Source organism: Daucus carota, chromosome 1 (genome assembly GCF_001625215.2).
Source record: "Daucus carota subsp. sativus chromosome 1, DH1 v3.0, whole genome shotgun sequence".
Lineage (NCBI taxonomy): Eukaryota > Viridiplantae > Streptophyta > Magnoliopsida > Apiales > Apiaceae > Daucus > Daucus carota.
This window is the reverse complement of record NC_030381.2, coordinates 12,335,565-12,407,653: the sequence shown is the minus strand read 5'-3', so window position 1 is coordinate 12,407,653 and position 72,089 is coordinate 12,335,565. Positions and strand designations below refer to the sequence as shown.

The following is a 72,089-nucleotide window of genomic DNA, read 5'->3' as shown; positions in this document are numbered from 1 at the left end:
ACCCCATTTAGTTGTGAAGACTGAGACCATCCGGGAAAGAAGTGACTTCAGAACTATGACTTTGGAAAAGCTGTTTAGAAAACTGAAGACGTTTGAGATGGAACTCGAACAAAGAAAGATCATATATGGTGGTGGATCATCTGAAGCCAAGAGTATGGCCTTACAAAAGACCACTGCACTTATTGCTGATCAACCATACTTTGGTTATCAGCAATTAGTTGAATATGGTATCAATGATCACACTGTTGCTCAGAGTGATTGTTCATCCATCAAAGCTGATTATCCTTCTACCAATACTGAGATTGTAGAAGCTGAAATTGATGAAGTTTCTGGTGAACCGGAGGATGAGTTTTATACTCAGGAAGAGCTGGAGCAGCTGAAAGATAAGTCTATGGCTTATATGGCTGCAAGGTTCAAGCATATCAAGTTTAGGAAGAACCCCCGGTACAAGAAAACTTCAGGGAACAAGTTTCAGGGTAGTGGAGGATATTCAGGGTCAGGGTCTAAGAGTACTGGCAGTTAGAAATCAAACATGTACGACAAGAGCAAGGTCAGATGCTACAACTGCAATGACTTAGGGCACTTTGCAACAGAGTGCAGGAAACTCAAAGCGACTCCTGTCAAAGAAAGAAGCAACTCATATGATAAGAAGAATTCTTATGAGGATCTGAAGAAAGAGAAAGAAAAGCTGAAAGCTAAGCTGGAAGCAATGGTGGCCAAACACAAAGGAAGGGCTTACATTGCTGAGGGAAAAAGCTGGGATGAGACGGATTCTGATGATGAACCTGTCCAGAGCAATTATGCTTTTGCATTAATGGCTGACACTGTCGAGGAATCTCCATCTCAGGTATCTCCTGAAATTTCTGTTGATGACATGACTACTGTTGATTATAAAAAGACTATAAATGAACTAGGTCAAGAGATGTATAACTTGCACACTATTTTATTAGCTTCAGAATCAGATAACTGTAGTCTTTCCCTAAAGATAGCTAAACTTGAAGAACGAGTAGATGAATTAGCTTTAGAGAAACTCATGAACACTAACCTTAAAGATAGAATTGAATATCTAGAGAATAAGGAGAAGTGTAGTGCAGAAATTGAGGAATCCCTTAAGTCTCAGATAGCTGATCTAGAAACTAAGCTTAGGGTCTATCAGAATTCTGCTTTTCTACAGAAAGAGATCTTGGATAGTCAAAGGGTTGATAAGAAGGTTGCCATTGGCCTTGACTATACTTCTTTGGAAAGTTCTAAAAGAAAGAAGAGAAAAGAAAATGAAGGCATATTTGTTTCAGCAGGAACTGAGAATGCTCCTGAAGGAACAAATGTACCTAAAATTCTAAAGAACACCAAGACCCTTATCTTTAGAAAGGCACAAACAGAACCTCTGATAGAAGAAGACCTTATCATCAAGGAAGAGTTGAAAAATGAGGAAGTTGTTAAGCCTCAAATAAAACAGGAAACACAAGATGTACCTTCTAATCCCCAAGTTAGAGAAGATTCTGATAAAACTGGATTAGGAAGTACTAATTCCAACAAAAAGAAGAACAACAGAAATGGCAAGCTAGATCCTAAGAACACCAACTCTAGGAGTTCTAATGCTAGAAAGGTTTGTAATAATTGCAATTCTACTAATCATCTTACTCATGCATGTAAAGTGATTAAAGTAGATAATTCTGTTACTAGCATGCCTAATACTGTTAACATGAATGCTGTTCATTTGCCATGTGGTAGAGTAGGTTGCATGCAATGTGCTATGAATATGATGTCTGCATGTTTTACCATGTTAAATGCATCTTTTTCTGCATCACCTACTATGAATATGAATATGCCTGCACCTTCTGTTGCCCCTGTGGCAAAGACTGCTAGTCCTTCTAATAAGAAGGAAACTCCAAACTTTAAGTCCAAAAGCACATCTGCTAAGACTAAAAAGGAGAAGAGTCCAGTCACTCCTAAACAAGCACATGTTAAAACAGATTCTGTTGATACTCCTGTTACTACTAAACCACCTGGACCCGAAGAGTGTCTGGGTACCAAAGAAAGTTTAATCCATTTATGAATGCAGGGCACAGGAAAGAAAAGTTAAGTTGTGTGGGTTCTTGATAGTGGTTGTTCAAGACACATGACTGGAGAAAAGTCCCTGCTCACAGATGTGGTGATGAGAACCGGCCCAATTGTAATCTTTGGAGATGCAAAGGATTTACAACGGGATATGGTAAGCTGAAAGTTGGAAATCATCATTGAAGATATCTCTCTGGTGGAAGGACTCAAGCACAACTTACTGAGTATCAGTTAGTTCTGTGACAAAGGATACGACGTAATCTTTCAGAAGGAAGTTTGCTTGATCCAGAACCAGAAGAACAAAGATCTTACACTCCGTGGTGTAAGAAAATCAAGTTTGTTTATAGCCGACATAGATTCAGCAAGTAAGGGGGAAGTCAAGTGTTTCTACAGCAAGGCCTCTGCTGATGATAGTTGGTTATGGCATCGGAAGCTCTCACATTTGAACTTTAAGACTATGAATTCTTTAGTCAAAAGAGAACTTGTGAGAGGACTGCCACAGAAAGAATTCTGTCAAGAAGGACTCTGTGATGCATGTGAAAAAGGGAAGTCAAAGAAAGCATCACACAGGAGCAAAGGCATGACTGACATTGGTTCACCCCTTCAACTGATTCATATGGATCTGTTTGGACCAGTCAACATTCCTTCTATATCAAGGAAAAGATATGCTCTTGTGATCGTCGATGACTACTCAAAATACACATGGGTATTATTCTTACATTCAAAGGATGAAGCTGTAGGAACAATCGGACCTTGGTCCTGCGTTTTATGATACTAATTAAAAGTTCGAACAGAATATTAACCTTAATCGCTACGGCGCAAGCGATTCAAATCCACGTCTTCTACTGTATTCCTTGATTCTCCTTGGACGAAGTGTGGTCTTCGATCTCCCAAGGTGTGCCTCTCCTTAAAGCTCCGAAAACCAAAACCCTAGCTGTCTCCTTGAGAAAAACGTTTGCCTCTCTCAAACTCTAGGATCAATTCGTTTTTGGTGTATCTTTCAGCTTTAGGAGAACGAGAATATATATAGGCTACAGTAGGGATCATGGACCATTAGGTCAGGCCTTCCAATGACATTCCGGGCCAGGCCCAATGTCATTAAATATTAATTCTATCCACTAAAGAACTAATATTTGCACTACCTTTCCTAATTCCGTAAATTAATTATTTAATTCGGTTCCCATATTAATTGCTTATAAATTCCCCATGTTTAAGATATCGCATGTCCATTAATTAAATTAATTTCTGACAATTAATTTAACTAATATATTTTATCCTTGATCATCCACTCAACCTTATAATTATGCAAGAACAAATCTGCCTGCAGGATTAAAGCATAATTATCTTTATGAGCTTTCAAGAGGACATCATCACCCGAATATATTTTTCGGACACGGTTTCCTTTTATAGTCAATATCCCACTCTGCATATAATGTCATTGCCAAATACATAAATTCGTAATTTAAAATAAATTACTTAATTTATGAGTCAAGGCATGTGCATTAAATACAAGTGTCAATCACTATATCCGGATTAAGAACTTAAGCATTAATAACATCATAGAATCTTAGTTCTTTATTGTCAGAATTAAAGAAACAATTATTCTACTATTTTGATTCCGTTCAATATACACAAAATATATAAGTATTATTCAATAGTCAAGATAAACTATTTCCAAATAATACTTCAGCCGTTCCAGTGGTTTGTCTAACACCACCTCGATTGTGAACCCTTATTATATTATATAAGGAGTCTGACAATCTAATCTTCTGCTATCCCGTTTGATACTAGATTGTCTACAATATATAATATACAGACAATGTGAAAACATGCATTCAAGATTCTCAAATAATTGTTATATACTTCAAATGAATATTTCAGTATAACCCTAACAATCTCCCACTTATACTCAATATATTCTTTAAGTATATCAGTGTCTATTACAAGCAATCCACTACCAACTATAATAACTATGTGACCAAGTATCTGACTCCTATCGCTTCCACGTGCTCCTGAAAAGCCTTAGCTGGTAAGCTCTTCGTGAAAGGATCTGCCCGGTTATCCTTCGATGCTATGTCAGCCACAATGATATCTCCTCGCTTAACGAACTGTCGTATGAGGTGATACCTACGCTCTATGTGTTTCGCTGCCTTATGGGCCCGCGGTTCCTTGGTATTCGCCACAGCACCAGTGTTATCACAATAAATCGTGATTTGCTGTGGCAGATTAGGAACCACACCCAAATCCAGCAGGAAGTTTTGGAACCATATAGCCTCTTTGGCTGCCTCAGAGGCTGCCACATATTCGGCTTCCATGGTTGAGTCTGCGATGCATTTCTGCTTCACACTCCTCCATATTACGGCTCCACCTCCCAAAGTAAAAACACATCCCGAGGTGGACTTTCTCTTATCCTTATCTGTCTGGAAATCCGAATCGGTATATCCCAGAGGCAATAAATCAGAGGACTTGTAAACTAGCATATACTCCTTAGTCCTTCGCAGGTACTTGAGTATTGCTTTTACGGCACTCCAATGTTCCTGTCCTGGGTTTGACTGGTATCTGCTAACCATGCCTACGGCAAAGCAGATATCAGGCCTCGTACATAACATTGCATACATTAGGCTCCCACATGCCGAAGCATAAGGAACTGCCTTCATGTTCTCTATCTCCTTAGGTGTCGAAGGACACTGCCTCTTTGATAAAGTAACTCCATGTCTGAAGGGTAAATTACCCTTCTTGGAGTCCTGCATGTTAAAACGAGCTAATACGTCATCTATGTAGGGCTCCTGAGATAAAGCCAACATCCTTTTCTTGCGATCCCTTATAAGTTTGATCCCAAGGATGTATGCTGCTTCACCTAAGTCCTTCATTTCAAATTGTTTGAACAACCATGCCTTTATTGAAGACAACATCTTAACATTGTTTCCAAAGAGTAAAATGTCATCAACATAAAGCACTAGAAAAACCACTGCATTTCCCTCACATTTCTTATACACGCATGCTTCGCTTGGACATTGATCAAATCCATACGACTGGACTGCCTGATCAAAGCGAATGTTCCAATACCTAGAAGCTTGTTTAAGTCCATAAATAGACCTCTTCAGCTTACACACAAGATGCTCTTGGCCTTCTTTAATGAATCCCTCTGGTTGCTGCATATAGATGGTTTCCTCAAGATTTCCATTAAGGAAAGCTGTCTTGACATCCATTTGCCAAATCTCATAATCGAGATGAGCTGCTATAGATAAAGGAATACAGATTGACTTAAGCATGACTACTGGCGAAAAGGTTTCCTCATAATCGATACCTTTTTTCTGAGTATACCCTTTCGCAACAAGTCTTGCTTTCCAGCCTTTCACCTTTTTGTCTGATCCCCTCTTTTTCTTGTAGACCCACTTACATCCAATAGGTTTTACACCTTTGGGTGGTTCCACGAGCTCCCAGACCTGATTAGAATACATTGATTCCATCTCAGAATCCATTGCCTTTTGCCAAAGACTTGCATCTTTGTCCTGTATTGCCTCTTCGTATGTCCGGGGATCATCATCATGTTCACCAGAGACCAAGTCCGAAGACTCTCCCAAAAACATGAATCTGTCGGGCTGTCGAACAACCCTCCCACTACGACGAGGAACTGGTGCGGTATTAGTGACCGGTTGCACAGTCTGCTGTGGTTGTTCTACTTGTACTACAGGTTCATTATTCGTCCCTCCCACTAGTTCCTCTAAAACGATACTACTCTTGGGTTTGTGATTCATTATATAGTCTTCCTCTAAGAATCTTGCATTTGTGCTAACAGTGACATCCCGATCCTTAGGACTATAAAATAAATAACCTTTTGTTCCCAAGGGGTAGCCTACAAACAGCTTTACTTCTGTACGAGATTCTAGCTTAGTCGCGTTCTTGTTCAGCACATGTGCTGGACAACCTCATATCCGAATATGTCTCAGACTCGGTTTGTCCCCGGTCCATAATTCTAAAGGGGTTTTAGGAACCGACTTAGAAGGTACTAAGTTCAGAAGATAAGCTGCTGTCTCTAAGGCATGTCCCCAAAAGGACTTGGGTAAATCCGAATAACTCATCATCGATCTAACACTCTCTAAAAGAGTCTGGTTCCTTCTCTCTGCTACACCGTTCTGCTGGGGTGTGCCTGGTGCAGTCAACTGGGATTCTATCCCATTCTCTGATTAATATTCCCTGAATTCCCCAAGCAAGTATTCGCCACCACGATCAGATCGTAGTGACTTGATACTTTTATTATGTCGCTTCTCCGTTTTAGCTTTGTACTCTTTGAATTTCTCAAAGCACTCAGACTTACGGTGCAACAAATAAACGTATCCATATCTAGAATAATCGTCAATAAAAGTGACGAAATATTCATAACCACCTCTTGCTTGGATATTCATAGGTCCACATAAATCAGAGTGAACCAATCCTAACACTTCTTTGGCTCTATTCCCCTTTGCCTTAAAAGGCCTATTGGTCATTTTACCTTCCAAGCAGGATTCACAAACTGGAAATGGCTCCACTGCGAATGAGCCTAAAGGCCCGTCTACTACCAGTCTTTGAATCCTCCTCAAGTTAATATGAGCTAATCTCAAGTGCCAAAGATATGTTTGGTTCAAACTAGAAGGTTCCTTTCTTTTATTAGAGGTAGAAGATGTGTTGTTCAATACCCTATGTTGTAGTTGCAGTGCGGGCTGACTAGGATTAATTATATACAAATTGTCTTGCAATGTACCAGAACATATAATCCGTTTATTCATCATAATAGCAACATTGCGATCCAAACAAACATTATAACCATCCATAGCAAGCTTAGAAACCGAAATCAAATTCCTTCTAAAAGAAGGTACATAAAGACAATTGTTCAAAACAGAAATCCTATCAGAACCAAAAGATAAATGAATAACTCCTACTGCAACTACTGCTACTTTCGTAGCATCTCCCATGAACACGTAGATCTCACCATCTCTAAGCATTCTGGATTGCTGGAACCCCTGCATAGAGTTACAAACATGATCAGTGGCTCCAGTATCTACACACCAAGTGCTCGTAGATATAGCCGCTACAAATGTTTCTGTAACTAGAGAAAGAGACATACCAGTATCGTTTGTCTTCTTAGGAAGAGGACAATCATTTTTCCAGTGACCCGACTGCTTGCACCGGTAGCACTTCCCCTTAGGCTTTTTCACACCACCTTGAACTCCTACTGCCTTCACAGGTTTCTGTGTCTGAGCCTTTTTCTTCTTCTTATTGCCTTTCGGCTTAGAGGAAGAACCTTTCTCAGCCACATTCACTTGAACACCCTGGCGAAATAATCCTCCAGCTGCCTGAAATTCTGTCAGCAGTTCCGCAAGACTATACTGCCTCTTGTTCATGTTGTAATTCAAGCGGAACTGCTCAAAACTCTTGGGCAAGCTCATAAGGATAATGTCAATCTGGGTTTCCCCGTCAAGCTCTGCACCAAGGATCTCTATCTCATTCAGATGTGACATCATCTTGAGAACATGATCCCTCACAGGTGTACCTTCAGCCATCTGAGTGTTCATTAAAGCCTTCATGGCTACTTGCCTAGCAGCCCTATTCTGATCTCCAAAAAGTTCTTTGAGATTAAAGAGCATATCCGAAGCAGTGGCCATAGCCTGATGCTGATGCTGCAAAACACCCAACATTGCTGCCAGAATGTAACATCGCGACATCTCATCAGCCTTTATCCACCGCTTATAATACTCTTTTGTTAGGTCCTGGAACGATTGTAGAAGGGGGGGTTGAATACAATCGTCACTTAAAAATAATCGCGGTGGAATAAATCTGATTGGAATGTAACTTGTTAATCAGATTAAGATTAATTAATATAACAATGTTTTAAGTCGTTATATAATTAATATGGTTCGTTTTAATGTCCACTAGTTCGTAGAATAAATTTGACAGAAAGTATTCTAACTCAGCGGAACAAAACAACCGAATGATCAAAGCACAGTAAACTGTGGATTTAACGAATAGCAAGTTTAGCACAACTTGAAAACTTTACAATACTTTGAACAAGAACAAATGAAGGGGGGAGAGCCATATTTATAGGCAAAACCCTTGAACTAGTAAGACAATGGTGGCAAAGACAATCCCTACCTTGCTAAGACAATTTGGCACTTTGTCTTTCTATTTTAGACCTTGTAAGACAATTAAATTAATTGTCTACAACTAGTAAGACAATGAAATCCGTGGGCAAGACAATCTAGGGGTCGGTAAGACAATTGAGAAGTGTGGTAAGACAATCTGGGAGATTGTCTTACTATTCTACAATCGGCAAGACAATCACAAGGATTGTCTTGCAAGCTACCAAGGCAAGACAATTGCTACAGGCGGTAAGACAATCTGAGAGATTGTATTGCCGTGTAAAGGAAGAGGAGAAAAGCGGTAAGACAATCTGGGAGATTGTCTTGCCGTGTTGTGAGAAGGCAACAGGCGGTAAGAAAACAACAAGACAATCCATTGGATTGTCTTACCTTGCTTGTTTTAGCAAGACAATGCCTTGGATTGTCTTTCCTTGTAGTTTAACACTTAGACAATCAATTAGATTGTCTTTCCTTGTGTATTTCAAGTAGACAATCCATTTTCCCTTTAATTAATTAACCAATTAATATTCACTTAATTATTTTAAATGCATAAATTCATAAATTAAATTAATTCAAGATAGAATTAATTTAATAAATAAATTACACATCCAATATAATTATTTTGAGAAGTGAAATAATTAATTAGAAAATTAATTATCCTTTTTCTTCTTCAGCAGAGTCTTCAGTCTTCTTTAAACAATTATGATCTTCGACTTGATTGAACGACCACCTTCTCTTGACTCAGAATATTTAACCGGATGAGCTGATACACAAATGTACTGTCTGGTTCATCTGTAACTAGCTGAATTAAATATTCCTTGTCAATTAAACAATTAGGCGGTGGCTTGTTCATCGATTCTTCGTCTTCTTAGTTCTTCTTCATTTGTTGACACAATATGGAATCTTCTGAATAAATAAAGTATTTAAACTTTATACCTTCTGATCTTCTGGACGTGCTACAAAAGATTATTTGTACACTGAGGCTTGATCATATTAATGAACTTCTTCCAGTGGTTTGCAGCAGCATCCTGAAATTCTTCTGACATAAAATCTTCAATAAATCATTTGACGTTCTTCGTACGGATTCCGGATAACAGTACTTGCTATTTACTTGCTTTCTTATCAGAGTTGAGTTGATTCCTCTTAAATACAAATAGGCTTAACATATGCCTTTCAATCTCCCCCTATTTGTTTGTTAACATAACATGCAAATTATCGAGAGGATAACTCAACTAACTGATAAGACAAAGGATTAAACATGGAAAGTTAAATATCAAAAGTTTCTGGTATTCATTAAACATTTACCAGATTCAAACATTAAAGATAGATTACAAAAGGGGTGTTCCTTTGGAACATATATTCCAATACCCTATAATCTATAGATCAAGTTCTCCTTCTTCAGTATCAGAACTGTGAAGAATAGGAGTTGAAGGTTCTTCTCTGGATGGCTTTTCTGCAGTAGTGGCTTCACCACGTTTCTTCCTTTCGTTAGCCAGAGCCAGTTGGTGCATTACTTCCAGATCCACTGGGTCCTCCTTAAAGTCAGAAGGCTGAGTCTTCGTGACTTGCTTCATCTTCCTTGTGTATTTAGAAATACCATTCCGAAGACAGTAGTCAGAGATAACACTATCAGCATCAGCCTTTTCTTTAGAAGCAAATCCCTTGGTTCGTAGGAGAGTAGATGCACGAATCAGTTGGTTCACAGGATATTTGGGGAAGGCTTCATCATTTAGATACACAGTGCATATGATGTCGTCATTGATGAACTTCAGACAATAAGGTTTCTTGACAATCTGAGGACTATTGAATTCAGCATGTTCCATCAGCTTGTCTCGAAGGAGTTCATTCAAATTAGAGCTTCTTTTGACTTTGTTACGAAGCACCCAGAGCTCAGACACAGTAAATGACTTTAGGAATTCAACTGAGAGTCTGAATGTTCCGTTCCTCCTAGTGTAAATGATAAGCTCCCATGCATCTAGCAAGTTCCTGACAGCAACTGTAATGTACCACAGTTCAAGAGATAGGGCATGCATAAATAAATCCTCATCAGGGTTTACCTCCCTTAGATCATAGATCAAAGACATGAACTTCTTGTCGTCGAAGGGTTCCCTTTGAGGTCCATTGATGATTCTCCGTGCAATGTCCCAACTCTTACCAACTTTATGCTTAATATCAAGATTCTTCTGCACACAGGCAGCATCATAGATTTTCTGCTTTTCCTTCTTGATTTATTCTTCAGTAATCAGCTTGTCTTCTAGGAGCTTCTGAAAGTCCCTGAGCTTTCGCTTCCTAGCTTCATTTTCCATCTTGAACTTTTTCACCAACTCTTCATGTTCAAGATCTACAGCTTCCTCTTCTGTTTGGAACAGATAAGCTTCATCAAATACACCATCTTCTTGATTCTGGCAGTAAGTGGCATCTAACACATCATCATCATCCATTTCCTTAGGAAAGGCATCATAATTGTCTTCCTGTTGATGCATGGGTTGCTTGCCTTTAGACTTTTCAGATTCTCTGCCAGGTGCAGAATCAGAAGTATTGGTGTTAGTGTTCCCTTTATTGCTTTGATTGGAGCTGTTTCCTTTGTCTTCTCCTCCCTTATCTCTATTCTCCCCCTTGGTTGAGGGATCCTCTCTGGAGGATGGATCATCAGACTTGGAGTTACTGAGAAGTTGATCCAGTTTACTGTCGATTTCATCAAATTTAGACATATAGAGCTCATGGTTGGATCTCATCTCGACAGTTAAACTCTGGATATCAGCTCTAAGCTCATCCCTGTAAGTACTGGATGGCTCCTCCTCTACTTTCTTTTCTAAGGTGACCATTGTTAGGGTTATACTGAAATATTCGTTTGAAGTATATAACAATTATTTGAGAATCTTCAATGCATGTTTTCACATTGTCTGTATATTATATATTGTAGACAATCTAGTATCAAATGGGATAGCAGAAGATTAGATTGTCAGACTCCTTATATAATATAATAAAGGTTCACAGTCGAGGTGGTGTTAGACAAACCACTGGAATGGCTGAAGTATTATTTGGAAATAGTTTATCTTGACTATTGAATAATACTTATATACTTTGTGTATATTGAACGGGATCAAAATAGTAGAATAATTGTTTCTTTAATTCTGACAATAAAGAACTAAGATTCTATGATGTTATTAATGCTTAAGTTCTTAATCCGGATATAGTGACTGACACTTGTATTTAATGCACATGCCTTGACTCATAAATTAAGTCATTTATTTTAAATTACGAATTTATGTATTGGGCAATGACATTATATACAGAGTGGGATATTGACTATAAAAGGAAACCGTGTCCGAAAAATATATTCGGGTGATGATGTCCTCTTGAAAGCTCATAAAGATAATTATGCTTTAGTCCTGCAGGCAGATTTGTTCTTGCATAATTATAAGGTTGAGTGGATGATCAAGGATAAAAGATATTAATTAAATTAATTGTCAGAAATTAATTTAATTAATGGACATGCGATATCTTAAACATGGGGAATTTATAAGCAATTAATATGGGAGCCGAATTAAATAATTAATTTACGGAATTAGGAAAGGTAGTGCAAATATTAGTTCTTTAGTGGATAGAATTAATATTTAATGACATTGGGCCTGGCCCGGAATGTCATTAGAAGGCCTGACCTAATGATCCATGATCCCTGCTGTAGCCTATATATATTCTCGTTCTCCTAAAGCTGAAAAACACACCAAAACGAATTCATCCTAGAGTCAGAGAGAGACAGACGTTTTTCTCAAGGAGACAGCTAGGGTTTTGGGTTTTCGGAGCTTTAAGGAGAGGCACACCTTGGGAGATCGAAGGCCACACTTCGTCCAAGGAGAATCAGGGAATACAGTAGAAGACGTGGATTTGAATCGCTTGCGCCGTAGCGATTAAGGTTAATATTCTGTTCGAACTTTTAATAAGTATCATAAAACGCAGGGCCAAGATCCCATTGTTCCTACAATGGTATCAGAGCGAGGTTGCGGTTCTGCGATTTATGATATGTAGTCCATGTCATGATTATATATGCATGTATATAGTGATTCTGTGATGCAGGTCGTTGTCCACTATTATGGCCGTGTTTTAATTATTCTGTTATGTTTGGATTCCACGTGGTTTATCGTGGCTGTTGTAAATCACGAGGGTTGATCGTGATAGTTTAATCTTGTAATTCAATTTGTAATTGTTTTAGATTATGATCTGATGTAATAGAATAGGCTGGTTCGCCTGTACAATTTGTATGTAATTGTTTGATCAACGGGGCTGCAAGAAACAGAGATCTTCCGCTGCTGCGATCTGTTGCCGCTGCTATTTAGGGTAACTTTTGCATACGATGTCCGATTTGGGCGCATAATACCTTTTCGGGGACGACAGAACTAGACGGACATAGTCCATTTGGTGCAGTTTTTCAGGGCGTTCTGAGGCTGTTTAGGCCTCCAAACGGGCTCTCGAAGATTTTCAGAATTTTTCGAAGGATGATTTCGAAGCTGTTTTTCCGGGGCCATAATAGTGGATGTGTTTCATTATGTTTTACATAATTTCTACCTTTTCTTGATTATTGCTACTATGTGTTTCTTGTCTGTGTTGTTATGCCATGTGATACTAACCCTTCGCATGCTAGAATGACATGGACATAAGGATGTTTTTAATTAATGCTTTAATCATGCTAGTATGCTGCCATGTTATGTGTTCTTTATGTGTTCTTTATGTTGCTATAACCATGATAGTATGCATGTGGACTTCGAAGAAATAACATAGGGCGATGCATCTAGATTAAAATCCTCAAAGTAAATTCTAAGTGGGAGAGGGAGTTAATATGGTATTAAATCCCATGGTCTCCATCATTGTTTGTATGTAATTTAACATATAAGGCGAATATAAATTATGTATACGTCACCCATCGTGGCATGTAATTTATGGTGCCTAGAATGTTATAGATATTACTGGAACAAACTTCTTGAATTAATACGAATAGATACGAATTTTCTTTATCTCTGATTTGGGGCGATTTCTAAGGCTTATGGATATTAAGTGAGACCGATGTGACTCCTCCACTGCCTAGAAGTCAAACCAGACACGAATATTGAATTGAAGTATTCTATTCGAGAAATATTGGAAGGTATACATGCCGCCCATCGTGGCGTACCAAGTTCCATAGGTTTCGGGTAATTTAAGATTTGATGATGGTATACACTTAGCTATGAAAAATAATATAGACCACCCCAACGTGGCTTATTGTTTAGTAATAGGACCGAAGTAACATTTAAACAAATTTAGGTGGTATACATGTCACCCATCGTGATGTACCAGAAACTTATGGTGTTTAAACGTTAGTGCATTTAATTTTAATAATTGTTAGAGGAACCAATAGGACTTAATTTTTTATGCACCCTTTTTTATGTGTAATGTGATTTTTTCATGCATGATTCTCAGGATATAATGGGGTTTAATCCACTGTTCACCATACTTAAGGATAACAAACTTACCGGACCTAACTATATTGAATGGAAACGTAATTTAGACATTGTGTTGACTGCTGAGGAGTACAAGTTTTGCACTTATGAACCCAAGCCTGAGCAGCCCGCTGCTGATGCTCCTGATGAGGAGAAAGAGTATTATAAGCGGTGGACAAAGGCTGATGAGATGTCGCGATGTTACATTCTGGCAGCAATGTCGGGTGTTTTGCAGCATCAGCATCAGGCTATGGCCACTGCTTCGGATATGCTCTGTAATCTCAAGGAACTTTTTGGAGATCAGAATAGGGCTGCTAGGCAAGTAGCCATGAAGGCTTTAATGAACACTCAGATGGCTGAAGGTACACCTGTAAGGGATCATGTTCTCAAGATGATGTCACATCTGAATGAGATAGAGGTCCTTGGTGCAGAGCTTGACGGGGAAACCCAGATTGACATTGTCCTTATGAGCTTGCCCAAGAGTTTTGAGCAGTTCCACTTGAATTACAACATGAACAAGAGGCAGTATAGTCTTGCGGAACTGCTGACAGAACTTCAGGCAGCTGAAGGATTATTTCGCCAGAGTGTTCAAGTGAATGTGGCTGAGAAAGGTTCTTCCTCTAAGCCGAAAGGCAATAAGAAGAAGAAAAAGGCTCAGACACAGCAAGCTGTGAAGGCAGTGGGGGTTCAAGGTGGTGTGAAAAAGCCTAAGGGGAAGTGCTACCGGTGCAAGCAGTCGGGTCATTGGAAAAAGGATTGTCCTCTTCCTAAGAAGACAAACAATACTGGTATGTCTCTTTCTCTAGTTACAGAAACATTTATAGCGGCTATATCTACGAGCACTTGGTGTGTAGATACTGGAGCCACTGATCATGTTTGTAACTCTATGCAGGGGTTCCAGCAATCCAGAATGCTTAGAGATGGCGAGATATACGTGTTCATGGGAGATGCTACGAAAGTAGCAGTAGTTGCTGTAGGAGTTATTCATTTATCTTTTGGTTCTAATAGGATTTTGGTTTTGAACAATTGTCTTTATGTACCTTCTTTTAGAAGGAATTTGATTTCGGTTTCTAAACTTGCTATGGATGGTTATAATGTTTGTTTGGATCGTAATGTTTCTATTATGATGAATAAACGGATTATATGTTCTGGTACATTGCAAGACAATTTGTATATAATTAATCCTAGTCAACCCGCACTGCAATTACAACATAGGGTATTGAACAACACATCTTCTACCTCTAATAAAAGAAAGGAACCTTCTAGTTTGAACCAAACATATCTTTGGCACTTGAGATTAGGTCATATTAACTTGCGGAGGATTCAAAGACTGGTAGTAGACGGGCCTTTAGGCTCATTGGCAGTGGAGCCATTTCCAGTTTGTGAATCCTGCTTGGAAGGTAAAATGACCAAAAGGCCTTTTAAGGCAAAGGGGAATAGAGCCAAAGAAGTGTTAGGATTGGTTCACTCTGATTTATGTGGACCTATGAATATACAAGCAAGAGGTGGTTATGAGTATTTCGTCACTTTTATTGACGATTATTCTAGATATGGATACGTTTATTTGTTGCACCGTAAGTCTGAGTGCATTGAGAAATTCAAAGAGTACAAAGCTAAAACGGAGAAGCGACATAATAAAAGTATCAAGTCACTACGATCTGATCGTGGTGGCGAATACTTGCTTGGGGAATTCAGGGAATATTTATCAGAGAATGGGATAGAATCCCAGTTGACTGCACCAGGCACACCCCAGCAGAACGGTGTAGCAGAGAGAAGGAACCGGACTCTTTTAGAGAGTGTTAGATCGATGATGAGTTATTCGGATTTACCCAAGTCCTTTTGGGGACATACCTTAGAGACAGCAGCTTATCTTCTGAACTTAGTACCTTCTAAGTCGGTTCCTAAAACCCCTTTAGAATTGTGGACCGGGGACAAACCGAGTCTGAGACACATTCGGATATGGGGTTGTCCAGCACATGTGCTGAACAAGAACGCGACTAAGCTAGAATCTCGTACAGAAGTAAAGCTGTTTGTAGGCTACCCCATGGGAACAAAAGGTTATTTATTTTATAGTCCTAAGGATCGGGATGTCACTGTTAGCACCAATGTAATATTCTTAGAGGAAGACTATATAATGAATCACAAACCCATGAGTAGTATCGTTTTAGAGGAATTAGTGAGAGGGACGAATAATGAACCTGTAGTACAAGTAGAACAACCACAGCAGACTGTGCAACCGGTCACTGATACCGCACCAGTTCCTCGTCGTAGTGGGAGGGTTGTTCGACAGCCCGACAGATTCATGTTTTTGGGAGAGTCTTCGGACTTGGTCTCTGGTGAACATGATGATGATCCCCGGACATACGAAGAGGCAATACAGGACAAAGATGCAAGTCTTTGGCAAAAGGCAATGGATTCTGAGATGGAATCAATGTATTCTAATCAGGTCTGGGAGCTCGTGGAACCACCCAAAGGTGTAAAACCTCTTGGATGTAAGTGGGTCTACAAGAAAAAGAGGGGATCAGACAAAAAGGTGAAAGCCTGGAAAGCAAGACTTGTTGCGAAAGGGTATACTCAGAAAGAAGGTATCAATTATGAGGAAACCTTTTCGCCAGTAGTCATGCTTAAGTCAATACGTATTCTTTTATCTATAGCAGCTCATCTCGATTATGAGATTTGGCAAATGGATGTCAAGACAGCTTTCCTTAATGGAAATCTTGAGGAAACCATCTATATGCAGCAACCAGAGGGATTCATTAAAGAAGGCCAAAAGCATCTTGTTTGTAAGCTGAAGAGGTCCATTTATGGACTTAAACAAGCTTCTAGGTATTGGAACATTCGCTTTGATCAGGCAGTCCAGTCATATGGATTTGATCAATGTCCAAGCGAAGCATGCGTGTATAAGAGATGTGAGGGAAATGCAGTGGTTTTTCTAGTGCTTTATGTTGATGACATTTTACTCATTGGAAACAATGTTAAGATGTTGTCTTCAATAAAGGCATGGTTGTTCAAACAATTTGAAATGAAGGACTTAGGTGAAGCAGCATACATCCTTGGGATCAAACTTATAAGGGATCGCAAGAAAAGGATGTTGGCTTTATCTCAGGAGCCCTACATAGATGACGTATTAGCTCGTTTTAACATGCAGGACTCCAAGAAGGGTAATTTACCCTTCAGACATGGAGTTACTCTATCAAAGAGGCAGTGTCCTTCGACACCTAAGGAGATAGAGAACATGAAGGCAGTTTCTTATGCTTCGGCATGTGGGAGCCTAATGTATGCAATGTTATGTACGAGGCCTGATATCTGCTTTGCCGTAGGCATGGTTAGCAGATACCAGTCAAACCCAGGACAGGAACATTGGAGTGCCGTAAAAGCAATACTCAAGTACCTGCGAAGGACTAAGGAGTATATGCTGGTTTACAAGTCCTCTGATTTATTGCCTCTGGGATATACCGATTCGGATTTCCAGACGGATAAGGATAAGAGAAAGTCCACCTCGGGATGTGTTTTTACTTTGGGAGGTGGAGCCGTAATATGGAGGAGTGTGAAGCAGAAATGCATCGCAGACTCAACCATGGAAGCCGAATATGTGGCAGCCTCGGAGGCAGCCAAAGAGGCTATATGGTTCCGAAACTTCCTGCTGGATTTGGATGTGGTTCCTAATCTGCCACAGCAAATCACGATTTATTGTGATAACACTGGTGCTGTGGCGAATACCAAGGAACCACGGGCCCATAAGGCAGCGAAACACATAGAGCGTAAGTATCACCTCATACGACAGTTCGTTAAGCGAGGAGATATCATTGTGGCTGATATAGCATCAAAGGATAACCGAGCAGATCCTTTCACGAAGAGCTTACCAGCTAAGGCTTTTCAGGAGCACGTGGAAGCGATAGGAGTCAGATACTTTGTCACATAGTTATATATAGTTGGTAGTGGATTGCTTGTAATAGACACTGATATACTCAAAGAATATCTTGAGTATAAGTGGGAGATTGTTAGGGTTATACTGAAATATTCGTTTGAAGTATATAACAATTATTTGAGAATCTTCAATGCATGTTTTCACATTGTCTGTATATTATATATTGTAGACAATCTAGTATCAAATGGGATAGCAGAAGATTAGATTGTCAGACTCCTTATATAATATAATAAAGGTTCACAGTCGAGGTGGTGTTAGACAAACCACTGGAATGGCTGAAGTATTATTTGGAAATAGTTTATCTTGAATATTGAATAATACTTATATACTTTGTGTATATTGAACGGGATCAAAATAGTAGAATAATTGTCTCTTTAATTCTGACAACAAAGAACTAAGATTCTATGATGTTATTAATGCTTAAGTTCTTAATCCGGATATAGTGATTGACACTTGTATTTAATGCACATGCCTTGACTCATAAATTAAGTCATTTATTTTAAATTACGAATTTATGTATTGGGCAATGACATTATATACAGAGTGGGATATCGACTATAAAAGGAAACCGTTTCCGAAAAATATATTCGGGTGATGATGTCCTCTTGAAAGCTCATAAAGATAATTATGCTTTAGTCCTGCAGGCAGATTTGTTCTTGCATAATTATAAGGTTGAGTGGATGATCAAGGATAAAAGATATTAATTAAATTAATTGTCAGAAATTAATTTAATTAATGGACATGCGATATCTTAAACATGGGGAATTTATAAGCAATTAATATGGGAGCCGAATTAAATAATTAATTTACGGAATTAGGAAAGGTAGTGCAAATATTAGTTCTTTAGTGGATAGAATTAATATTTAATGACATTGGGCCTGGCCCGGAATGTCATTAGAAGGCCTGACCTAATGATCCATGATCCCTGCTGTAGCCTATATATATTCTCGTTCTCCTAAAGCTGAAAAACACACCAAAACGAATTCATCCTAGAGTCAGAGAGAGACAGACGTTTTTCTCAAGGAGACAGCTAGGGTTTTGGGTTTTCGGAGCTTTAAGGAGAGGCACACCTTGGGAGATCGAAGGCCACACTTCGTCCAAGGAGAATCAGGGAATACAGTAGAAGACGTGGATTTGAATCGCTTGCGCCGTAGCGATTAAGGTTAATATTCTGTTCGAACTTTTAATAAGTATCATAAAACGCAGGGCCAAGATCCCATTGTTCCTACAACCAGTTGTGCACCTTTCAATCTTTCATTCTCAGCAATTATTCTTGCAAGTTCAGCTTGTAACCTTGCAATCTGTTCCTCAAAAAGAGCTGTGTTAGTGTGTGCACTCACCTCACGTACACTCAAAGTTGTTTCACTAGCCTCTCGTGCATATGTATCGCTCGGTGTTTGCCTTTCATCACTCGATTCACTCATAGCTCCAGATGTACCTGTATATACTACCCATGTTCCCTGAGATGGGTTCAAAGGTAGTGGAGGAACAAATTGTCCTCCGGATGCCATTGACGGCAGATGTACTTGCACATTGCCAAGCAGCTCCTGATCATCAAAGAAAGAATGATCAGCAAATTTTTCATACATAGTAAATTGGTTTTGAAAAACTGTGCTCTCAGAAAGTGTAGTAACCTGTGTATTGGCTTGATTTTGCACTAGCGTGAGTGCTAGAGCAGTGCTTGACTCTGTACAGATTACCGTGGCTGGACGGTCAACTTCAATGGGTTCACTCTGTTGAGAGAATGACTCCAGAGACTGTATTGCCATATCAGTGTCCAAGCCCTTTTGAGAAGGCGAGGATGAGGCTGCAGTTGTCTTAGAGGTTTCCACCCTTTGCTTCTTTAGAGAAGACAGAGCTGCGGGTTCAGACACAAAAGCACTCCCACTCCTTTTCCGGGCTACTTTACGAACAGGTTTCGTAGTAGTGATATTTGTTGTGTTTGGAGAAGAGAGAGTTTGTTGCAAAGAAACATCAGCGGGGATATGAACCTGTGTGTTGTCAGGTTCATTGCTGGCAGGCTGACAAAACAAGTCAAAGTTACAACCATAATCAGATATATCAGTATTAAAGTTAGATGAGAAGTCAGTAAGTACCTGAGCTACCTGTAAGTTATCTCTGAATTCCTGAAGTCCAGGGTTGATAGCAGATTCTGATGGTAGTGGTTGTGAGGTTGATTGTGTTTGTGGAGAGTATTGTGTTTGAGTGAGGGGTATTATAGGTTCAGATGAGGATGGATGATTTTCAAAGAAGTTGTATTGTAGAGGCTCATCTTCAACTGAAGGGAATTGTTGTTGATGGTGGATAGGTGATTGAGTAGGTGATTGTTGAGGTGATGGTTGAGGAGAGTGTTGTTGTTGTGGTTGAAGTAGCTGTTGCAGGGGTTGTTGTTGTTGCTGGTGAGGTTGTTGTTGTTGCAGGGGTTCAGGTTGAGCCACATTAAACTGAAGAGGTGCCAACGGAGCGTTGAACATCTCAAACATAATGGAGTGACTACAAGTGGAACAGAAAGGTGCTTTTTAGATTTAGCGAGCTTATTCACCAACTTAGTACTGGCCTTCTTGACCAAAGCTCGTTCACTGTTGAAGTAGAAGTTTTTATCAGCTTCCGTCTTGTCATTTAAAAGCAGCATAAGAAACCGCGGGTAGAAGCATTCAACTTTATCATTGTTCTCCACTGATCGACTCATCAGTGGTCCCATTTTCCTCAGAATCTCCTTCAGGATTATCTTGCCAAAATCAATTGGACGATTATAAACAATGCAAAGTCCAAAAACCTGAAGGATGTTGGAGATGTTGTGGAAGTTTCTGCGATCTGTAGGAGAGAACACCTTAGCCAATGTGTCAAAGAATATCTCCCACTCAGGCTTCAAATTACCCTTAGACATTTTGGGCAGATTGATATCTCCTTGGTACTGTATGGTCTGAAAGAACTGTACCAACTCTGGTTCTTCAGGAACTTCAGCAAAGTTGCCCCTAGGAAAACCCAAAACACGATTCACATCATCAGATGTAATCAAAATACTCCTTCGGCCGTTCACATCACCAAGCCTTATATCTCCGATCATCCTGTACTCTTCTAGCAGTGTAGAATTCAGCGCGGTTGAGTAGAAGTCGTAGAGTGGCTGTATCTGTAACTCTGCAGATGCGGTGAGGGCAGTACTGGCTATACATTGTTCATTCAGAAATCTTACCCAGTGCTTGAACCGGCTCGGGCAAACCTCAGGATCCAGATAGGCATTGTAATTGGTTTCTTGGATTACAAATTTTCCAGCCATTTGTATAATTATGAAATGAATTAAGCGAGAATTTATCAAATTAAACGATACTTTTCAAATTTCTCGCAAATTTCACTTAATAATTAATTAACAATTAATTAATTAATTAATAATTCGAAATATCGATTTAATCTCGAATTAAAATTTAATTAATTTAATGTGTGAAAATTCAATCCAACTTGAACCAAAACTCCAAAATCAGTCCAATGATTTCCACAAATTCAACAAACTTCGAAAAATCCCAATTAGGCTTAAGAACCCTAAAATTTTCGAAAGCCCCAATCCGAAAAACTGATTCCAATTCCTGATTCAAACTTCAAACAGCAAAAAGTCTACTCAAATCGACTGTATACACAAGATTCTCAGTGTAAACACGATCCCCAATCTCCAGAAAACTCCGAACGTTATTCGTGAACTCAAGTAAGATTCCGGCGAAAATCCGGCAGCGTAACAGTAGAAAACGACGAGGAATCCAAACAAGCAAGTTGTATGACACTTGAAAACAACGAACCGCAAGTTTTATGGATCAAAACTTGAAAACCCGGGTGAATGTGCGTGTATATCCGATTGTGAATGAAGAAGATGAATGTAATGGGGGGTAAGACAATTTATAAGATTGTCTTATTGGTTTGAATCTCGGTAAGACAATCTTATAAATTGTCTTGCCGAGAAAACCCAACCGAGTGTATGTGAAAAACACGGTAAGACAATCTTGTGAATTGTCTTGCCGTGTGGCGTATGGGGGAAGGCAGAGCTCGGTAAGACAATCAAATAGATTGTCTTGCCGAGTTATGAATCAACAAAAACACAATGTCTTGCCGAGAAAAAAAGAAGAAAAAAAACAGAAAAAGGCATTTAAAACTTGAAAAATTCGGTAAGACAATTGAAGTAATTGTCTTGCCGAGTTTTTCTGGAAAAAAAACAAACGAAAAATATATATAAAAAGGTGATTTTTGATTTATTTTGAAATAGAATGTTTTGCACATTAAATCAAAAATCTAAAATACAAACAATATTAAATATTACACATATATTTTGTAAAATTCAACTTTAATTAAATATAAATACTTATGAACTTAACTTTAATTCATAAAAATGAATTAACTTAAATTCAAATATTTATGCTTAATTAATTTTGAAAAATACAAAATAAATACAAATAATTATCTAAATGCATAGAGAATAATACAGGGGAGTAATCAGGCATTTAGAAAATTACAGGTAAACATATAAACATGCATAACTACACAGACAATTATCAAATAATATACAGACAATCATATAAAATCTAATAAAATACCTATAAATACACAGAAAATTCACAAAATTATATAAAAATATATAAGGCATATTAAAAATATATACAATGAGAATCATGTCATATTTAACATCCCTAGCTCACAAACCAACTTAGAGAAAGTGGATTCATCAAGTGGTTTAGTGAAGATGTCAGCGATTTGATCAGCCGTGGGCACAAAATGTAACACCACCGTACCATTCATGACATGTTCTCGAATAAAATGATACCTGATATCTATGTGCTTGGTTCTGGAATGTTGAACCGGATTGTTGGAAATGGCTATGGCACTCGTATTGTCACAAAATATTGGAATTTTGTCGACAGAAATCCCATAATCATTCAATTGGATTCTGATCCACAGTATCTAAGCACAGCAGCTACCAGCAGCTATGTACTCAGCTTCAGCAGTAGAAGTAGACACTGAATGTTGCTTCTTGCTGTACCAGGAAACCAACCGACGTCCTAGAAATTGACAGCTTCCAGACGTACTTTTCCTATCAATCCTGCATCCTGCATAATCAGAATCTGTATAGCCGGTTAAGTCAAAACCAGTATTCTTAGGGTACCAAATACCTAAACCAGGTGTACCCTTAAGATATCTAAAGATTCTTTTGACGGCTATAAGTTGTGATTCTTTAGGATCAGCTTGGAACCTAGCACACAAACATGTTGCAAACATAATATCTGGTCTACTAGCAGTGAGATAGAGTAAAGAGCCAATCATACCTCGATAGCTTGAGATATCAACTTTCTTACCAGATTTATCCTGGTCAAGCTTTGTGGCAGTGGCCATGGGTGTCTTTGCCGGAGAAGAGTCTTCTAGATTGTACTTTCGCAGAAGATCTCTGACATACTTTGACTGGCAAATGAAGATGCCATCTTCCTTTTGGCTTACTTGAAGACCAAGAAAGTAGGACAACTCACCCATCATACTCATTTCATAATTGCTCTGCATTAACTTAGCAAACCTCTTGCACAAGTTATCGTTAGTAGAACCAAATATAATATCATCAACATATATTTGAACAAATATCATATTATTATCATGCAATTTGTAAAAGAGAGTTTTGTCTATGACACCTCTAGTGAAACTGTTTTCAATTAAAAACTCAGAGAGAGTGTCATACCATGTCCTTGGTGACTGCTTGAGCCCATAGACAGCTTTGAATAAGAAGTAAACAAAATCAGCAAATTCTGGATTTTCAAAGCCAGGGGGCTGTTCCAGATATACTTCTTCTTCCAGCTTTCCATTCAGAAATGCACTCTTCACATCCATCTGATAAACTTTGAAGTTTGAATGTGCAGCAAATGCAAGAAATATTCTGATGGCTTCAAGACGAGCAACTGGAGCATAGGTTTCATCGTAATCAATTCCTTCTTCTTGAGAATAACCCTTTGCGACCAGTCTGGCTTTGTTTCTCACAAAAATTCCATCACCATCTAACTTGTTACGGAAGACCCATCTAGCTCCAATTGTAGACTTTCCTTTTGGCCTTGGAACCAGGGCCCAGACTTCTTGTCTCTCAAATTGATTGAGTTCTTCTTGCATAGCAAGAACCCAATCAGGATCAGCAAGTGCTTCATCTATCTTCTTTAGTTCTAGTTGTGAAAGAAAACCAGAGAATAGACATTCATTTGTCGTAGCACTTCTAGTCCTTACACCAACATCAGGATCACCAATAATCAGATCAAAGGGATGATCTCTGCTCCAAATCCTTTCCCTTGGAAGTTGTGTCCTTGATGATTCAGCTGTATTGTCAGTAAGCTGATGTGTATGACTAGTTGATCCACCAGCTCCCCCTGAGTTGTTGCCAGGATGACTTGATGATCCACCACTAGCATCAGTGGAATCTCCAGCATTATTGCCATTTCCTCCACCATTGCCTGGATCATTATCATCATTGTTGTCATCACCTGTTGCAGCCTCAGGTGGCACATCATCATCTGAATCAGAATCTGGATAGTTGTCAAACTTCATAGATTCAGATGGATCAGCAGATTGTAAACTTGGAAGTTTAGTGTCATCAAATGTTACATTGACACTAACTTTCACTGACAGAGTATCAATTACAAAAACTCTATAAGCATTATTTGTATAACTAACAAAAATTGCTTCAGATGCCTTTGGCTCAAACTTGTTTAAGTTCTCTTCACCATCCTTGAGAACATAACACTTGGCTCCAAAGACATGAAGATGTTTGACATAAGGTTTCTTGTTGTTATACAGATGAAATGGAGTTTTCATATGATCCTTGTTGATCAAAGTTCTATTCTGGGTATAACAGGCAGTAGACACAGCTTCAGCCCAAAAGTACAGTGGAAGCTTTGATTCAGCAATCATTGTCCTTGCAGCTTCAATCAATGTACGATTCTTTCTTTCGACGACTCCATTCTGTTGAGGAGTCTGTTCGCAAAAATCTACACGCAAGCGCACGTGATCACAAGTAATATATTTGTTCGTTCCCACAGAGACTGGTGAATTAAGAATACGCACCTATGCAACAATGTATGAGTAATTTTCACTGCTAAGACAATTAACAAGGATGTGTTCTTTTATACTAATAACTAAATTTACTAATCAAATTCAGAATAGGAAAACACATGGGATTCTAACTTCATTATCGAATTCATCTAGAATTGAAATTACTGATTAACATGCGACTGTTGATCCTAATCAGACAACACGAAAGTAATACATGCCAACTCTCGTTGCACACATATCATACCAATCAAAATCCGCAATTAAGACAGAGATCTCATGGACACCAACAAAGCTCAGACCCTATATCTCTATAGCGGTAGTGTAAGCAGAGAGGTTTAATAACAGGTCATCTATCATGATTACACAGGGTGATAAAAATAGTTCAAGTCTACCACAAATTATGTTTCATTCACATAATCCTATGTTTACATGGCATAGTTCTAAATTCAATCATCCACTCTCGCTTCAGAAAGAATTAACAAACAACTTAGAAGTTAGCTACGCTCCTAAGAAGAATAAGCACGGCTCATGCAAAGAAATCAATGTACGTCGCAAAATCAGCAATTAATATTCTTTCCTAAACTACATCGATAAGTCCATTAGAATCCCATGAAGGCGGTTAGTTCATAATCGAACTAATCGACATCATGGGTTCTAATGAAAACATGATAAATAAAAGACGAGAATTAAACATAAAACAATTGCTTGAATTAATAAATAAGAACACAACGTTACAGAATTGATGTTCTCGATCTCGCTCGAAACTGTCACTTCCTCGCGAAGAACGATCCAATACAATTCACTAATGTGTTTTTTTTTACAAGAGAAAAACTGATAAAACTATATTCCCATATTCTACGATACCCATAAGGCTAGGGTTTTACACATGAGAAAATAAAGTGCATTGACCAAGTCAACCGGGCCTCGACCGCTGCTAAAATCCATCGGAAAAGCTTCAAAAATCGGCCCGGGACACTTCTGCTGGGCGCGGCCGCGCCAAACTAGCGCAGGCGCGCTAGTGGGGACAGTAGCTAGCGCGGGCGCGCTAAGCTTTAGCGCGGGCGCGTTACTGTCTGCCACTGGCAGCCCGTTTCTTCGTTTTTTAGCTCGTTCTCGCGTGCATGCCCTTCCTCGCTCTAGTACCACTTCCGTAGGTGATCACGGTTGCATTTAGCACATGCAACAAGCCCTTTAAACCCCTAGATAGCTCTAGTGGACGAGTGTGTTCTCGTGAGGGTTTGTAGAAGATGTACCCACAAAATCCCAAGTCGTGATGAATCCACAAATCTCTATTCTTGCAAATAATGCACCAAAAACAACCTAAAATGATAGACAATCACTTCATCACCTCAACTCGTGACCTGCACAGAAAAACACTAAAAACACATCAAAAGACACTAAACACTTAAGTACAACCAACCAATTTAAGTGGAAATGAAGGCCTATAAGTGTGTATAAATACCACTTATCACACCCCCAAACTTAAACTGATGCTTGTCCTCAAGCGTCAACGACACTATACAATAATACAATGCAATGCATGAATGCAACTACGTGATGAATGAGTAAACTATGAAGTAATTGCCTTGCCAATTATAATACCTCAGATTGTGCTAATGTTCTCGAATTTCATCTCTCTCGCTACTAAGTCAATTACTCTTCTATTTACAAGTGTGGAGTGCCAATGTGTGCAAGCATGCTCTTTTATTGAGACAAGACAAAAACTACTACTCCCACAGAATCCCCATCAAGAATCGTAAAAGTTTAAAACTAACACCCCGTCACTCAAGTCCAACTAAAAGCCAAGGTCCCAAAGAATGTCCACACCCTTCTATTTTATTCACTATTTTTTTTTTCTTTTTATTGGTGATTAATTGCTTGGTCTAAGGTCAGAGCGCTTCGCAGTGTAAATGCGTTACGAACACCACAAGACTTCACACACCAATTATTCACTCTATTCTAGTGGTTTATTTAACCGTGCAATGGCTGAGATCCCTAAAGATTTATGCACTAGTACCCATGTAGCGAGTGTTGGGTCAACAATCCCAAACCACGAAGGGCTTTAGGTTGTTAGGCACAAAGTCCCCTCAGACTTAATTACTCGAGTACCAATGAGCTCAACCTAGTTAATTCTACCACTTATTTTTTTAGTGAATTTATTTACTACTATTTTTTTTTCTTTTTTTTTTTTTAGAAAGGTATATCTACTCCTCAGTTCCCCCAAACTTAAGAATTACAGACCTAAGCTGAAGGATGCTCAATTCAATCCTAGAATTCATGGAATTTCGTCTAAATCCTATCTCAAGAACATATGTGAATTACAATTTCCAACACAAGCAATTTCCAAGTACTAACCTAGCATTGCAATTGAAACTACTAATCAAGAACTACGCACATAACTCATCATAGGCAATTAACTTGGCTTAACTTCATAATTCATGCAAATGCTCGTGATACTAACTACGACAATTACCACTAAACATGTAAAATAAAAAAATGAGAAAAATAGAAAAAACATGAGAAAAAGAAAAATAAAAAAAACGTGAGAAATAATCAAAGCAAAATAAAATAAACGTGAACTACATGAACTAACTAACACATGCAATAATAAACTACATTATAATAATATGCTCTTCCTTAGATTACCACCCCCAAACTTAAAATTTTCAATGTCCCCATTGAAAGTGATAAAAAGGCTAGAGCACCCACATACCTACTCGGAGTCCGAGTCCTCCCCCTCCTCTGCTGGAGGTGAATCAGGTGGAGGATACTGCATCCCTGCTCCGAATACTGGCCACTGAACTGTGACCCCCTGTGCCTGAAAAGCATTACCAAGAGCTTGTGTCAAGTCAAATGCAAACCTCTGGTGGATGTCATGCATAGTGTCCATCCGTCTCGCTAGTCGGCGATAATGAACATCTCCCATAGGCTCGGAGCTCCTCTCCGTCTGTGAAGTACCAGCTCCAGAAGCTCTAGTACGCTCCCTCCTAATAAATCCTGGACGTCCCCCTGGCATCTCATCATATATGTAACCGAGTCCTCGAGGGTGAGGAACGGCTCCTTCCCAGTCCGTCATCCGGCTGATCGCCGAATGATCAATAGGTGCTGCTGGCAACTGTAATTGCTCGTTGGCTGGCCAACGAACACCGCTTGATCGACAGAGCTTCGTAACAATTGTGCCGTACGGAATGGCACCAGTGGTTCCTCCCTGTAAGAACCTAAGAATCCCCTGATGAATAACATGTCCCAGATCAATATACTTGCCCGAGACAATCCCAAAGAGCAGAATAGCTCTATCCACCGTCACCTCATGCCCATGTGAAGATGGCATGATGTTAGCACAGATGAAGGCGTTCCACGCCTTCGCATACCGGTTCAAAGCGGCTGCTGGGAAAGAAACATGTGCCGGCAAAGGAGGTGCCGTCATCTTCCAATTCGTATCCGGCACACACATATCATACACCAACCTATCAAGATCAACCGGATCCTCGTCAAACCGGCGTTTGGCACGCCCAATCCTCTCTACAACCCAATCTTCTTCATTACGGCGCTTGGCACACCCCCCAATCACTCTACGGATCGCCTCCGCGCTATACTCCACCCGGGTGCCTCGCACCACCGTGAAACCATCGCGATTCTCCTTGGCATTAGCATAGAACTCGCGAATAATAGCCAAGGGAACCGCCTCCGGAGCCTCGCAAAAAGACTCCCATCCCCTTTCTTGAATCATGCTTAAGAGATCCCCATCTTCAGCTGTGGGTAAGAATCCCCTCTCCTTGACTATCGACTTATTCATAAGCCGTTGAAACTCGGTTCGTGCACCATCGGAGGTGAATTCAACCTCACCCATCGAGGAAGAATCGCTAGATGTAGGGGCTTGGGTGCTTGGTCCTTGTGATCTTCGGGCTCTTTTGGGTGCCATTGATAGAGATTTAGGGTTGTAAGATATTTGTGTGTAGTGGGTTTGAGAGATTTGATGGTGGTTGTGTGTATGGATTTGTATATATATAAGTAGGGTTTATAGAATTAGAATAGGAATTGGAGATGGGTTTTGTGTTTATATGGGATTTTGAAAGCTGAGTTAGGGTTATTGAGGATATATTTCGGGCTAGGCATGCAAAATTAGGATTGTGGGCTTTTAAAAACGGAGAATAAAATATTTTTGGGAGAAAATCGGGCTTCTGGGCAGACAGTAGCGCGGCCGCGCTAAGTGTAGCGCGGGCGCGCTGTACACTTTAGCACGGGCGTGCTGGACACTAGCGCGGGCGCGCTAGTGTCTGCCACCCAGGGCCAAATTTTCTCGTTTTTTGCGTTTTTGAGGTTTACAACGGTACAACATGGTTCCAATGCGCGGGTTGCCTCCCACGAAGCGCTTGTTTAACGTCGTTAGCTCGACGTGAAGTCCAGAATTAATCCGATTCCGATTGAAGAATCGTGGTTTGTACCTCACGATTCACATTTCCGCCAAAGTAAGGCTTCAACCGTTGGCCATTAACCTTAAATGATTCATCCGGTGATTTGGCATAGATTTCTACCGCACCGTGGGGGAATACCGTCTTGACTGTAAACGGCCCCGACCAGCGTGACTTGAGTTTCCCTGGAAACAGCTTCAACCGAGAGTTATACAATAGAACCAATTGTCCTACTACAAAAGATTTTTGTATCAACCGCTGATCATGCAATCTTTTCACCTTCTCTTTGTAGAGTTTGTTATTTTCATAAGCACGGAGGCGGAACTCCTCCAACTCATTGAGTTGAATCATGCGTTTCTCTCCAACTAACTGTAAGTCGAAATTCAACTTCTTTAGTGCCCAATAAGCTTTATGTTCCAATTCTACTGGTAAGTGACAAGCTTTCCCAAACACTAGCTGCAATGGAGAAGTACCCAACGGTGTTTTGTAAGCTGTTCGATAAGCCCAAGCAGCCTCGTCTAATCGCAAGGACCAGTCTTTCCTAGAAGGGTTAACCACCTTCTCTAATATGCGTTTTATCTCTCTGTTAGACACTTCAGCTTGACCATTCGTTTGAGGATGATAAGCAGTAGCAACCCGATGATTGATATTATACCTCGTCATCAAGGTTGTGAATTTCCTATTGCAGAAATGAGAACCTTCATCACTGATAATGACTCTAGGGACTCCGAAACGGGTAAAGATTTGTTTTTGAAGAAATTGCAAGACCACCTTAGCATCATTTGTAGGTAAGGCTTTCACCTCCACCCATTTAGACACGTAATCAACGGCTAATAGAATATACTGGTTGTTGCAAGACGAAACGAACGGTCCCATAAAGTCAATACCCCAAACATCAAATATTTCGACTTCCAGAAGCATTTTAAGAGGCATTTCATTCCTCCTAGAAATATTACCTGTACGTTGACATCGATTGCAACCTAACACAAACTGATGAGCATCTTTAAACAGAGTTGGCCAGTAAAAACCTGCTTGAAGTACCCTCTTTGTTGTCTTCTCTCCGCTATAATGGCCTCCATAACCAGTGGAATGGCACTCGCGCAAAACTCCCTCAACTTCATTATTAGGGATACACCGTCTGAGAATTTGATCGACTCCTTGTTTAAACAAAAAGGGTTCATCCCAAATATACCATTTCACATCATGAAGGAATTTCTTGCGTTGAGCATAAGAGAATTCTGGAGGAATGACCTTACTCACCAGATAATTTACAATGTCAGCAAACTATGGTTCTTCGGCCTCAGCCCCAAACAACTGTTCATCGGGGAAGAATTCATTTTGTTTAAACATGATAGTTTGTTTGCTATGATCTTCTAGTCGGGATAAATGATCCGCTACCTGATTTTCTGTGCCTTTCCGATCTTTAATTTCCACATCAAATTCTTGGAGTAATAGAACCCAACGAATTAGTCTTGGCTTAGAATCCTTCTTTGAAATGAGATACCGAATGGCTGCATGATCAGTGTATACCACTACTTTTGTTCCAAGAAGATAAGACCTGAACTTCTCAAAGCTAAAGACAATAGCTAGAAGTTCTTTTTCTGTAGAAGTGTAGTTCAACTGTGCATCATTTAAAGTTTTGCTGGCGTAGTAGATAACATCAAACACGTTACTTGTACGCTGGCCCAGTACAGCTCCTACAGCATAATCACTGGCATCACACATCAATTCGAATGGTTTACTCCAATCAGGTGCAGTGATGATAGGTGCTGATGTCAACTTCTTTTTCAAAAATTCAAATGCTTCCAAGCACTCCTCATCAAATTTGAATGGAATGTCTTTCTCTAACAGATTGCAAAGAGGTTTGGAAATTTTTGAGAAGTCCTTGATGAACCTCCGATAGAAACCTGCATGACCAAGGAAGCTTCGGATGCCCTTAACCGAGAGTGGTGGAGGAAGATTTTTAATTGTTTCCACCTTCGCTTTATCAACTTCCAGTCCCTTGGAAGATACTTTATGTCCCAATATGATTCCTTCTTGCACCATGAAATGGCATTTTTCCCAATTGAGAATCAGATTAGTTTCCACACAGCGCTTAAGAACCATTCTCAGATTCGTGAGGCATTGGTCATAAGATGTTCCAAATACTGAAAAATCGTCCATGAATACCTCCACATTGATGCCGATCATCTCTGAGAATATTGACATCATGCACCTTTGAAAAGTGGCTGGTGCACCGCATAAGCCAAAAGGTACTCTTCGGAATGCAAATGTACCATAAGGGCATGTAAAGGTTGTCTTTTCTTGATCCTCCGGAGAAATAGCAATCTGATTATAGCCAGAATACCCATCCAACAGGCAATAGAATTCATGACCAGCCAACCTGTCAAGCATCTGATCAATAAAAGGCAGAGGGAAGTGATCCTTCCATGTAGCTTTATTCAGCTTTCTGTAGTCCATGCAAATCCTCCAACCAGTGACAGTTCTAGTTGAGATGAGCTCCCCTTTTTCGTTGGCTACTACTGTCATGCCTCCTTTCTTAGGCACACATTGTACTGGACTCACCCATGAGCTATCTGAAATTGGATATATGATACCTGCATCGAGCCATTTAAGAATCTCTTTCTTTACAACCTCCTTCATGATAGGATTTAACCTTCTCTGTTGTTCCACTGAAGGTTTGCTTCCTTCTTCAATGAGAATTTTGTGTTGACAAAAGGATGGACTGATTCCCTTGATATCAGCTATAGTCCAACCAATTGCTGTTTTGAATTCCCTTAGCACCCTCAAAAGTGTTTCCTCTTCCTCACCTGACAAGTTAGCTGCAATAATAACAGGAAGAGTAGAACCTTCACCAAGAAAAGCATACCTCAAATGATCCGGTAGCGGTTTAAGTTCAAGTTTAGGTGCTTCAATCACCGATGGTTGGAGTGGTTTGTGATCTTCCTTTTGTTCCTCCAAGCCAAGAGATTCGACAGGTGGTTCAAAATTCCTTCTCCAAGATGATGAGTTAAGATGATGGATTTCTTCCAATTCTTCTTCACTGTCCAATTCCTCATCATTGGTAAGGATTGCTTCCAAAACATCATTCTGTAAAACCCGCTGGCTATTAGTTTCTGCCGTAGTATCAAGTACATCCATACTGAAACAAGATTCCTCATCAGTTGGTAATTTCATTGCATTGAATACGTTGAACGTGACCGTCTGATCTTGTATTCTCATTGTAAGTTCCCCTTTTTGGACATCGATCAAAGTTTGCCCGGTGGCTAAAAAGGGTCTACCCAAGATGATAGGGATTCTTTTGTCTTCTTTAAAATCAAGAATCACGAAGTCGGCTGGAAATATTAATTTATCAACCTTGACCAGCACATCTTCAATTATACCCCTCGGATATGTGATCGAACGATCGGCCAGCTGTAAAGACATGTTTGTCGGCTTGAGCTCTGGCAGGCCAAGTTGTGTGAAGATAGATAGAGGCATCAGATTGATGCTAGCTCCCAAGTCGCACAGACACTTATCAAAAGAGAACTCCCCAATAGTGCAAGGGCTAGTGAAGCTTCCCGGATCTTTCAGCTTAGGTGGTAATTTCTGTTGAAGTACAGCACTACATTCCTCTGTTAGTGCCACTGTCTCTAATTCTTCGAGCTTTAGCTTTTTTGAAAGAATACCCTTCATGAATCTGGCATAGCTAGGCATTTGCTCGAGTGCTTCTGCAAACGGAATGTTGATGTGAAGCTTTTTGAAAACCTCAAGGAATTTACCAAATTGCTTATCCAGCTGCTGTTTCTTCAACCTCCTTGGAAACGGAGGTGGTGGATATAATGGCTTTGACACCGGAGCAGCTGCAGGGATAGCCCTATCCATTTCAACATTAGGTTTTATGCCAATTGTATTCGAAGGAAGTTCTGCTGGAATTTCTTGCGGTTCATCATCCTGATCTTGTACTAATGTTGAGGTTGGCCCTGTTGTAGTTTTTCCAGATCTCAGCGTAATGGATTGGACTTGCTCTTTAGGGTCCCTTTTACCTGGTACCTCTGTATCACTAGGGAGATTCCCCTGTGGTCTGCTTAATAAAGCATTAGCTAACTGACCGACTTGTGTCTCCAAGGCTTTTAAAGTTACTGCCTGACTCTTGTACATGAGTCTTAGTTCTTCCATGTCAGTCCTTTCGTTAGCTGATTGCCCATGATTCTGAAATCCCGGAGGGTGATATGGCTGTTTAGGTGCATACTGTTGTGAAGTTCCAGCCTGACTATACTGTTTAGGTCCCTGTTGAAATCCTTGTTGAGGCTGATTATAACCCTGATTATTACTCCAGCTGAAATTCAGATGATTTCGGTTGTTAGGATGGTAAGTAGCTGGAGCAGGCTGTTGACCTCTCTGAAAGTTGCTCACAAATTGTGCTGATTCACTAGAAATGGCACACTGATCAGTAGAGTGAGTACCAGCACATAATTCGCAAATTGAGATTGGCTGTTGAATTCCTTGGTTAGCCAGAGAATCGACTTTCATCGTGAGAGCCTTAAGTTGAGCAGCAATAGCTGTAGAGGTGTCAAGATCAAAAACTCCGGCTACCTTCCCTTGAGTAAGTCTTTGAGTAGGGTTCTGATATTCATTAGCAGCCATCATTTCAATAAGATCATAAGCTTCTTCATAACTTTTAGCCCATAGCGCACCTCCAGAAGCAGCATCAAGCATAGGTCTGGATTGAGGTCCAAGACCATTATAGAAATAGTTTATTTGCATCCAATCCGGCATGCCATGATGGGGACACTTCCTTAGCATCTCCTTATATCGCTCCCAGGCTTCACAGAATGTTTCTCCTAATTGCTGAGAGAATTGAGATAGAGCATTTCGTAGTGCAGCAGTCTTTGCCATGGGGAAGAATTTAGTGAGAAATTTCTGAGCTAGATCTTCCCATGTAGTAATAGAACCAGATGGTAAAGAATGCAACCATCCCTTAGCCTTATCTCTCAGTGAAAATGGAAAAAGCCTTAGCTTCACAGCATCATCAGAAACTCCATTAAATTTGAAAGTGTCACAGATCTCTATAAAATTACGTATATGCATATTAGGGTCTTCAGTAGGAGAACCCCCAAACTGTACCGAGTTCTGGACCATTTGAATAGTTCCTGGTTTGATTTCAAAGGCATTGGCTGCGATTGCAGGCCTGACAATGCTTGACTGGATATCATCGATCTTTGGCATAGAGAAATCCTTCAATGCCTTACTGTCTGGTTGTGCTTCAGGTTCTGTCATTGTTTCAGAATCAGAAGAAGAAGATGAATCAATTGCTTCCTTACGAGCTTTAGAACGTGTTAGCATAAACGCAACTCAAGTACCTGAAATATAGAAAAGAAGAAAAGTGAGAAGAGAATAGAATCCTAGTCAGTGAATTTTAATGCACACTGATGACAAGTACATAAACTAAATTAATTAACACCGAGTCCCCGGCAGCGGCGCCAAAAACTTGTTCGCAAAAATCTACACGCAAGCGCACGTGATCACAAGTAATATATTTGTTCGTTCCCACAGAGACTGGTGAATTAAGAATACGCACCTATGCAACAATGTATGAGTAATTTTCACTGCTAAGACAATTAACAAGGATGTGTTCTTTTATACTAATAACTAAATTTACTAATCAAATTCAGAATAGGAAAACACATGGGATTCTAACTTCATTATCGAATTCATCTAGAATTGAAATTACTGATTAACATGCGACTGTTGATCCTAATCAGACAACACGAAAGTAATACATGCCAACTCTCGTTGCACACATATCATACCAATCAAAATCCGCAATTAAGACAGAGATCTCATGGACACCAACAAAGCTCAGACCCTATATCTCTATAGCGGTAGTGTAAGCAGAGAGGTTTAATAACAGGTCATCTATCATGATTACACAGGGTGATAAAAATAGTTCAAGTCTACCACAAATTATGTTTCATTCACATAATCCTATGTCTACATGGCATAGTTCTAAATTCAATCATCCACTCTCGCTTCAGAAAGAATTAACAAACAACTTAGAAGTTAGCTACGCTCCTAAGAAGAATAAGCACGGCTCATGCAAAGAAATCAATGTACGTCGCAAAATCAGCAATTAATATTCTTTCCTAGACTACATCGATAAGTCCATTAGAATCCCATGAAGGCGGTTAGTTCATAATCGAACTAATCGACATCATGGGTTCTAATGAAAACATGATAAATAAAAGACGAGAATTAAACATAAAACAATTGCTTGAATTAATAAATAAGAACACAACGTTACAGAATTGATGTTCTCGATCTCGCTCGAAACTGTCACTTCCTCGCGAAGAACGATCCAATACAATTCACTAATGTGTTTTTTTTTACAAGAGAAAAACTGTTCGCAAAAATCTACACGCAAGCGCACGTGATCATAAGTAATATATTAAGTTCGATCCCACAGAGACTGGTGAATTAAGAATACGCACCTATGCAACAATGTATGAGCAATTTTCACTGCCAAGACAATTAACAAGGATGGGTTCTTTTATACTAATAACTAAATTTACTAATCAAATTCAGAATAGGAAAACACATGGGATTCTAACTTCATTATCGAATTCATCTAGAATTGAAATTACTGATTAACATGCGACTGTTGATCCTAATCAGACAACACGAAAGTAATACATGCCAACTCTCGTTGCACACATATCATACCAATCAAAATCCACAATTAAGACAGAAATCTCATGGACACCAACAAAGCTCAGACCCTATATCTCTATAGCGGTAGTGTAAGCAGAGAGGTTTAATAACAGGTCGTCTATCGTGATTACACAGGGTGATAAAAATAGTTCAAGTCTATCACAAATTATGTTTCATTCACATAATCCTATGTTTACATGGCATAGTTCTAAATTCAACCATCCACTCTCGCTTCAGAAAGAATTAACAAACAACTCAGAAGTTAGCTACGCTCCTAAGAAGAATAAGCACGGCTCATGCAAAGAAATCAACGTACGTCGCAAAATCACACAAGTAATATTCTTCACTAAACTACATCGATAAATCCATTAGAATCCCATGAAGGCGGTTAGTTCATAATCGAACTAATCGACATCATGGGTTCTAATGAAAACATGATAAATAAACTACGAGAATTAAAAGGAATAAAAATACTTGAATTAATAATAAAGAACACAACGTTACAGATTTGATGTTCACGATCTCGCTCGAAACTGTCACTTCCTCGCGAAGAACGATCCAATACAAACTGATAATGTGCTTGATTACAAAAGAAAACTAACTACGATATTGTTTCGATATTCTAACTACTTGGAGGCTAGGGTTTTACACATGAGAAATTAAAATACATTGACCAAGTCAACCGGGCCTCGATCGCTGCTAAAATCCATCAGAAAAGCTCCAAAAATCGGCCCGGAACACTTCTGCTGGGCGCAGGCGCGCTAAACTAGCGCAGGCGCGCTAGTGGACTGTAATGTAGCGCGGGCGCGCTAGGCACTAGCGCGGGCGCGCTAGGCACTAGCGCGGGCGCGCTAGTGTCTGCCCCCGGATGGCCAACTTCTCCAATTCCGCTCGTTCTCGCGTGCATGTCCTTCCTCGCTCTAGTACCACTTCCGTAGGTGATCACGGTTGCATTTAGCACATGCAACAAGCCCTTTAAACCCCTAGATAGCTCTAGTGGACGAGTGTGCTCTCGTGAGGGTTTGTAGAAGATATACCCACAAAATCCCAAGTCGTGATGAATCCACAATTCTCTATTCTTGCAAATAATGCACCAAAAACAACCTAAAATGATAGAAAATCACTTCATCACCTCAACTCGTGACCTGCACAGAAAAACACTAAAAACACATCAAAAGACACTAAACACTTAAGTACAACCAACCAATTTAAGTGGAAATGAAGGCCTATAAGTGTGTATAAATACCACTTATCACACCCCCAAACTTAAACTGATGCTTGTCCTCAAGCGTCAACGACACTATACAATAATACAATGCAATGCATGAATGCAACTACGTGATGAATGAGTGAACTATGAAGTAATTGCCTTGCCAATTATAATACCTCAGATTGTGCTAATGTTCTCGAATTTCACTTCTCTCGCTACCAAGTCAATTACTCTTCTATTTACAAGTGTGGAGTGCCAGTGTGTGCAAGCATGTTCTTTTATTGAGACAAGACAAAAACTACTACTCCCACAGAATCCCAATCAAGAATCGTAAAAGTTTAAAACTAACACCCCGTCACTCAAGTCCAACTAAAAGCCAAGGTCCCAAAGAATGTCCACACCCTTCTATTTTATTCACTACTATTTTTTTTTTCTTTTTATTGGTGATTAATTGCTCGGTCTAAGGTCAGAGCGCTTCGCAGTGTAAATGCGTTACGAACACCACAAGACTTCACACACCAATTATTCACTCTATTCTAGTGGTTTATTTAACCGTGCAATGGTTGAGATCCCTAAAGATTTATGCACTAGTACCCATGTAGCGAGCGTTGGGTCAACAATCCCAAACCACGAGGGGCTTTAGGTTGTTAGGCACAAAGTCCCCTCGGACTTAATTACTCGAGTACTAATGAGCTCAACCTAGTGAATTCTACCACTTATTTTTTCTAGTGAATTTATTTACTACTATTTCTTTTTTTTCTTTTTTTTTTTTTTTTAGAAAGGTATATCTACTCCTCAGTTCCCCCAAACTTAAGAATTACAGACCTAAGCTGAAGGATGCCCAATTCAATCCTAGAATTCATGGAATTTCGTCTAAATCCTATCTCAAGAACATATGTGAAGTACAATTTCCAACACAAGCAATTTCCAAGTACTAACCTAGCATTGCAATTGAAATTACTAATCAAGAACTACGCACATAACTCATCATAGGCAATTAACTTGGCTTAACTTCATAATTCATGCAAATGCTCGTGATACTAACTACGACAATTACCACTAAACATGTAAAATAAAATTAAAAATATGAGAAAAATAGAAGAACGTGAGAAAAATAAAAAAAAAAACGTGAACTACATGAACTAACTAACACATGCAACAAAATAGAAAAATATGCTCTTCCTTAGATTACCACCACCAAACTTAAAATTTTCAATGTCCCCATTGAAAGCGGTAAAAAGGCTAGAGCACCCACATACCTACTCGGAGTCCGAGTCCTCCCCCTCCTCTGCTGGAGGTGAATCAGGTGGAGGATACTGCATCCCTGCTCCGAATACTGGCCACTGAACTGTGACCCCCTGTGCCTGGAAAGCACTACCTAGAGCCTGTGTCAAGTCAAACGCAAACCTCTGGTGGATGTCATGCATGGTGTCCATCCGTCTCGCTAATCGGCGATAATGAACATCTCCCATCGGTTCGGAGCTCCTCTCCGTCTGTGAAGTACCAGCTCCAGAAGCTCTAGTACGCTCCCTCCTAATGAACTCTGGACGTCCCCCTGGCATCTCATCATATATATACCCGAGACCTCGAGGGTGGGGAACTCCTCCCTCCCACTCCGTCATCCGACTGATCGCCGAATGATCAATAGGTGCTGCTGGCAACTGTAATTGCTCGTTGGCTGGCCAACGAACACCGCTTGATCGACAGAGCTTCGTAACAATTGTGCCGTATGGAATGGCACCAGTGGTTCCTCCCTGTAAGAACCTCAGAATCCCCTGATGAATAACATGTCCCAGATCAATATACTTGCCCGAGACAATCCCAAAGAGCAGAATAGCTCTATCCACTGTCACCTCATGCCCATGTGAAGATGGCATGATGTTAGCACAGATGAAGGCGTTCCACGCCTTCGCATACCGGTTCAACGCGGCTGCTGGAAAAGAAACATGTGCCGGCAAAGGAGGTGCAGTCATCTTCCAATTCGTATCCGGCACACACATATCATACACCAACCGCTCAAGATCAACCGGATCATCATCAAACCGGCGTTTGGCACGCCCAATCCTCTCAACAACCCAATCTTCTTCATTACGGCGCTTGGCACGCCCCCCAATCACTCTACGGATTGCCTCCGCACTATAATCCACACGGATTCCTCGCACCACCGTGAACCCATCGCGATTCTCCTTGGCATTAGCATAAAACTCTCGAATAATGGCCAAGGGAACCGCCTCCGGAGCTTCGCAAAAAGACTCCCATCCCCTTTCTTGAATCATATTCAAGAGATCACCATCTTCCGCCGTGGGTAAGAATCCCCTCTCCTTGACTATCGACTTATTCATAAGCCGTTGAAACTCGGTTCGTGCACCATCGGATGTGAATTCAACCTCACCCATCGAGGAAGAATCGCTAGATGTAGGGGCTTGGGTGCTTGGTCCTTGTGATCTTCGGGCTCTTTTGGGTGCCATTGGTAGAGATTTAGAGTTGCAAGAGGTTTATGTGTAGTGGGTTTGAGAGATTTGTTGGTGGTTGTGTGTATGGATGTGTATATATATAATTAGGGTTTATAGAATTAGAATAGGAATTGGAGATGGGTTTTGTGTTTATATAGGATATTGAGAGTTGAGTTAGGGTTTTGGAGGATATATTTCGGGCTAGGCATGCAAAATTAGGATTGTGGGCTTTTAAAAACGAAAAGAAAATATTTTTGGGAGAAAATTCGAGTTTCTGGGCAGTCAGTAGCGCGGCCGCGCTAAGTGTAGCGCGGGCGCGCTGTACACTTTAGCGCGGGCGCGCTGGACACTAGCGCGGGCGCGCTAGTGTCTGACACCCAAGGCCGAATTTTCTCGTTTTTTTTGCGTTTTTGAGGTTTACAACGGTACAATATGGTTCCAATGCGCGGGTTGCCTCCCACGAAGCGCTTGTTTAACGTCGTTAGCTCGACTTGAAGTCCAGAATTAATCCGATTCCGATTGAAGAATCGTGGTTTGTACCTCACGATTCACATTTCCGCCAAAGTAAGGCTTCAACCGTTGACCATTAACTTTAAATGATTCCTCCGGTGATTTGGCATAGATTTCTACTGCACCGTGGGGGAACACCGTCTTGACCGTAAACGGCCCCGACCAGCGTGACTTGAGTTTCCCTGGAAACAGCTTCAACCGAGAGTTATACAATAGAACCAATTGTCCTACCACAAAAGATTTTTGTATCAGCCGCTGATCATGCAATCTTTTCACCTTCTCTTTGTAGAGTTTGTTATTTTCATAAGCACGGAGGCGGAACTCCTCCAACTCATTGAGTTGAATCATGCGTTTCTCTCCAGCTAACTGTAAGTCGAAATTCAACTTCTTTAGTGCCCAATAAGCTTTATGTTCCAATTCTACTGGTAAGTGACAAGCTTTCCCAAACACTAGCTGAAATGGAGAAGTACCCAACGGTGTTTTGTAAGCTGTTCGATAAGCCCAATCAGCCTCGTCTAATCGCAAGGACCAGTCTTTCCTAGAAGGGTTAACTACCTTCTCTAATATGCGTTTGATCTCTCTGTTAGACACTTCAGCTTGACCATTCGTTTGAGGATGATAAGCAGTAGCAACCCGGTGATTGATATTATACCTCGTCATCAAGGTTGTGAATTTCCGATTGCAGAAATGAGAGCCTTCATCACTGATAATGACTCTAGGGACTCCGAAACGGGTAAAGATTTGTTTTTGAAGAAATTGCAAGACCACCTTAGCATCATTTGTAGGTAAGGCTTTCACCTCCACCCATTTAGACACATAATCAACTGCTAATAGAATATACTGGTTGTTGCAAGACGAAACGAATGGTCCCATAAAGTCAATACCCCAAACATCAAATATTTCGACTTCCAAAAGCATTTTAAGAGGCATTTCATTCCTCCTAGAAATATTACTTGTACGTTGACATCGATCGCAACCCAACACAAACTGATGAGCATCTTTAAACATAGTTGGCCAGTAAAAACCTGCTTGAAGTACCCTCTTTGTTGTCTTCTCTCCGCTATAATGGCCCCCATAACCAGTGGAATGGCACTCGCGCAAAACTCCCTCAACTTCATTATTAGGAATACACCGTCTGAGAATCTGATCGACTCCTTGTTTAAACAGAAAGGGTTCATCCCAAATATACCATTTCACATCGTGAAGGAATTTCTTGCGTTGAGCATAAGAGAATTCTGGAGGAATGACCTTACTCACCAGATAATTTACAATGTCAGCAAACCATGGCTCTTCGGCCTCAACTCCAAACAACTGTTCATCCGGGAAGAATTCATTGATTAGAGTGTTGTCGGTAGTTTGTTTGCTATGATCTTCTAGTCGGGATAAATGATCCGCTACCTGATTTTCTGTGCCCTTCCGATCTTTAATTTCTACATCAAAGTCTTGGAGTAATAGAACCCAACGAATTAGCCTTGGTTTGGAATCCTTCTTTGAAATGAGATACCGAATGGCTGCATGATCAGTGTATACCACTACCCTTGTTCCAAGAAGATAAGACCTGAACTTCTCAAAGCTAAAAACAATAGCTAGAAGTTCTTTTTCAGTAGTAGTGTAGTTCAATTGTGCATCATTTAATGTTTTGCTGGCATAATAGATAACATGAAACACATTACTTGTACGCTGGCCCAGTACAGCTCCTACAGCATAATCACTGGCATCACACATTAATTCGAATGGTTTACTCCAATCAGGTGCAGTGATGATAGGTGCTGATGTCAACTTCTTTTTCAAAATTTCAAATGCTTCCAAGCACTCCTCATCGAATTTGAATGGAATGTCTTTCTCTAACAGATTGCAAAGAGGTTTGGAAATTTTTGAGAAGTCCTTGATGAACCTCCGATAGAAACCTGCATGACCAAGGAAGCTTCGGATGCCCTTAACCGAGAGTGGTGGAGGGAGATTTTTAATTGTTTCCACTTTCGCTTTATCAACTTCCAGTCCCTTGGCAGATACTTTATGTCCCAATATGATTCCTTCTTGCACCATGAAATGGCATTTTTCCCAATTGAGAATCAGATTAGTTTCCACACAGCGCTTAAGAACCATTCTCAGATTCGTGAGGCATTGGTCATAAGATGTTCCAAATACAGAAAAATCGTCCATGAATACCTCCACATTGATGCCGATCATCTCTGAGAATATTGCCATCATGCACCTTTGAAAAGTGGCTGGTGCACCACATAAGCCAAAAGGTACTCTTCGGAATGCAAATGTACCATAAGGGCATGTAAAGGTTGTCTTTTCTTGATCCTCCGGAGAAATAGCAATCTGATTATAGCCAGAATACCCATCCAACAGGCAATAGAATTCATGACCAGCCAACCTGTCAAGCATCTGATCAATAAAAGGCAGAGGGAAGTGATCCTTCCTTGTAGCTTTATTTAGCTTTCTGTAGTCCATGCAAATCCTCCAACCAGTGACAGTTCTAGTTGAGATGAGTTCCCCTTTTTCGTTGGCTATTACTGTCATGCCTCCTTTCTTAGGCACACATTGTACTGGACTCACCCATGAGCTATCTGAAATTGGATATATGTACCTGCATCGAGCCATTTAAGAATCTCTTTCTTTACAACTTCCTTCATGATAGGATTTAACCTTCTCTGTTGTTCCACTGAAGGTTTGCTTCCTTCTTCAATGAGAATTTTGTGTTGACAAAATGATGGACTGATTCCCTTGATATCAGCTATAGTCCACCCAATTGCTGTTCTGAATTCCCTTAGCACCCTCAAAAGTTTTTCCTCTTTCTCACCTGACAAGTTAGCTGCAATAATAACAGGAAGAGTAGAACATTCACCAAGAAAAGCATACCTCAAGTGATCCGGTAGCGGTTTAAGTTCAAGTTTAGGTGCTTCGATCACTGATGGTTGTAGTGGTTTATGATCTTCCTTTTGTTCTTCCAAGCCAAGAGATTCGACAGGTGGTTCAAAATTCCTTCGCCAAGGTGATGAGTTAAGATGATGGATTTCTTCCAATTCTTCTTCACTGTCCAATTCCTCATCATTGGTAAGGATTGCTTCCAATACATCATCCTGTAAAACCCGCTGGCTATTAGCTTCTGCCGTAGTATCAAGTACATCCATATTGAAACAAGATTCCTCATCAGTTGGTAATTTCATTGCATTGAATACGTTGAATGTGACCGTCTGATCTTGTATTCTCATTGTAAGTTCCCCTTTTTGGACATCGATCAACGTTTGCCCGGTGGCTAAAAAGGGTCTGCCCAAGATGATAGGAATTCTTTTGTCTTCTTCAAAATCAAGAATCACGAAGTCTGCTGGAAATATTAATTTATCAACCTTGACCAGCACATCTTCAATTATACCCCTCGGATATGTGATCGAACGATCAGCCAGCTGTAAAGACATGTTTGTCGGCTTGAGCTCTGGCAGGCCAAGTTGTGTGAAGATCGATAGAGGCATCAGATTGATGCTAGCTCCCAAGTCGCACAGACACTTATCAAAAGAGAACTTCCCAATAGTGCAAGGGATAGTAAAGCTTCCCGGGTCTTTCAGCTTAGGTGGTAATTTTTGTTGAAGCACAACACTACATTCCTCCGTTAAAGCTACTGTCTCTAACTCCTCGAGCTTTAGCTTTTTTGAAAGAATACCCTTCATGAACTTGGCATAGCTAGGCATTTGCTCGAGTGCTTCAGCAAACGGAATGTTGATGTGAAGCTTTTTGAAAACTTCAAGGAATTTACCAAATTGCTTATCTAGCTGCTGTTTTTTTAACCTCCTAGGAAACGGAGGTGGTGGATATAATGGCTTTGATACCGGAGCAGCTGCAGGGGTAGCCTTGTCCATTTCAACAGTAGGTTTTATGCCAATTGTATTCGAAGGAAGTTCTGCTGGAATTTCTTGCGGTTCATCATCCTGATCTTGTACTAATGTTGAGGTAGGCCCTGTTGTAGTTTTTCCAGATCTCAGCGTAATGGATTGGACTAGCTCTTTAGGGTCCCTCTTACCTGGTACCTCTGTATCACTAGGGAGATTCCCCTGTGGTCTGCTTAATAAAGCATTAGCTAACTGACCGACTTGTGTCTCCAAGGCTTTTAAAGTTACTGCCTGACTCTTGTACATGAGTCTTAGCTCTTCCATGTCAGACCTTTCGTTAGCTGATTGCCCATGATTCTGAAATCCCGGAGGGTGATATGGCTGTTTAGGTGCATATTGTTGTGAAGTTCCAGCCTGACTGTACTGTTTAGGTCCCTGTTGAAATCCTTGTTGAGGTTGATTATAGCCCTGATTATTACTCCAGCTGAAATTCGGATGATTTCGGTTATTAGGATGGTATGTAGCTGGAGCAGGCTGTTGACCTCTCTGAAAATTGCTCACAAATTGTGCTGATTCACTAGAAATGGCACATTGATCAGTAGAGTGAGTACCAGCACATAATTCGCAAATTGAGATTGGCTGTTGAATTCCTTGGTGAGCCAGAGAATCGACTTTCATCGTGAGAGCCTTAAGTTGAGCAGCAATAGCTGTAGACGTGTCAAGATCAAGAATTCCGACTACCTTCCCTTGAGTAAGTCTTTGAGTAGGGTTCTGATATTCATTAGCAGCCATCATTTCAATAAGATCATAAGCTTCTTCATAACTTTTAGCCCATAGCGCACCTCCAGAAGCAGCATCGAGCATAGGTCTGGATTGAGGTCCAAGACCGTTATAGAAACTGTTTATTTGCATCCAATCCGGCATGCCATGATGGGGACACTTCCTTAGCATCTCCTTAGATCGCTCCCAGGCTTCACAGAATGTTTCTCCTGATTGTTGAGAGAATTGAGATAGAGCATTTCGTAGTGCAGCAGTCTTTGCCATGGGGAAGAATTTAGTGAGAAATTTCTGAGCTAGATCTTCCCATGTAGTAATCGAACCAGATGGTAAAGAATGTAACCATCCCTTAGCCTTATCTCTCAGTGAAAATGGGAAAAGCCTTAGCTTCACAGCATCATCAGAGACGTCATTAAATTTGAAAGTGTCACAGATCTCTATAAAATTCCGTATATGCATATTAGGGTCTTCAGTAGGAGAACCCCCATACTGTACCGAGTTCTGGACCATTTGAATAGTTCCTGGTTTGATTTCAAAGGCTTTGGCTGCGATTGCAGGCCTGACAATGCTTGACTGGATATCATCGATCTTTGGCATAGAGAAATCCTTCAATGCCTTACTGTCTGGTTGTGCTTCAGGTTCCGTCATTGTTTCAGAATCAGAAGAAGAAGAAGATGAATCAATTGCTTCCTTACGAGCTCTAGAACGTGTGAGCATAAACGCGACTCAAGTACCTGAAATAAAGAAAAGAAGAAAAGTGAGAAGAGAATAGAATCCTAGTCAGTGAATTTTAATGCACACTGATGACAAGTACATAAACTAATTAATTAACACCGAGTCCCCGGCAGCGGCGCCAAAAACTTGTTCGCAAAAATCTACACGCAAGCGCACGTGATCATAAGTAATATATTAAGTTCGATCCCACAGAGACTGGTGAATTAAGAATACGCACCTATGCAACAATGTATGAGCAATTTTCACTGCCAAGACAATTAACAAGGATGGGTTCTTTTATACTAATAACTAAATTTACTAATCAAATTCAGAATAGGAAAACACATGGGATTCTAACTTCATTATCGAATTCATCTAGAATTGAAATTACTGATTAACATGCGACTGTTGATCCTAATCAGACAACACGAAAGTAATACATGCCAACTCTCGTTGCACACATATCATACCAATCAAAATCCACAATTAAGACAAAAATCTCATGGACACCAACAAAGCTCAGACCCTATATCTCTATAGCGGTAGTGTAAGCAGAGAGGTTTAATAACAGGTCGTCTATCGTGATTACCCAGGGTGATAAAAATAGTTCAAGTCTATCACAAATTATGTTTCATTCACATAATCCTATGTTTACATGGCATAGTTCTAAATTCAACCATCCACTCTCGCTTCAGAAAGAATTAACAAACAACTCAGAAGTTAGCTACGCTCCTAAGAAGAATAAGCACGGCTCATGCAAAGAAATCAACGTACGTTGCAAAATCACACAAGTAATATTCTTCACTAAACTACATCGATAAATCCATTAGAATCCCATGAAGGCGGTTAGTTCATAATCGAACTAATCGACATCATGGGTTCTAATGAAAACATGATAAATAAACTACGAGAATTAAAAGGAATAAAAATACTTGAATTAATAATAAAGAACACAACGTTACAGATTTGATGTTCACGATCTCGCTCGAAACTGTCACTTCCTCGCGAAGAACGATCCAATACAAACTGATAATGTGCTTGATTACAAAAGAAAACTAACTATGATATTGTTTCGATATTCTAACTACTTGGAGGCTAGGGTTTTACACATGAGAAATTAAAATACATTGACCAAGTCAACCGGGCCTCGATCGCTGCTAAAATCCATCAGAAAAGCTCCAAAAATCGGCCCGGAACACTTCTGCTGGGCGCAGGCGCGCTAGTGGACTGTAATGTAGCGCGGGCGCGCTAGGCACTAGCGCGGGCGCGCTAGTGTCTGCCCTCGGATGGCCAACTTCTCCAATTCCGCTCGTTCTCGCGTGCATGTCCTTCCTCGCTCTAGTACCACTTCCGTAGGTGATCACGGTTGCATTTAGCACATGCAACAGGCCCTTTAAACCCCTAGATAGCTCTAGTGGACGAGTGTGCTCTCGTGAGGGTTTGTAGAAGATATACCCACAAAATCCCAAGTCGTGATGAATCCACAATTCTCTATTCTTGCAAATAATGCACCAAAAACAACCTAATATGATAGAAAATCACTTCATCACCTCAACTCGTGACCTGCACAGAAAAACACTAAAAACACATCAAAAGACACTAAACACTTAAGTACAACCAACCAATTTAAGTGGAAATGAAGGCCTATAAGTGTGTATAAATACCACTTATCAAAAACTGATAAAACTATATTCCCATATTCTACGATACCCATAAGGCTAGGGTTTTACACATGAGAAAATAAAGTGCATTGACCAAGTCAACCGGGCCTCGACCGCTACTAAAATCCATCGGAAAAGCTTCAAAAATCGGCCCGGGACACTTCTGCTGGGCGCGGCCGCGCCAAACTAGCGCAGGCGCGCTAGTGGGGACAGTAGCTAGAGCGGGCGCGCTAAGCTTTAGCGCGGGCGCGCTACTGTCTGCCACTGGCAGCCCGTTTCTTCGTTTTTTAGCTCGTTCTCGCGTGCATGCCCTTCCTCGCTCTAGTACCACTTCCGTAGGTGATCACGGTTGCATTTAGCACATGCAACAAGCCCTTTAAACCCCTAGATAGCTCTAGTGGACGAGTGTGTTCTCGTGAGGGTTTGTAGATGATGTACCCACAAAATCCCAAGTCGTGATGAATCCACAAATCTCTATTCTTGCAAATAATGCACCAAAAACAACCTAAAATGATAGAAAATCACTTCATCACCTCAACTCGTGACCTGCACAGAAAAACACTAAAAACACATCAAAAGACACTAAACACTTAAGTACAACCAACCAATTTAAGTGGAAATGAAGGCCTATAAGTGTGTATAAATACCACTTATCAGAGTCCTTGGTGCTGAATACTGCCTTCTAATTCCCTTTTCAGAGTAAAAATTGATTAGAGTTTGATTCTTGAATTCTGTGCCATTATCTGACGTTACAGCTTTCACTGGCACACCCTTTTCCAATTCAACTGACTTTATATGATCAATCACTGTCATCGGGGTTTCATCCTTAGAAGCCAGGAAGTAAACCCAAGTAAATTTCGAGAAGTCATCCACAATAACCAAGGCATATCTTCCTCCATCAATTGATGCAACATTTACGGGGCCAAACAAATCTATATGCAGTACATGAAGTGGATCTGTAATGGTATTGATGGTCTTGCCTTTGTGAGATGCTCTCTTCGCTTTTCCTTTCTGACAAGCTTCACAGAGATCATCAGTTGAGAATTCCAGGGAAGGCAAACCTCTCACTAGATCTCTCTTGACTAGAGAGTTCATGGTTTTGAAGTTGAGGTGTGAGAGCTTCTTATGCCATAACCAACTATCTTCAGTAGACGCTTTAGCGTAGAAATAGTGAACTTCGTTTCCTGGTCCTGAAGACAAATCAGCTACGTATATGTTGCCTTTCCTTATGCCACATAGTGAAGGACGCTTATCCTTGATATGTTTGATGATACATATCTCCTTTTCAAAGTGAACATAATATCCTTTGTCACAAAACTGACTGACACTCAGGAGATTATGTTGAAGTCCTTCAACTAAAGCAACATCCTCTATGATGATTCTTCCAATTTTGTACTTGCCATATCCCACAGTACGACCTTTGCTATTATCAGCAAAACTGACTGTTGGGCCAGCTCCTTCTCTTATGTCTTCTAGCAGGGATCTATTGCCAGTCATGTGCATTGACGCTCCACTGTCAAGCACCCAAGTAACTCGAACAACTCCACTGGCACCCTGCAAAAGACATCTTGATTAAACCTTCTTTGGGACCCACACTTGATTGGGTCCAGCAGACTTAAAGAATTGATTTCTATCAGGTAATACAACAGAGCCTCTTGGACTGATATTTGGCTCACTCTTAACTGAACTTACTTCCTTAACAACAGCCTTGTAAACCTTGGTTTTAGGCTTTGGAACATAAGTCTCCTTTCTCACATGAGAAGGACCAGCAGTCTTTGATCTAGCATGCTTATTGTTTGTGTGTTCTCTAGGTGATGTGTTTTCATTTTTAGCATGCAAATTTCTAAAATAAGCAGACATAGTATTGAAAGCACAAAGCATACAGTTATCAACACCACAACATTTATGACATGCATCAAAAACAGGAGCAACAGGCATATCAGTTATAATAGCAGGAACATCAATAGATTCTACTCTAACCTTGTTAACAGATTTAAAGTTCTCAGTAGAATGACATCTATTGTCTCTGTTCTTACTATTCACAAAGTTATTAGGCTTGTTGAATTTAGTTCTCTCAGAGTTGACACCTAAACCAGCTTTAGGCAACCTAACATTGCCTTTCACTTTGATTGGTTTCAGTGATGTCAGGATCTCATCTCTAATCTCATTACTCTCTTTCATTTTAAGGTCTTCCTGTTTGAGTTCATATCTAATGACAACAGGAGTTTCTAACAGAGGTTCAGCTTCTGAGGATTTAAACAATGGTTGAGGGGAATCTTTCAAAACAAAAAGAATTCCTCTCTCCTCAGCACTCTTCTTAAAGGGAGTAATGTTACTAGCCTTACCTACAGATTTGTTATAGTCAAAACCTATTCCAACAGTTCTCTTGATCTCTTGTTTATCATTAAGTTCTTTGACTATAGTGGAGGCATCCTTAAAGGCTTTACACTTCACTTTCTCTTCGTCTAGCTGAAGTCTTAAAACAATCTCACCTTTCTCTAGAACTCTGACTTTAGCACATTGTAATCCTAAATCCATAGTCAGTTGTTCTATTTTAGGTTTTAATACTTTCATCTCATTCATCTTATAAGCATGAATTTCTAAGACTAACGTATTAATTTTAAGATTGGCAACTTTCATCTTTTAATAGCATCATCTCTTTCTAGTCCTAACTGCATAAAAAGTTTAGGGCATGTAGGATCTACCTGAAAGCTTCCAGCAGGAGGAGGTGAAGATGATCCAGCATTAGCCATGAGAGCAACATTCCCTATCTGCTCTTCTTCATCACTGTCTGTATCATCCCAGCTTTTCCCTTCTGCCAGATAAGACTTGCTTTTGAAACTTTGATTTCCAGAAGCACCCTGATGCTTTCTCACTAGTGCATCATACTTCTGCTTCAGCTCGTCATACGAATCCTTTCTCTTTCCTTGAACCTTGGGCTGTTTGCATTCAGTTGCAAAGTGTCCCGGTTCACCACAATTGAAACATTTAAACTTGTTCTATCCACCATCCCAGTCTTGTATCCTCCTTTGCTTGTAGAAGATGAGTAACCTCCTTTTTGAAACCTATTAGCAGTAGGCTTTTACTTGTAGGAGGGGTTCTTTTTGAATCTCATGTTTCCAAATTTCTTGGCAAACAGTGATAGAGATTGATCTTCTAACTGTTCTAACTCTTCCATTGTATAGAACTCTTCGTCACCACTGGAAGAAGCAGTCTGACCCATCTCAGGTACAACAAATTCCTGAGTGGTCTTAGAAGGAACAACAACATCAATCTTTTCTTCCGGTACAGGTGACTCAACAACTAGAGCTCTCGAATGGTTCAGTGTTTTACCCCAGCCATATCTCTGCTTACTTTGAACTTGCTCGAGTTCATAAGTTTTCAAAACTCCGTAGAGTCTTTCCAGAGAAATCTCATTCAAATCTCTACTTTCCCTGATAGCAGTGATTCTGTGTTCCAGATGTTCAGGAAGGGTTAAGAGAAACTTCATGTTGACCTCTTTCTTGTCGTAGTATTTCCCATTCAGATTCAAGTTATTAATCAGATTATTGAGTCTGATAAATACTTCTGAAATCCCTTCTCCGGGATTGGAACCAAACTGTTCATACTGAGCCATCAGTATCTCTTTCTTATTTTCCCTAACTTCTTCTGAGCCTTCGTTTATGATTTCTAGAGTGTCCCAAATTTGCTTCGCGTTCGTACAATTAACAACAGCATTGTACATAACAGGATCTAGGGATTCAACTAAGATCAGTTGAAGAGCATCATCCAGGTTCATCTGTTCACTCTCTTCATCTGTGTACTCAGAAAGTTCTTTCGGAATAGTCTGATGAGGTATTAACACACCATCTTCTTCGTGTGCTAATTTGACGTTAATCGGAGTAGAAACACCCTTGTTCAGAATCCCGATGTATTTTCTGTTCGCAGTGCGGAGGAATAGTAACATGTGCCTTTTCCATAGGCCAAAGTGTTCTTTGCTGAACGGTGGGATTTTAATGCTACTAATCTTTTGTGTACTCATGTTTAAGGATTTAAAGTGAATAGTGTTTGGAAGAGATTTGGGTTTTTTGAAAGAAAAAATATTTTAAATCAAAATTAATTTTTTTTTAAAAAAAATTAATTCGAATTAAAAATATTTAAATTTGAAGTGAATAGTGTTTGGAAGAGATTTGGACTTTTGAAAGAAAAATATTTTTAATCAAAATTAATTTTTGGAATAAAATTAATTCGAATAAAAAAATATTTGGACGTTACAGAGTTTGAATAGGATCTGATACGGAAAATGGTATCAACCGCTCTGATGCCAATTGTTAGGTCCTGGAACGATTGTAGAAGGGGGGGGGTTGAATACAATCGTCACTTAAAAATAATCGCGGCGGAATAAATCTGATTGGAATGTAACTTGTTAATCAGATTAAGATTAATTAATATAACAATGTTTTAAGTCGTTATATAATTAATATGGTTCGTTTTAATGTCCACTAGTTCGTAGAATAAATTTGACAGAAAGTATTCTAACTCAGCGGAACAAAACAACCGAATGATCAAAGCACAGTAAACTGTGGATTTAACGAATAGCAAGTTTAGCACAACTTGAAAGCTTTACAATACTTTGAACAAGAACAAATGAAGGGGGGAGAGCCATATTTATAGGCAAAACCCTTGAACTAGTAAGACAATGGTGGCAAAGACAATCCCTAGCTTGCTAAGACAATTTGGCACTTTGTCTTGCTATTTTAGACCTTGTAAGACAATGAAATCCGTGGGCAAGACAATCTAGGGGTCGGTAAGACAATTGAGAAGTGCGGTAAGACAATCTGGGAGATTGTCTTACTGTTCTACAATCGGCAAGACAATCACAAGGATTGTCTTGCAAGCTACCAAGGCAAGACAATTGCTACAGGCGGTAAGACAATCTGAGAGATTGTCTTGCCGTGTAAAGGAAGAGGAGAAAAGCGGTAAGACAATCTGGGAGATTGTCTTGCCGTGTTGTGAGAAGGCAACAGGCGGTAAGACAATCCTTTGGATTGTCTTACCTTGCTTAAAAACAGCAAGACAATCCATTGGATTGTCTTACCTTGCTTGTTTTAGCAAGACAATGCCTTGGATTGTCTTTCCTTGTAGTTTAACACTTAGACAATCAATTAGATTGTCTTTCCTTGTGTATTTCAAGTAGACAATCCATTTTCCCTTTAATTAATTAACCAATTAATATTCACTTAATTATTTTAAATGCATAAATTCATAAATTAAATTAATTCGAGATAGAATTAATTTAATAAATAAATTACACATCCAATATAATTATTTTGAGAAGTGAAATAATTAATTAGAAAATTAATTATCCTTTTCTTCTTCAGCAGAGTCTTCAGTCTTCTTTAAACAATTATGATCTTCGACTTGATTGAACGACCACCTTCTCTTGACTCAGAATATTTAACCGGATGAGCTGATACACAAATGTACTGTCTAGTTCATCTGTAACTAGCTGAATTAAATATTCCTTGTCAATTAAACAATTAGGCGGTGGCTTGTTTGTCGATTCTTCGTCTTCTTAGTTCTTCTTCATTTGTTGACACAATATGGAATCTTCTGAATAAATAAAGTATTTAAACTTTATACCTTCTGATCTTCTGGACGTGCTACAAAAGATTATTTGTACACTGAGGCTTGATCATATTAATGAACTTCTTCCAGTGGTTTCCAGCAGCATCCTGAAATTCTTCTGACATAAAATCTTCAATAAATCATTTGACGTTCTTCGTACGGATTCCGGATAACAGTACTTGCTATTTACTTGGTTTCTTATCAGAGTTGAGTTGATTCCTCTTAAATACAAATAGGCTTAACATATGCCTTTCATCTTTCTCCTCATCAGGAGCATCAGCAGCGGGCTGCTCAAGCTTGAGTTCATAAGTGCAAAACTTGTACTCCTCAACAGTCAACACAATGTCCAAATTATGTTTCCATTCAATATAGTTAGGTCCGGTAAGTTTGTTATCCTTAAGTATGATGAACAGTGGATTAAAGCCCATTTTATCCTGAGAATCATGCATGAAAAAAATCACATTACACATAAAGAAGGGCGCATTAAAAATTAAGACCTATTGGTTCCTCTAACAATTATTAAAATTAAATGCATTAACGTTTAAACACCATAAGTTTCTGGTACGTCACGATAGGTGACATGTATACCCCTTAAATTTCTTTAAACGTTACTTCGGTCCTATTACTAAACAATAAGCCAAGTTGGGGTGGTCTATATTATTTTTCATAGCTAAGTGTATACCATCATCAAATCTTAAATTACCCGAAACCTATGGAACTTGGTACGCCACGATGGGCGGCATGTATACCTTCCAATATTTCTCGAATAGAATACTTCAATTCAATATTCGTGTCTGGTTTGACTTCTAGGCAGTGGAGGAGTCACATCGGTCTCACTTAATACCCATAAGCCTTAGAAATCGCCCCAAATCAGAGATAAAGAAAATTCGTATATATTCGTATTAATTTAAGAAGTTTGTTCCAGTAATATCTATAACATTCTAGACACCATAAATTACATGCCACGATGGGTGACGTATACATAATTTATATTCGTCTTTATGTTAAATTACATACAAACAATGATGGAGACCATGGGATTTAATATCATATTAACTCCCTCTCCCACTTAGAATTTACTTTGAGGATTTTAATCTAGATGCATCACCCTATGTTATTTCTTCGAAGTCCACATGCATACTATCATGGTTATAGCAACAGAAAGAACACATAACATGGCAGCATACTAGCATGATTAAAGCATTAATTAAAAACATCCCTATTTCCATGTCATTCTAGCATGCGAAGGGTTAGTATCACATGGCATAACAACACAAACAAGAAACACATAATAATAGTAATCAATAATCATAATAAAACACATCCACTATTATGGCCCCGGAAAAATTAGCTTCGAAATCAGCTTCCAGAAAACTTCGAGAGCCCGTTTGGAGGCCTAAACGGCCTCAGAATGCCTCGAAAAATCCCGAAAAACACCTTCAAAATCACCTCAACCGGGGTTCCCCCGGTTGTTGCTAGCTTCGTCTCGTTCTGCCGTCTCCGAAAAGTGCTCATTCGTCCAAATCAGACACCGTATGCAAACGTTACGGTCAAAACAGTGCAGCACCCCCGAAACCCTAATCGCAGCAGCGGAAGATCCTTGTTTCTTGCAGCCCCGTTGATCAAACAATTACATACTAATTGTACAGACGAACCAGCCTATTCTATTACATCAGATCATCATCTAAAACAATTACAAATTGAATTACAAGATCAAAACAATCACGATCAACCCTCGTGATTTACAACAGCCACGATAAACCACGTGGAATCCAAACATAACAGAATAATTAAAACACGGCCATAATAGTGGACAACGACCTGCATCACAGAATCACTATATACATGCATATATAATCATGACATGGACTACATATCATAAATCACAGAACCGCAACCTCGCTCTGATGCCATTGTAGGAACAATCGGACCTTGGTCCTGCGTTTTATGATACCAATTAAAAGTTCGAACAGAATATTAACCTTAATCGCTACGGCGCAAGCGATTCAAATCCACATCTTCTACTGTATTCCTTGATTCTCCTTGGACGAAGTGTGGCCTTCGATCTCCCAAGGTGTGCCTCTCCTTAAAGCTCCGAAAACCAAAACCCTAGCTGTCTCCTTGAGAAAAACGTCCGCCTCTCTCAAACTCTAGGATCAATTCATTTTTGGTGTATCTTTCAGCTTTAGGAGAACGAGAATATATATAGGCTACAGTAGGGATCATGGACCATTAGGTCAGGCCTTCCAATGACATTCCGGGCCAGGCCCAATGTCATTAAATATTAATTCTATCCACTAAAGAACTAATATTTGCACTACCTTTCCTAATTCCGTAAATTAATTATTTAATTCGGTTCCCATATTAATTGCTTATAAATTCCCCATGTTTAAGATATCGCATGTCCATTAATTAAATTAATTTCTGACAATTAATTTAACTAATATCTTTTATCCTTGATCATCCACTCAACCTTCTAATTATGCAAGAACAAATCTGCCTGCAGGACTAAAGCATAATTATCTTTATGAGCTTTCAAGAGGACATCATCACCCGAATATATTTTTCGGACACAGTTTCCTTTTATAGTCAATATCCCACTCTGCATATAATGTCATTGCCCAATACATAAATTCGTAATTTAAAATAAATTACTTAATTTATGAGTCAAGGCATGTGCATTAAATACAAGTGTCAATCACTATATCCGGATTAAGAACTTAAGCATTAATAACATCTGTTGTGAGAGGAATTGATACAACACCCCCAGAACCGTGTAGCACAATTATAGGGATATCTATTACAACTACGAAAATCACGGCTAGATCTTAGGGGCTACCGTTAACATAAACTAAGAAAAACAAATGAGAAACAAGTGTGTTTAAGGGCTGAGCTTGCAAAGAACCGAACAACGAGGCCGGAATTATGGAATTCCGTCCTGCGATTGCCCGGAAATATATGTCACAAAGGTTACACGTGCCTCTCTTTAGAGTGTAGAACTCGTGAAAATGATCCAAGTCCCTTTGCAAGGTTCCTACATACCCTATATTTATAGGGATCAAGCCCATGTAGTTCTCGATTTAGGACTCTGAAGAGATAAGCTCTTATCCCCTCTAGTTTAGGATAAAACAGCCTTCTTTCAGTAGTTATCCAGCGGCATCCCACTCCAAGTAGGTCACTTGAAGCCTTCATCTTCAATATATATCCGAATATTCTTGAATTATCTTCACCAATTTATAATTATCTCCATAATAGATGTATTTATCCTTTAACTCGTAGATAAATAATAGCTGATATACTCCCAATATGCCTCCAATTCGTCCCCCTTGAAACAAGGAAGAAGAGTCCTGTTTGGAGTCTGCCTGCCGGTCTGCCCAGGCGGCGGAAGCCCTGCCAGCGGCATCCCCTAACTGCAGCCCCGCAACTGCAAGCCAGGGTGCACTTAGCGGTAACCCCTAGCAGCGGTAACCCCTAAAGCGCCTTCAGGTGCAACCCCATTCTGATGGCAGTCTTCATTATGCTTCCAATGCAAGTCCATATACCTTCTTGTACACCTTCAATGATTCACCCAGCCATGGTGAAGCCCATTATCCTTAACCAAATGATTCCAATAAGCTCAAGTGAAGCCCAAATAATATGATGGGCTATAAAATAAGCCCAGGGAGATTTTATGGCACAACAACTACCCCCCGGTTCCTTGAAGTATTAAATACGAGAGGAACCTAGGAACGGTAACCCTCAATCAACCAGCTGCAAGCCCTTAAATTATGTCAGAGATTAATCGTAAATCATTTCTAAGCTTACGTGGGCGTAGCCCGGTGTAAGAAACAAGAAATAATTCAGATGTATTTCCCACACATAATTATGAAACCAATTATATTAATTCAGTACAACCACCGAAAACCTTGAATATTTATTCCCAAAATAATAAAAATTATTTTCCACGAATATGTCCGAGCTTCCGCAATTTTTATTCCACCTTTTCAGTTTCCCGCGTGTGCCATGTCAGTTTGTGATAAGGCTAATCCCAAAGATTTCGGGGTTTAATTTAAATTCAAATTGGTTTGAATTGCAACAAAAAATCCCTAATTAGGTGGTGCAGCCGTAGAGTCCTAGCCTGCCTCTACCTCTTCAGCCACCCACCTAGGCCTCGGGAAGCCCTGCGTCATCAAAGCCTTCTCCACGCCAAGCCAGTCACGGCACGCCACCTGGCGTAGCTGTTCCCCACTTCCCACTGCTATATATACACACGCATATAGCCTCGTTCCACTTTTTCTTTTTATCTCTCAAACACTTCACTCCACACTCTCTCTTCCGACCGAAGCACTTCCAGGCGCACCTTGCTCTTTCTTTCCGGCGTTTCCTTCTCCGACTCCGTTTCCAACTCCAACCAAAGGTAAGCCCCCTTACTTTCGTCTTCGTTCTTCCTTATCGCATTTTCACCATGTCTGCAACTAAACGTTTATATGATCCATGCCTGTTTGTCTCTTTTTCTCTTGACTGTTCACCTCGGTACGCGTGCACACACTCACACTCGCCTTGCTTGATGTTATTATGCTTGATTAAACTGCTAATTTGCCCTGCATGCCAGTATAGTTAAACATGTACACTCATCCTTTGAATGTACACACACCACTGGTTTTAATCGACTCCAATTAGGCCCTTATTGTTTCCCAACTGGGTTATCTTTCTCGGCGTTGTTGCATTGCTTTGAGGCCATGATCGTAGCCCTAGGTCGTAAACCCTAGGTTCCCAATTGCCTCCAGGGGGAACCCCTTTTTTACAATCGAACCCTCTTTTATGCCCCTTATCCGCTTTGGATGTTTTGTTGTGTGATTTGCTGCATTGTACTTGCTTAGATGGTATCTTAGGATTGTGATTGGGCGTTGATTGTTGTGGTTGAGATTAGGGTTAGGATTAGGCTTCCCGCCCCGGGTCCCTTGTTGGGCTTCTCGAAGAAGATGAACCGTCCTCCGTGGCCTGTGCTGCTTCCTATGAGGGATGTAGTTCCCGTATACTTTAGGGCTCCAACTGAAGCCTTTTCATTCCTTCTTCGCACCCGTAGGGCTCCACCTTTGCAGCCCAGTCTTCCGCAAACCCTTTCTCCTTCTCCCTTTTTGTTTTTCTTTCTTTCGACCTTTTCACATCTTGTTGTGTCCTTTCGTTAACCCATCCTTTCCTCTTGTAGATGTCTCAAGGATCCATGTCCTTGAGACAAGCAAGGCTGCCACAAGCAAGGCTCCCGTTATCGTAGTTGACGCGGGATCCTCTCCTAGCCTGGACCTTCAGCCTGCTCAGCCGAGTTTGGGGGTTAGCTCCAGGACCCGCTCCAAGCGCAGCTTAGTGGTGAAGGAGCTCAACTGGACCACCTCTGAGTCCAGTCAGGCGGATATGACTCCGGGCCTCCCGCTGGACCCTGCTGCTGAAGCCCTCGAGGGGAGCCCCGAGGAGGTTGAACGGGAGGCTGAAGCTTCCGTGGAGGTGATCGGGCCTCCAGCTGTAGTCCTGGCTTGCGAGCACATGGACTCCATCATGACTCCTGCGAGGCTGCAGTCCCTCTTGGAGTCCTGCAACTCTGGCTGCACCCTGGGGATCCCGAAGCCAGGAGAGAGGTGTCACCGCTTCGACACCCTCAAGCCGGGCACCGGCTACCCCAAAGCCGTGGTTTCCGCTCAGTTCTTCAGGCTGGGCTTGTCTCTCCCCCTCCATCCTTTCATTCTGAAGGTCTTGGACTTCTATGAGGTCTCCCCCATGCAGCTTACCCCCAACTCCTACCGCATGGCGGTCTGCCTCTACATCCTCTACGATATCCACCATGGGGTGAGGATGTCTGCCTTGGAGTTGGGTTGGTTCTTCCAGCTGAAACTTACTGGGAGGACCCCAGGGTTCTTCTACCTCACTGCCTGGAATACCCATCACAAGAAGGGCATCAAGGGTAACCGCTAGTCGATGTCAGACTGGCAGAAGCTCTTCCTTTACTGCTACGACTGCCCAGTCTACAGAAAGGACTTCAATCTCTCCCCCAGTAAGCCAGTTTTCCCCTTGTTCATTGTCTAGTTTAGCCCTTTAGGGTTCCCGTTTAGTTTCCTTATGCTTGTATTTGTTGTAGACATGCCAGTGCAGACTCCTTTGGCGGGGGAGTCCCTTGAGAGGGCCGAGCACATGTTGGGGCTGTCCACCAAGCTAGGTGATGGCTCCAGCCTGCTTACTCTAGAGAACCTGGAGAGGCTCGGTTTTTCCACTACGGTGGTAAATGCATCCCCCGTTGACGAGGGGGGTGCAGACGTGGAGGCGACGGGAAGCCCAGGTTTCCTCTTTGCTTGCACCCTTGAGCTTGTTTTCCTTATATGATATTTGCTTTGTAGATTTCCTGTTATATATGTCATGCATGCCTTGTAACCTTTACACCGTCTGTTATGCTTGTATCTGGCCGTATCTCCATTATTAATTGTATAGTTTCTGATTGTTTTCCTTTGTCTTCCTCTACAGACATGGCTGCTAATATCCCCAAGTTCGTTAAGCGCTCCACCAAGTATGAGGACCTCTTCGGAGAGGCCTCCGGTTCACAGACTCCTCTTCCCATCAAGCCACTCTCCCAGCTTCCCGCTTCTTCCCTCGACCAGAAGAAGGCTTCTTCTGGGAGCCGCAAGAGGGAAACCTCCAAAGCTGGGTAGGCAGGGTCTTCAGCTGAAGGCCGCTCTAAGAAGCCCAGGGTGGCCTTGGCGCGTAGCTCTCCTGCCTCCTCCTCTTCTCAGAAGACTCAGTTCTTCCAACGGATGCTCTCCGATCAGATCCCCGAGGCCACCATCCGGGAGTGGGATAGACTCTCCATTGCTGAGGCCACCCGCGACAAGGTGGTGGCCAATGCTAAGAGCCTGTTCCTTGACCTGAAGATGGGGGAACACGTTGCTGATACTGCCCGAGTCAACGAAGCCATGAGGGCAGAGCTGAAGCAGGCCAAGGTTGATCTGGCCTCCACCGCCAAGGAGAGGGATGCCTTCCAAAGGGCTAACCTCAAATTCAAGGAGGCGGAGACTAAGGCCCAGCAACTGAAGGAGAAGGAGGATATGGTGAGGAGGGGGCTAGAGGAGGAGGTTGATGGCCTGCGTAGGCAGGTTAAGGAGCTGGAGTTGCAGGTGAAAGGCCTCCAGGATGCGGCAGCCGCTGTCAAGGCGGGCAGGAAAGACCGGGAGGCTACCATGTTCGAGGCTGGAGTCGCTGCAGGCATCAAGGACTGCGTTAAGTCGGCCTACAGGTTCTTTCCCGAGAATGACTGGGCGAGACTGCGACCCGATGCTGCGGTAGCCCTGGAGGAAGCGAAGGCCGAGGATGAGGCCGGCATAGATAAGGCCCTGGCTGCTTCTCAGGGTCTTTCCGGCGATGGCGGCGACAAGGGGGTTACGGCTGAAGACGAGCCAAAGCCCGTAGAGCTGGTTTTTGCGGGTCTTGTGGTGACGCCCCCGGAAGGGGTTCCAGCCGTAGCCCCGGCGGTAGCCTCGCAGGATCCCCCCGCCGTTGATGAGAAGGACTCCTCCTCCCATGCTGCTCTTTGACCTCCTTTCCCCCTGTTTTAATCAACCTTTTGAATTACGAATATTTTTGTTTGGCGCTTGTCGTCATGAATTGTTATTTTGATGAGGGTGCGGACTCCTCCGAAAGTCTCGCAAGATATTTTTGATGCTACAAGGGCCTCCCCCTGTTGGTGTGGGGAGGAATTTCCCTTGTAGTTTATTTTATATGTAATTGCTTTCACTTCTTCATTCCTTGCCTTGTATGCCTTTCGTGTATTTCCCTGGATATTTTTGTGTTGGTCACCTAACTCTTCCATGCAGGTAGAAAGAATGAATATAGGGGATAGCCCTTGTGTTGAAAGCGTACACATTGTTCACTTTCTGGGGGGTTGTGATCCTTGGGACTTTGTTCTTCAAGGTCGTTTCCTTCTTTGCGAATGTATGTTGATGTATATGTTTGTGTTAACTCCCCAATAGCGTATATAAAAGCACTTAGTCTTTCCTTGTAATAATCCATTCAAGCATAGTTGAATCTGATCTCACATGTGTGAGAATCTAGGGACACCATTGGACGTGAGCCTTAAAATGACCCCTAGGTGTAAGCCTTTAGAGTAGTCTCCAAGTATAAGTTCTGAGATAACTTTACAACGTAGGCCTTGCGATAATTCCTCCAAGTAAGTTCTGAAATAATCCCACCAAGTGAGCTTTTTAGTAATCCCACCAAGTTAGCCTTGTAATAACTCCACCAAGTAAGCCTTGTGAGCCCGGATAGACTTTAAACTCGAAAGCCTCGATAAGCCTTCGGCCTTGAAAGCCTTGACGGGCTTTAAACCTTGAAGGGCTACTGTAAGCCCAAAACCATGAAAGCTTGAAAAGCTTTTGCCTTGAAAGCTTTGATAAGCTTTAAACCTTGAAGGGCTACTGTAAGCCCAAAACCATGAAAGCTTGAAAAGCTTTTGCCTTGAAAGCTTTGATAAGCTTTAAACCTTGAAGGGCTACTGTAAGCCCAAAACCATGAAAGCTTGAAAAGCTTTTGCCTTGAAAGCTTTGATAAGCTTTAAACCTTGAAGGGCTACTGTAAGCCCAAAACCATGAAAGCTTGAAAAGCTTTTGCCTTGAAAGCTTTGATAAGCTTTAAACCTTGAAGGGCTTCTGTAAGCCCAAAACCATGAAAGCTTGAAAAGCTTTTGCCTTGAAAGCTTTGATAAGCTTTAAACCTTGAAGGGCTTCTGTAAGCCCAAAACCATGAAAGCTTGAAAAACTTTAGCCTTGAAAGCTTTGATAAGCTTTAAACCTTGAAGGGCTACTGTAAGCCCAAAACCTTGAAAGCTTGAAAAGCTTTAGCCTTGAAAGCCTTGATAGGCTTGAAACCTTGAAATCTTGGAAGCTTGAAAAGCTTTTGCCTTGAAAGCCTTGATAGGCTTGAAACCCTGAAGGGCTACTGTAAGCCCAAAACCTTGAAAGCTTGAAAAACTTTTGCCTTGAAAGCTTTGATAAGCTTGAAACCTTGAAGGGCTACTGTAAGCCCAAAACCTTGAAAGCTTGAAAAGCTTTTGCCTTGAAAGCTTTGATAAGCTTTCCTTCCAGTTAGTGCCGCCAAGTTGTTGAGTTTTGGTGTTTTTGATATCCAATTTTAAATTTAAGCTAAGTAATGTTAATGATACGCCTACTACTACCCCCCGAGTTCTTTAGCATAATTTTAATTATGGTGGAGAACTAGATGCAATCGAAACCCTAAATACTTTTTAAAGCATTCATGAAGTATCCAATTAACAATCATGGTAAGCAAGCATATGCAACATTTTTGTAACGGAAAGCTGCGAAATTTTATTAAATCACTTGGTAAAAAGTTGACATAGCATAATTTTGGGGGGTGTAACGACACTACCCCCCGAGCATCCTAGCACATAAAGCAAGTAGTATCCTGATAATTTTCCTAAAAGCATAGCGATTACAACTAATAAACCGCCTTTATTGTCCTGACCCTTGAGCCGAAGCCTACAGAAATACTACCCGGGTGAAGCTACTGGTAATACCTCTTTAAGTGTTGGGCGTTACTTGCCCGTGGTATGAGTCTTCCATCCATGTCTGTGAGGTGATAGGTACCTTCCCAAAGCACTGTTTTGATGATATATGGGCCTTCCCACTTTGCACCGAAGGCTCCATGAGCGGGAACCCTCATGTTAGGCATCATTTTTCTGAGAACTAGGTCTCCCGTTTTGAGGGGTCGAGCCCTTACTTTCTTATCAAAATATTTACGGGTCCTCTGTTGATATGCAGCAAGTTTCAACTGAGCTGTATCTCGTACTTCTTCAATCAGATCTAAGTAGAGCCTGTGGTTGACTTCATTATTCTCAGGGTCGTAGTTATCCCTTCGAAAAGATCCTGCTCCAACTTCTACGGGAACCATGGCTTCACACCCGTATGTTAGGGTGAACGGGGTTTCGCCAGTAGTAGACCTTGGAGTGTTATTGTAAGACCACAACACCATGGGGAGTTCCTCTGGCCAGCATCCCTTTTTCTCTTCTAGTTTGGCTTTCAGGGTGTGCTGAATAATTTTGTTTACGGCCTCCGTTTGACCGTTGCTCTGAGGGTGGCACACCGCGGAGAAGCCTTTCTTTATGCCAAGGTTTTCACAGAAATTCATCATTTCATTGCTGTCAAACTGTTTCCCATTGTCTGATATGAGCTTGTAGGGAACCCCGTATCGACAGACGATCGTATGATAAACGAAGTCTACCAACTTCCTTGCAGTAATGGAAGCCAGGGGTTCAGCTTCATCCCATTTAGTAAAGTAATCTACAGCCACGACTGCATATTTCACCCCTCCTTTCCCTTTTGGTAATTCACCAATCAGATCTATACCCCAAACAGCAAATGGCCAGGGGCTTGTCAGGGTCTTCAGGGGTACCGCAGGGCTCTTGTTTGTATTAGAGAATCTTTGGCAACTGTCACAGGCCTTGGCGAAGGCATGAGCATCCTTGTGGAGGGTAGGCCAGTAGTAGCCTTGACGGAGGATTTTGTGAGCGAGGGAGGCACCCCCCGAGTGATTCCCACAGATTCCTTCATGCACCTCGCGCATAATGTATTCACATCTTACCCCAGCAACACACCTGAGGAGGGGCCGATTGAATCCCTTTTTGTAAAGGATTCCATCATAAATTACATACTGGGCTGCCTTGTACCTCAATTTCCTGGCCTCATCCTTGTCTGTAAGCAGGGTTCCGTTGGCTATGTATTCATGGATTGGGGTTGTCCAAAGGTTAGTTTCATCAGCTTCAACGTCCATGACTTCAATTTTGGGAATGCTAGGCTGATACTGGATTTCGAGGGGGATCACCCTGAGCATGTGTGCATCCCTCTGAGAGCCTAATTTGGCTAAGGCATCGGCATGTGCATTCTCAGATCTTGGTATTTGCTCTAGCTTGATTTCCCTGAATTTCCCAATTAGTTCCTGGGCATACCGCATATAGAGATCGGTGCGGGGACCCCTAGCTTGGAAGCCTCCTCGGATGTGCCAGACTACCAGCATAGAATCACTGTAAACATTCATATTTTCCACTCTCATCTCCAAGGCCAGCTTCATGCCAGCTATTAGGGCTTCATACTCCGCGTCGTTGTTGGTGGCTTTAAAGTCAAAATGAATGGAGCTTTGCAGCTTATGGCCTTCCGGACTGACTAAGACAATGCCAGCCCCGGCCCCATTTCCATTTACAGCCCCATCGACGTACAGGTTCCACCAAGAGGAACAATTCTCGGGTATGGCTATTGGAGACTGTGGTTCAGGTATGCATTCCATCCCTTTGACTTCAAAAGTGGGTGGAAATTCCAAGATGAAGTCAGCTAGCGCTTGCCCCTTTATGGCGGTTCTTGGCTTGTACTCTATGTCAAACTGGCCTAGCTCGACTGCCCATTTCATGATTCTTCCAGAGGCTTCCGGCTTGTGCAAGACCTGTCTGAGAGGGAAGGATGTTCGTACTTCAATCTTGTGAGCCTGAAAGTAAGGCCTTAGTTTGCGGGAAGCCAAAATTAGTGCGTAGGCTAACTTCTCCATGTTTGAGTAGCGGGTTTCAGCATCAAGTAATCTCTTGCTCACATAGTATACTGGCTGTTGGGCTTCCTCCTTGATCAGGACAGCGCTAATTGAGAACTCGGAAACCCCTAGGTAAAGGATCAAGGCTTCACCCTCCGTTGGTTTGGCCAACAGTGGCGGGCTTCCAAGTTGCTCCTTCAGCTTCAGGAAGGCAGCCTCACATTCTGTCGTCCATTCAAATTTTTGCCCCTTTTTTATGGCTGCAAAAAATTCTCTACATTTATCTGAGGATTTTGAGATGAACCGGTTTAGGGCGGCAACCCGGCCTTTAAGGCATTGCACCTCTTTTACATTCCTAGGCGACCTCATTTCAATTAAGGCCTTGATCTTCGCAGGGTTAGCTTCGATTCCCCTGTGATTGACAATGAAGCCCAAGAACTTGCCGGATTCAACCCCGAATACGCATTTTTGGGGATTCAACTTCATCCTGTAATCCCTCAGTATGTCGAACATTTCTGATAAGTGTGTAACATGATCATAAGTTTCCTTTGATTTTACTAGCATGTCATCCCCATACACTTCCATCGTTCTCCCAATCTGATCCTTAAACATCTTATTGACCAGCCTTTGATATGTAGCCCCAGCATTTAGTAAACCAAACGGCATGCCTATATAGCAATAAAGCCCCCTGTCAGTGATGAAGGAGGTGTGTTCCTGATCTGGCTCGAACATGGGGATCTGATTGTAGCCCGAGTAGGCGTCCATGAAGCTTAACAGTGCATGCCCCGCAGTGGAATCCACCAATTGGTCAATTCGAGGGAGCGGGAAGCTGTCCTTAGGGCAAGCCTTGTTCAGATCAGTAAAGTCTATGCAAGTTCTCCACTTTCCGTTAGGTTTCTTCACCAACACTGGGTTTGCTAGCCATGTGGGGTAAAAAACTTCTTTCACTAGGCCTGCCTTCAATAGTCGGTCTACCTCTTCTTGAAGAGCGGCATGTCACGCAATGCTTAATTTGGGAACCATTACGCTCTTCTCGCACATAGAACTTTCTAGAATATCCTAGAATATTGTAGTAGGGCCTAGATGTATGGAATATTCTATACTACTCTTGTACTTGTAAAATATCCTAGATATTTTAGGGAAATAACCTAGAACCTTCCTTAGTGGAGGGAATATTTAATGAGGATTTAGAACCCTCCTTGGAGTAGTATAAAAGGAGGAGACCCTCTCATTTGCAAGGCATCCAAGAAGTTGTAATCTCTCAAAGCTTGTAACACTTGTGCTCTCTAATAAAAGTTGTTCTTTCCCTCAAGTAATCTTAGTGCTCTTTCTTGTTCTAGCTCACTTAGTTGTGAAGAAGGCTGACTTAGTAGTTCTCAAGGGGAGACAAGAGCTAAGTGTCGGCACGGTTGAACTAAGGGAGTTCTAAATCCGTGACATCTAGCTCACTTAGTTTTGAAGAAGGCTGACTTAGTAGTTCTCAAGGGGAGACAAGAGCTAAGTGCCGGGACGGTTGAACTAAGGGAGTTCTAAATCCGTGACAGGCAGCCCTTTCCCCACTAATTGGTCTTCTCTTCTGTCTGACTCCCTTCCTGTCTGGGTCAATATTGAGGTGGTGGCACATGACTTCCGGGTGGATCCCGATCATATCCGAATGGTTCCAAGCGGAGACGTCCAGATTATTCTTTAAGAATGCGGTCAGGGTTTCCCTTAGGTCTGGCCCCAATTGCTCCCCAATTTTTAGTTCTTTAGTGGGGTTGGACTCATCCACCAAGATGGACAGGGTATCCCCAGCTGCTCCAGTCTTCACCTGGGTTTCCGGCATCCTTGGGTCGAGGTCGATCTCAACGATAACCTCTTTGTTGCCACCCTCTTGGGGTTGCGTACCTAGGATTTCATGAACGGGAAGCCGTGTTCGGTTTCCGAGTTGATAGGTTACCATAGCACTATTGAAGTCACAAGGCGCCTCACACTCATTTTCTTGCTTTTTATTTTGGGGCTGCTTTTGACCATCCCCTTCAAAGTCACTGTCAGTAACATATTCCACAATCCCTTCGACCAGGGTTTCAGCTGTATCAATGTTCTTTATTGGGAGTGCATTCGTGGGTGCAAGCCCTTCATGCACGGCATGCGAGGCTTTTAGATAAGGGTCTTCCCCCGGATGTTACACGATAATCACCATGTTGCAGGTTGCTTTCACAAACTTTATTAAAACCCTTCCCTGAGCCTTGGTTTCGGGTTCCTCTTCTATATCCACTTGCTTGTAACAGCTTTCCGGGATGTCTTCATCCATTTGTTGGGCCTCTTTACAGGCTTTTACTGCGGCCCTCAAAGCCTTGCTGTAGCATTCCCGGGAGTCAGCTTGACATCCCCGTACGCATCCTACCCCATTGGGGGTTGGGAACTTCATTGATAAGTGGTAGATTGAGGTCACGATTCGCATATCCCTTAAGATGGGTCTGCCCAGGATCCCGTTATAGGAGATGTCTTCATTGACTATCATGAACTCCGCAACTTGAGTGGTAGCCCGGGGTTCTGTTCCAAGGGTGATCGGGAGTCTTACCCTTCCAACAATCTGGACGGCATTTCCCGTGAAGCCATACAACTCATTATAGCAAGCCATCATATCTTTATCCGCCATTTTCATTCTTTGGTACGCACTGTAGGCCAAGATATTGACAGAGCTTCCGTTATCGACAAGAAGCCTGTGTACATTGACATTTCCGATCATGGCTGTTACCACCAGGGCGTCCCTATGAGGATGGTGTACCGTGCGCGCATCCCCCTCAGTGAAGGTAATGTCCATGGTCTCCCCTTTGAACATTTTGGGAGGCCTTTCAGACAGATGGCACACATTGGTTAAGGGCGGCCCTCGGGCTTCCCGTACATATCTCTTCATAGCACTGCGTCCCTGGCCTCCCACGAAGGGTCCTCCGATGATCATTCGTACACTACCAGCCCGGGTGTTACGGTTGGCTTCCTGGTTATTTGTCCTTTCAGCTTTCTTTTCCTTATATTTCTTAGCCTCTTGGGCTACAAACTCCGTCAGGTATCCTGTTCTGATAAGATCCTCTATGTGGTCTTTAAGATGAACACATTCCGCCGTGTCATGTCCGTTCAAATCGTGGAAAGCACAATATTTTCCCTGATCTTTCTTTCCAGGGGGTCCACTTCGAAAGGGCTTCCGGAAGAGTCTCGCCTTGTCTCCGACCTCAAAAATGTGATCTATAGAAGCTGTCAGTGGTGTGTATTCGTGGTACCTCGCTTCTCTTGTCTTCCTCATTGTCAACCTTGACTTGTCGAAGCCCTGCGTACTGGTTGTGTTCACGGTAATGGGCGAGGTCTTGCCATCTCGGCTCGAGGATTTTTCACCAGCAGGCCTTACGTAGGGATTCCTCTTGTAGGTGTTCCTCTTATCTGGGCTGTAAGACCTATCCCTCTTGTTTTTCCAGCTGCTACGGCTTTCAGACTTTGACTCCTTCTTCAACTTAGCTAGGGATTCCTCGATCACCTTATGGGGTTCAGCCCTAGCAAAGAAGTCAGCTAGGGTTTCAGGCTCCCGCCCTTGCAACTCCTTCCAAAAGTCTGTTCCAGGCCTTACCCCCGCTATCAAGAAGTTCTTCAGGGTTTCCTTTGAATTCGGCCTAACCCGGGGTACCTCTGCGTTGAAGCGCTTGAAATACTCTCTCAATGTCTCATGTTCCTTTTGCTTAATATTAGCCAGAGTGTTGGAAGGTGGGGCGTAAGTGACGGAAGCCCTGAATTGTCCCACAAACAGTTCGCACATTTTCCTCCAAGAGCTGATGGAATCAGCGGGAAGCCTCTTGAACCAGTGATGAGCGTCATCCCTGAGGGTTGCAGCCAACAAGCGACATTTTGTGAGGTCTGGAATCTGGTAGACCTCCATCTCAGTGTCAAACCGGCTAAGATACTCCACGGGATTCGTGGTTCCGTTAAATCGTAGGTCGCCAACCCCCCTGTAGATACGAGGTAGGGGTGACTCCCTAACCTTCTTAGTAAAGGGTTACTTTACGGTAAGCTCGGCTTTCGACTTCTTGTCGGCTTTCACCTTCTTTAGGGCTTCCAGCAGTTCTTCCATCTTGCATTTATCATCCCCATCATCAAGTGCAACCTCATAGTCATCATTCAGGGGCTGATCTTTCTTTTTGCTTACTTCATTATCATTGTGCGACCCTGAGCTTTCCTCATCGTCATGAATGGAGATAACCTTTGACGGCCTTTGGTTTTTATCCTTTGACTGAGCTTCAGACATGGGCTTCTCATGTCTTTGACTGGGAGGAGCCCTATGTTGCGAGCCTTCAGGTCCATCCCCGTTAGGGGCCTTGTTGCCAAACCTGTGCCGCAAGTCTTGCTCGGTCAGTTTCCTCCCAAGGCGGTCGAACACACTAGCAGCCTGCGAGTGCTCTCTATCATCCATTTCGGGGTTAGCTTCTTTCTCAGGGTTGCCACCTTCCTTCCTGCCGCCTTCTCCACCGAAATCTAGTTTGGTGGGAGTCACCTTGCTAGCCTTTTTCGACCTTGCTGACTTTCTTTTCAAGGAGGCAATCCTCCTACTCATTCTCTTCATTTTTGCCTTCATCTCTTCGCGGGTTAGTTCCCCGCTTGGAATATCACTTTCATCCTGCGTAGCGCCTTCCGGCGTCTTGGGGTTTTCAGTGTTTTCGGGAATTTCTGTCATCTCTCCTCTCTAAGATCAGTAATCCCCCTCCTTCTAGCGCCAAAAAGTGTTGTGAGAGGAATTGATACAACACCCCCAGAACCGTGTAGCACAATTATAGGGATATCTATTACAACTACGAAAATCACGGCTAGCTCTTAGGGGCTACCGTTAACATAAACTAAGAAAAACAAATGAGAAACAAGTGTGTTTAAGGGCTGAGCTTGCAAAGAACCAAACAACGAGGCCGGAATTATGGAATTCCGTCTTGCGATTGCCCAGAAATATATGTCACAAAGGTTACACGTGCCTCTCTTTAGAGTGTAGAACTTGTGAAAATGATCCAAGTCCCTTTGCAAGGTGCCTACATACCCTATATTTATAGGGATCAAGCCCATGTAGTTCTCGATTTATGACTCTGAAGAGATAAGCTCTTATCCCCTCTAGTTTAGGATAAAACAGCCTTCTTTCAGTAGTTATCCAGCGGCATCCCACTCCAAGTAGGTCACTTGAAGCCTTCATCTTCAATATATATCCGAATATTCTTGAATTATCTTCACCAATTTATAATTATCTCCATAATAGATGTATTTATCCTTTAACTCGTAGATAAATAATAGCTGATATACTCCCAATATGCCTCCAATTCGTCCCCCTTGAAACAAGGAAGAAGAGTCCTGTTTGGAGTCTGCCTGCCGTTCTGCCCAGGCGGCGGAAGCCCTGCCAGCGGCATCCCCTAACTGCAGCCCCGCAACTGCAAGCCAGGGTGCACTTAGCGGTAACCCCTAGCAGCGGTAACCCCTAAAGCGCCTTCAGGTGCAACCCCATTCTGATGGCAGTCTTCATTATGCTTCCAATGCAAGTCCATATACCTTCTTGTACACCTTCAATGATTCACCCAGCCATGGTGAAGCCCATTATCCTTAACCAAATGATTCCAATAAGCTCAAGTGAAGCCCAAATAATATGATGGGCTATAAAATAAGCCCAGGGAGATTTCATGGCACAACAACATCATAGAATCTTAGTTCTTTATTGTCAGAATTAAAGAAACAATTATTCTACTATTTTGATCCCGTTCAACATACAGAAAGTATATAAGTATTATTCAATAGTCAAGATAAACTATTTCCAAATAATACTTCAGCCGTTCCAGTGGTTTGTCTAACACCACCTCGACTGTGAACCCTTATTATATTATATAAGGAGTCTGACAATCTAATCTTCTGCTATCCCGTTTGATACTAGATTGTCTACAATATATAATATACAGACAATGTGAAAACATGCATTCAAGATTCTCAAATAATTGTTATATACTTCAAATGAATATTTTAGTATAACCCTAACAATCTCCCACTTATACTCAAGATATTCTTTAAGTATATCAGTGTCTATTACAAGCAATCCACTACCAACTATAGTAACTATGTGACCAAGTATCTGACTCCTATCGCTTCCACGTGCTCCTGAAAAGCCTTAGCTGGTAAGCTCTTCGTGAAAGGATCTGCCCGGTTATCCTTCGATGCTATGTCAGCCACAATGATATCTCCTCGCTTAACGAACTGTCGTATGAGGTGATACGTACGTTGTATGTGTTTCGCTGCCTTATGGGCCCGTGGTTCCTTGGTATTCGCCACAGCACCAGTGTTATCACAATAAATCGTAATTTGCTGTGGCAGATTAGGAACCACACCCAAATCCAGCAGGAAGTTTCGGAACCATATAGCCTCTTTGGCTGCCTCAGAGGCTGCCACATATTCGGCTTCCATGGTTGAGTCTGCGATGCATTTCTGCTTCACACTCCTCCATATTACGGCTCCACCTCCCAGAGTAAAAACACATCCCGAGGTGGACTTTCTCTTATCCTTATCTGTCTAGAAATCCGAATCGGTATATCCCAGAGGCAATAAATCAGAGGACTTGTAAACTAGCATATACTCCTTAGTCCTTCGCAGGTACTTGAGTATTGCTTTTACGGCACTCCAATGTTCCTGTCCTGGGTTTGACTGGTATCTGCTAACCATGCCTACGGCAAAGCAGATATCAGGCCTCGTACATAACATTGCATACATTAGGCTCCCACATGCCGAAGCATAAGGAACTGCCTTCATGTTCTCTATCTCCTTAGGTGTCGAAGGACACTGCCTCTTTGATAGAGTAACTCCATGTCTGAAGGGTAAATTACCCTTCTTGGAGTCCTGCATGTTAAAACGAGCTAATACGTCATCTATGTAGGGCTCCTGAGATAAAGCCAACATCCTTTTCTTGGGATCCCTTATAAGTTTGATCCCAAGGATGTATGCTGCTTCACCTAAGTCCTTCATTTCAAATTGTTTGAACAGCCATGCCTTTATTGAAGACAACATCTTAACATTGTTTCCAAAGAGTAAAATGTCATCAACATAAATGATATGCTAGAAATAATACCTTTAAATCGCAAGCGCACGATCACCGTTTTAATATTTAAGATTCGTCCACAGAGATTAAAATTATTTTCGCAATCCTTTAATAATTAACCTAGGCGAATTAGAACAATATTTTGAAGAGGTTTTTATCTAAAGAATTGCCAAATTAGTAAAACTAATGAAATAACACTTAATTGATTTATCTAATTAAACTCATTTTAAATGTAAAATCAGTTAGGCATGACATTTTTGAAAACTAAGCTGACCAATAATTTGTTAAAAGGAACCAAATCACTTGCCTACATTAATCTTTACAAAACATAATGGCCGTGACTCGGACAAAACTAACAGATGCACACCAACTCTGTACCCTGGCAGAAAATTAAAAAGGAAAACGAAACAAACTCGCGTTCACACTCCATGAACAACTCATAACTAAACCCATACTAACTAATCAGTGATACAACTCGTAAACACACGACTCACCATCAAAACTAACAGCTCCCTTAACAAATCAGGTGACAAAACTAAGTATATTAAAAACAATACTCAACCCAGCCACGACTACAGGGAAATAACGCAGCAAACTCGAATACAAAACAAACTCAGACTCAGACTCGATAAAGACTCAGCAAAACACAGCCTGAACTCGGCGAAACAGAGCAAGCAAAAGACTCGGAAACTCGACTCAAGAACAGCAGAAAAGAAACTCACACACTCGGACAGATTGCAAACTCGACAAAACTCAGCAGAAAGCTCAGAACTCGGACTCACAAATTTCAACTGAGCTACAGGACTAAACTCGGTGAAATAACAAAACGAAACAAGGAGACAACACAGCTCGACGGACTCAGCAATGACTCGACTCTGGCGACTGAAAACAGAGCCCAGGATTAAGACAATAACAAACCCAACTCGAAACTATCTAAACAGCGACTCAATACAAAATCCAGACTA

At 41.3% G+C, this 72,089-nt stretch overlaps 2 non-coding genes across 2 annotated transcripts; both read left to right on the top strand.

Annotated features, from left to right (window-relative positions):
- Nucleotides 1-33,803: 33,803 nt before the first annotated feature.
- LOC135150017 (small nucleolar RNA R71) lies at nucleotides 33,804-33,910 on the top strand. Its single transcript, XR_010288372.1, has one exon. It is a non-coding gene; the product is annotated as a small nucleolar RNA R71 (small nucleolar RNA).
- A 10,755-nt stretch (nucleotides 33,911-44,665) lies between these two features.
- Nucleotides 44,666-44,772, top strand: LOC135150022 (small nucleolar RNA R71). Its single transcript, XR_010288377.1, has one exon. It is a non-coding gene; the product is annotated as a small nucleolar RNA R71 (small nucleolar RNA).
- The last annotated feature ends 27,317 nt before the right edge of the window (nucleotides 44,773-72,089 follow it).